Genomic DNA, 72089 nt, shown 5'->3' with positions numbered 1-72089 from the left:
TTTTATGTTTGTCTCTTTTTCCGCCCAGATCTTTTTTCCTCTCAGTTGACAGCTTGATCTCAACCTTTATATGGAGGAGTCGCGTTCCGCACATAAATAAATCTCTGCTTCAGAAAATTAGGTCAAAAGGGGGCTCAGCTCTTCCAAACTTTGTTTATTTATTAATTGAGCAGCAAACATCCAAAAGATTTTTTTTTTGTGTGGCTACATCACCCAGACATGGACTGGTGCTGCTGATTCCTGTTCATCGTCCCTTCGAGCTCTTTTTTGCATCCCCTTACCATCATCCCCCTCCCGACATACCTCTAGCCCTATTGTCACATCCACACTTAAAATTTGGACACAATTCTGTCAGCATTTTAAATCTTGAAAATTCTCCCAGCTGGGGTCTATTTGTAATAATTATCTACTCCTCCATGCAAAGTTGGATGCTATTTTTGGGCAGTGGAAAAGAAGGGGACAAAAATATTTCAGTGACCTTTATATTGATGGTACCTTTGCTAGCTTTGAGGCCCTATCTGCTAAATTTAAATCACATCTAATTCATCTCTCTAAACGTAAACTTTCAAAATTTTACCCTGAAATATATGGCAAATGTGACCGCAGTGCACAATCCCCAGCTGACCTAACACACATGTTCTGGTCATGCCCTAAATTGATAAGTTTCTAGTCCTCCTTTTTTTAAGTAATTTCTGAAATCATTGGAGTGGAGGTCCTACCTGGTGTAGGGATAACTATTTTTTGAGTTCCAGACTTAGTTGAAAACGTCACATCAATGCAGCTAAACCTGATCACTTTCAGTTCTCTACTTGCTTGCAGAAGGATACTACTTCTTTGGAAGTCCCCTGCACTCCCTTTGTCATCATCCCTGATGTTGATATGATGATGTTCCTTAAACTTGAAAAAATTAAATTTGCCATTCGCGGATCAGCCCAGAAATCTTACTGTAACTGGCAGCCCCTGATCTTATTTTGTCCATCTGACAGTGCTGCCCTGTGATTAAGACTACTTGTGTATCGATGTAGACTACTATACTTATGACATATGGGATATATTTTTCTCCAATCACTAAAATGTATGACATCATAAAGCATGACTTACGTAAACAGAAATGACCACTAATAGATAATTTGTACATGGTGCTCTGTGCTTCATGTTCCTGAACTTTGAGATGATTGACTGCATCTTGTTGATGTAAAGCTCTCCTAAGTTTTTGATGTATCTTATAATTATTACTGTAATTAACGTTTATTTTTGTTACTATTTTTTTGCATTGGCAATGGGTGAGGGCTGGGTGGTAGGGGGCTGGGGATTACCAAAATATGGAGGGACAATCATTTCCATTTCCATTGTATTTGTATGGGTTGTTTTTCCCGTCATAAAGACGTGAATCTTACAGCTGCATCGCCTTGATGATTTGCATTCGTTCAGCTAGGTTAGCTATCACACCTCGCATGGATATCCATGCATATGGAAATAAAGTGAAAGAAAAGTTATTTTGCAATATGCCTCATATATTCATGTAAAGCATTAACAATGGATGTATATTTACAGAGGTATTCTGCGGCTGGGGATCCACGAGTTTACAAGGTTAACAAAAACGTTGAACCACAGGAAGTGCAAACAACATGGATAAATATCATGAATCCAGCTTGCAATTAAGAACTCCCTAGATTAAAAAAAAACAAACAAACAAAACAAAAACAAAGACCTGCCTCAGCCACAAAGAGTTCTTAAGGTAAACTACCACCTGTGTATCTTGGAATATATTTAACATCAGCATATTGAAAACACTGAACAAACATCTGTTGATTTGCATGCAAATCTTTGCACAGATATGAAAAAAACCCTTATATTTAATCATACAAGGTCATTTATCTACTTCCATCTCAACATGGCACAATTCATTTGTGTCCTCGGATAAGGAGGCCTGTTACTGGAGCAACCACGCACAGATGGATAATGCAAGCCTGGCAAAGGCTCATTTCCATTTCAAAACGGAATTTTAAAGTGAGCTCAAAATGAGACTGTCAGAATTTTGTCTTGTTTACCTTTTGTTAGATCTAAACAGCATGATGATAAGAAAAATAACTGCCAAAAAAAGGGAACAATTTAACAACCTTAACAGATCAATGAGGAATTTGAGCAAACACCACCTGTGGTTCCTCTTTGTTGATGCCTTTTTATGTTTATTACCCTGGATTGGAGATATATTTTACCCTCAAAGTGATTGACGGGGGTTGCAATGAAATAACTGACTGTATAAACAAGAATTTCATATAAATGTAAGCCAGTAATGCATATATTGGGTTTTTAATATCAGTGTGCAGGGACTAGGTACATATGTATCATAAATAAAATTAAATAATTAAGAGTATGTATGTGTGTGTGTGTGTGTGTGTGTGTGTGTGTATATATACACACACACACACACACACACACACATATATATATATATATATATATGTTGTTTACATAGATAGATAGATATATAGATAGGTTTCCAAACAGATAGGTTTCCAAATGTATTGTGTGAAAAATAACATCTTCTTTCTCACCAAACAGGATTTGAAATATGATATATGCATGAAATGTAATTAAGTACGTATTTCAAATATTTAATCTGAATACTAAACATTCCCGTTTCTGCGCTGACACTACACATTGACGCAATTAGACGATTAAAATTTCAAGTTTTTCATCCAAACAGAAGAGGACTAAATAAAATATTCCTTCGCTTCAGAGCTACAATCAGCTGTCTTCTCTCCTTTATTTATTTATTTATTTGTTCGCCTGACTGCATACATGCACAGGGGTTTCTCCGCTATCATTCTTTGGCTTTACAGGTTCATTACACTCCCTTTGATCCGGAGACCAAAAGCAGCACAGGCCTTCATTATCCTACAGAAATAATGCTCCTTAACAGATCTTTGATCTTAGTTCGTCAACCTGTAAGCATGTGTGTGTATGTGTGTGTGTGTGTGTGTGTGTGTGTGTGTGTGTGTGTGCGGGGGGGGGGATTGTTCAAAAAACACAACACACTTTTACCATTAGGAAAGAAACAAAACAACAAACATGCAGACAGCAACAGAGAGCCATCAGACATGAGTCAAATTATGAAGGCAAAATTCTTTGGAAGCAGGGGCGTCTGGGTAACGTAGCAGTCTATTCTGTTGCCTACCAACACTGGGACGGTTGTTTCGAATCCCTGTGTTACCTCCGGCTTGGTCGAGCGTCCCTACAGACACAACTGGCCGTGTCTGGGGGGGGGGGGGCAGAACTGGGTATGTGTCCTGGTCGCTGCACTAGCGCCTCCTCTGGTTGGTCGCAGCGTCTGTTTGGGGAGGGGGGAGGGAACTGAGGGGAATAGCGTGATCCTACCACCCGCTCCGTCTCCCTGGCGAAACTCCTCACTGTCAGGTGAAAAGAAGTGGCTAGCGACTCCACATGTGTCGGAGGAGGCATGTGGTAGTCTGCAGCCCTCCCCCGGATGGGCAGAGGGGGTGGAGCAGCGACCAGGACGGCTCAGAAGAGTGGGGGTAATTGGCCAAGTACAACTGGAAGGGGAAAAAAAAAGGGGGGGGGTCTTGGGAAGCATGAATCGATTAATCTAAAACCAAGATTAGCAGGTGATTAAAGTGAGCCGGCAGGGGGAATGAGGAAGAAGAACGGAGAGCTCGATGGTGAGAAACAGAGAAAGAGTGATCAAGTGAAAGAGCGTACAGGAAAGGACATGGGATTGTTGGAGATAAGATCACAAGATTTTCTGATGACGTCCACTTTGCCCAATATGTTATTCCTGAAACTACAGCTTATGTATCTGAGGCCACAGTAGCTCAGGGCAGAGCACAATGGTGTTGTCCCTAGACAATATTGTTTGGGGAAAGCAAAGGATCAGCAGTCAACCCTGTCTCAATGGCTGCTGTTGACGTACTCTTGAGCAAGGCATTTGGCCCCCAGCATCCCCAGTGGTGTGACTCTGGCTGGGTACTCAGAAGAATTTCCAAATCCTAGCCAATTATGAAAACGTGGGAGGCGCACACATAAGGACATATTTCAAAGATTTTGTCTTACGATTGCCTGGACACTCTCAAAATGGTTAGACCAGGACACCATTAGACCAGGACACCAGGACGCCACACACTGGTGTGTCGTTTAAAAAGCACCACCTGTCAGTTGTCAATAGACAGTATTGCTAAGGGATGATCACCCTCCCAGATGTTACTTTGACCTTAACCACACCAAACCCATACCTAACCCCCCACCCTTTTCTCCCCAAATGTATCCGGCCAATTACCCCACTCTTCTGAGCCGTCCCAGTCAATGCGCCACCCTTCTGACGATCCGGGGAGGGCTGCAGACTACCACATGCCTCCTCCGATGCATGTGGAGTCGCCAGCCGCTTCTTTTCAACTGACAGTGGGGAGTTTCGCCAGGGGGATGTAGCGCGTGGGAGGATCACACTATTCCCCCCCAGTTCCCCCTCCTCCCTGAACAGACGCCCCAACAGATCAGAGGAGGCGCTAGTGCGGCAACCAGGACACATACCTGCATCCGGCTTCCCACCTGCGGACACGGCCAATCGTGTCTGTAGGGACGCTCCAAAATGCCGTAGGTAACGCGGTGATTCAAACTGTTAATAGGCAATGAAATAGACCGCCACGGTACCCGGACGCCCCCTTCCCATGCTCCCACCTTAACACGTATAGCTTAACCATGGTCACATATTCTCTTTTGATGGAACGAGCAAATCGGGCCTAAAACGGGGCCAGTTGCCCTGTAGCGCCTCCCGGAGCCTCAACAGCAGAGAGCACTGAAAAGCACGCCCGAGGTTTGACTGTGTACAACTGGGTGAATGTGAAGCATGGCAGAACAGAGCACGCATGCATTTCTTTGATTTCTCACACAGCCTTCCTTGGAAGAAAAAAGAAAAAGAAAAGCTGAGCTAACCACCAGGCTTTAAAACATACTTCTAATTAGGCTGACTGAGACCAATCAATTCTAATGACTGGGTAAGATGTGATGCAACGAACCCCAGAGGATGCTGCTGCAGCCCGTAGGTAAACAATAGGCAGCTGCACTTTGTGTAGGCTAGAAAAAAAAACAACAAGAACCTTATCGCTACATTTTGTGTAGTCTGCCTCCTCGTAATTACTTGATTTCTTTGTTACATGATCCAAAAACAGCAACATCACTTTGTGGAAAAGCTTTTTGTCTGACCTGTAGAAAGTTATCCATACTTCCACCCCCCACCCCGCCCCCCTTCTATAATTTAAACCTGTCACAAAAATTGGTATTTGCACAAAAAATGATATAACTGATGGTGACTTTTTTTTTTAAATTCATTCTTATTTGATATTCATAGGCTTTCGTCTCTGGTTGCTGTGCAGGACTTTAGGAGATGTGCTCGTGGGAATCGCAATACAAATTAAGTTTGGTTGGCAGCAAAATCCAGCCGATGACAAAATAACAAGTTTCAACACATGTCAGGGAAAAAAAATCCAGATTTCCACTCATGCTTGGGTTGTGTGTGTTGTTAGAAAGAAGAAAAAAAAAACCCCAAACCACAGAAGTTCAGATAAACCATTTTGACCAGAACGCACCGCGAAATCGCCATTTGGAAAAGCAGCTCTTCTGGACAGCAATTAAGCAGTCTGCTCGCTGCAGAGGGAGTGTGACGGGAGCGGGAAGTGGCAGGACGGATGAGGGGGAGCTGGATTTGATCTGATGGGTCGCCCGGCTTCGCACAAGAAAACCTTTATGTTATAAAATGAAGTAATGTAACTGAAGGCAGCGCCGCAGCTCTTGCTCCGGCTTAGAAAACATAAACTGAACCCTCATAAAAGCCACATTGTGAAAGCAACCCGGCCATCTGCTGGGGTTTCGGGGAGTAAACGTGCTCCTCATCAGATACCGTCTCCAAATTGAGCAACCACGGGGTCATTTTTCAGGACCGTATAAACAACACGCGGGGGACTCGAATCCGCTCTTGTAAAAACAAAATCGGTATTCCCATTTAATTATTATTTCATCAAACGGTGGCACTTCAGCCCTTGTTGCGCAATCTAGCCAAGCTGGAAAAAAAATACGAAGCGTTCGCAGTCACCTCATAATACACCCTCCAAACATCTAAAAACAAGCCTGTGACGTCATGGATTTCCCCCCTCCATCAGGGACGGAGGGCTCCTCTCAGACAGCATTCCTAGAGCTCGTGCAAGGACAAAGGACGGGTCTAAATAAGGCTGAACAGTGAGTTAGGGATAGTTTGTGGACACACAAAAAATACAAATAAATAAATAAATAGCGTGGCGGTCTATTCTGTTGCCTACCAACACGGTGATAGCGGGTTCGAATCCCCATGTTGCCTCCAGCTTGGTCGGGCGTCCCTACAGACACAATTGGAAGTGTCTGTGGGTGGGAAGCCGGATGCCGGTACGTGTCCTGGTCGCTGCACTAGCACCTCCTCTGGTCGGAGGGGGGGGGGGGGAACTGGGGACTGGGGGGGAATAGTGTGATCCTCCCACGTGGTACGCCCCCTGGCGAAACTCCTCGCTGTCAGGTGAAGGGAAGCGGCTGACGACTCCACATGCATCGGAGGAGGCATGTGGTAGTCTGCAGCCCTCCCCGGATCGGCGGCGGGGGTGGAGCAGCGACTGGGACGGCTCGGAAGCGTGGGGTAATTAACCGGGTACAATTGGGGAGAAAAAGGGGGTAACATTAAAAAATTGAAAAAAAATACTTTCTAATTTGTACCCAACAACTCAAACTTGTTTGAGTCTGTTCTCTGTTCTGAGCCCGTGTGAACTCCAGCTGGCCTCCTACCCAATAAACATAGGGACAACTACATCTCATTTCTTCTCATCACATGTTACCTAAATCACCGTGGCCCAGCGTGTCAACTCCCTAGGAGAAAAAAAAAAATCACGACCGTAGCAATAACTCTCCATCTTCAAAACGCAAGAGTCAAAATATTTGCCTGCAGCCCCCAAGAGAGCGAGAGAAAGATTAGAGATAAATAAATCAGAATCGGCAACAAACGGTTAATGTAAGCAAAACAAATGTTATCAATAACCTTGAACCAAAATAACATCTTTTTTTTGTGATAATGATGCTTCCTTTAATACAAGTGGGGGACACAAGGAGAGAGAGGGTAACGCTAATACATCCATCACAGAGAACATTCCACCCCCCCACCCCCAAAACGAGCAACGTTAAGGTCCCTTCCTCTGTTGTTATAGGTCATATACTTTGTCATAATAGAAATGGCTGCTTGTTTTCAGACAGTTAAGGGGCAAGTTATCTAAAATAACTCAATGTGGAGCGCCTTCGCGAGCTGAAGGGGTTCCGGAGGAGCCCCCGCTCCGGGTCAGCCCTGCGTGGGCCTGACAGTCAACCTGGGAGATGATGGATAACTAGCAGGCCCGCTGTTGCAAACGAGGCTGGGGGATAGGACCCACTGAGTCATGTGATTGTCCATCAGCACCCCATTCATCAACGCATAGGCCGCGGAGGGAGAGGGGGACGGGGAACGGGGGGGACGGGGGCGGGGGAAGAAAAGAATGTTTTTGGAGATAGTATAATGGGGTCCTTCAAAAAGTGAGGTCTTCAACAGGTATATATATATATATATATATATATATATATATATATATATATATATATATATAGGATGCAACTGTAGCCCACATCTCTGTGGAAATCCTATTCAGATGTTTATAATGGTTTATAATCATCTTAATCCTGATCACAAATGTTTTTTTGCACGGGGATGAAAGGGAAATAAATGTTGCAGCATGAGCTGTGAAGTGAAGAGTTTCAGACTTGTGACAGAATCAGTGAGACTGTAGCATTTCATGTTAAAGTGTTGAAGTGCAGACTTTTAACATATTGTTGCTCATAATGGCATATTTAAGTCGTTGTCATGCTTAAGTGATGGTCACTGACGATGTGGAAAGATTTTGCCGTCACATAGACCTCATCTGAGTCTGGCCCGCCGATGTCAATCAACAGTTCAGTTGGATTTTTGGTATACTCTATTGATCCCCAAAGGGAATTGATTGTCTACAAAATAATGACTGACGCAGTGAGTGACTAGAGGGCATACCCACCCCGACCCCCCTTTTCTCCCCAATTGTCAATTTTACCCGTCCAATCCCAGATAGCAAAATTGCTGTGGCCCGGACCCGTCCCAAACTGACACTTTCATCCAGCCCACATACCACGTGGAATGATGGCGCTTGGGCGGCCCACCCCTGTTTGCCAGATCTGAGCCAGAACCAAGCATGTGCCACATATTTGCCAAAGGTGGCCCACATTTGTTTTGTGATATTTGGGCCATATTCACCATTTACCACACAGGCCACTTCAGGGTCACATCCAGATTTCATGTTGCCGAGAGCACCACATCTTTGCCAAAAAAGGCCCACATTTGATTTGGCAAATTTGGGCCATATTTTCTATTATACATGTGGGCCACTTCAGGCTCACATCCATTTTGTCAGGGCCATCAGTGCCGCATCATTGCCTGAAGTGGCCCACATCCAGATGCTGTCTGGGATTACCCCACTCTTGCGAGCCATCCTGGTCACTGCTCCACCCCCTCTGCTGAGCCAAGGGCTGCAGACTACCACGTCTCCTCCCATACATGTGGAGTCGCCAGCCGCTTCTTTTCACCTGACAGTGAGGAGTTTCGCCAGGGGGACGTAGCATGTGGGAGGATCACGCTATTCCCCCCAGTTTCCCCTCCCCCTGAACAGGCGCCCCGACCGATCAGAGGAGGCGCTAGTGCAATGATCAGGACACATACCCACATCCGACTTCCCACCCACAGACACGGCCAAGCCGGAGGTAAGACAGGGATTCGAGCCGGCAATCCTCGTGGTGGTAGGCAACGGAATAGACCGCTACACTACCGGGACGCCCTGGGCAAGAGATTTTTTTTAGCCTCTCCACAAACCAAAATCAACTTTCAGACATGCTGTGTATGAATAGAATAGACTTATTGGTTATTTGTACAATGAAATTCCCTCTCTGCATTTAACCCATCCTAGCTGTGTAGCTAGGAGCAGTGGGCAGCCAGCCGCCGTGCAGCACATCTTAACACAGAAACCAAAGCTGGGGCAGGCAACTTTGAAGATGTGAGCATTTTTTACAGAACACTTCCTGTACTCTCTCCCAGAGCATTTTTAGATTGGAGAACTCACAGCCTCTTCTGGGTTGTTATTACAACTAGAGGGCGATCGCGAGTCAAAAGTGAATGGGGTTCTATGGAACATATTGTAGCGAATTCGGGGGGCAACCGCACGAATCACCACAGCCAGGACGCAAACCTAGAGCTCCCGCACCGCAAGCGACCCGTTAACCGCTCGACTAAAGGGTCCAACCCGTTAGCCAAGGGCTAACGTGTCTACTTATCCGTGCACGTTACACTACCCCCATCTTCAGCTCCCTCACGCCTCTGGGCGCACGCGCTTCCGATGACCTCACGGTCTCACCATCCCACTTCTGACACCAATATAGCGAATTCGGGGGGCAACCCAACCGGACCGTCACAGCCGGGACGCGAACTCATGTATTCCGCACCGCGGGCGACAACGTAACCAGTCGATTAAAGGGTCCAACCCGTTAGCCAAGGGCTACCGAGCCTATTCATCCATGATCGTTACAATGTACAAAAAAAAGTTAATTGTAAATATATAAGTAAAATTCACAGACCGTTCGTTTTGTCTTTTACCGACAGAAACAAACATAAGAAATATCATAAAATTGCATTCGTATATTTTTGACGTTATTTAAAACCAGTTTTGTAGGGGTTTTGTCATTTCCTTTATGAGGAAGCAGTGGAGGAAGGCCACAGAGGGAGAGAGGGTTGGACTTGACGCACTGCACGCTGAAATAAAGCAGCATTTGACAAAGCTGCGAAGAGCAGAACACCTCAGACGACAGCATAAGAGGAAAGAACGGGCTAGGACCCGTTTCTACAGCAACCCTTACAGCTTTGTCAAGAGCCTTTTTGACAGCAAGAAAAATGGGAGCCTTGGAGTCCCCATACGAGATCTGGAAGAGCACCTAAAGAAGACCTACTCTGATGTCCGGAGACATGAGCCAGTCACCATCCCGGATGACATGCCACCAATTCACCCACCTGACCACCATATGGACACAAGACCCCCCACATGGAGCGAGGTGGAGAGGACGGTAAAGCAGGCAAGATCGATGTCAGCTCCTGGGCCCAATGGTATCCAGTATAGACTCTATAAGAACACTCCTGGAGTCCTGAAATACCTCTGGAAGCTGATGAAAGTGGCATGGCAGAAAAGAGTCATACCCAGGGCATGGCGAAGAGCAGGAGGCATTCTGATCCCCAAGGGAAAGAACTCTTCCTGCATCAGCCAGTTTCGCCAGATCAGCCTTCTTAATATAGAGGGAAAGATATTTTTTAGTGTGATTGCCCAAAGGCTCTCCACATTCCTGCAAAGAAACAACTTTGTTGATACATCAGTGCAGAAAGCCGGGATCCATGGCTTCTCAGGATGTCTGGAGCATGCTAATATCATCTGGCACCAGATACAAGCTGCCAAGAAAGAACGGAGAGACCTGCACGTGGTTTTCTTAGACCTTGCCAACGCTTTTGGATCAGTTCCTCACAAGATCCTGTGGACGGCGTTTGATTTTTTCCATGTCCCCAAAAATATCACGGAGTTGGTCAAGACCTATTTTCAGGATCTCCAGTTCTGTGTCACAACACAGAACACCACCACCACTTGGCAACATCTGGAAATAGGCATTATGGCGGGCTGCACTATTTCCCCCCTGGCATTCATCATGGCAATGGAGCTCGTCATCCGTGCATCGCGATGGGTGGTGGGAGGCGAAAGGTCCAGAAATGGCCTGCGTCTTCCACCAATCCGGGCGTACATGGATGACTTGACCACCATAGCAACAACAAAACCATGCACCAGGCGCCTGCTGCAGAAACTCCAGGAGAACATCAAGTGGGCACGAATGGAGTTTAAACCAAGCAAATCTCGCAGCATCTCCATTGTCAAAGGCCAACTAGTAGATGAACGGTTCTGCATTAGTGAGCAACCAATCCCCACGGTCCGGGAGAAGCCCATCAAGAGCCTCGGACGGTGGTACAATGCAGACCTCAAAGACACCCAGCAACTGGAGCAACTTCGCCAGGATACAATCAGTGGCCTCAGGCAAATCAACAACACTGCACTGCCCGGGAAGTTGAAGCTTTGGTGCTTTCAGTTTGGGCTGCTACCCCGACTCATGTGGCCAATAACTATGTACGAAGTCTCACTATCTCATGCCAATCGCTTGGAGAGGCTAGTGAACTCGCAGGTGAGGAAGTGGCTTGGACTGCCAAGGTGCCTCAGCAGTGTTGGACTCTACGGCAATGGAGCCCTCGCACTGCCAATTTCCAGCCTGGTTGAGGAATTCAAATGTGCCAAAGTGAGGCTGGACATGTCCCTCACAGAATTCCGAGACCCAATAGTGAGAGGAGTTGCTCCAACCCTAGCAACAGGGAAGAAATGGACCCCGGCTGCAGCTGTACTGGAGGCGAAATCTGCCCTCCGCCTCCGAGACGTAGTAGGCCATGTTCAACAAGGCAGAGGCGGCCTTGGCCTGGGAATAAAAACACCTACCTGGCAAAAGGCGACTACTACCGAACGGCGAACTATGGTGGTTGAGGAGGTCCGCCGACAGGAAGAAGCAGCCAGATGTGCTAAAGCCGTAGCACAAGCCAAACAGGGTCGCTGGATGAGGTGGGAGGGTGTTGAAAAGAGGAAACTCACATGGAGTGAGCTCTGGAGCATGGAATCAAACAGGCTGAGTTTCATCATCAAGGCCACATATGATGTCCTGCCCTCTCCCATAAATCTAAATCTCTGGTTTGGAGAGAATCCATCTTGCTCCCTGTGTACAGCCCCAGCAACCCTCAAGCATATCTTGGTTGGCTGCAAGACCAGCCTTACCCAAGGCAGATACACCTGGCGACACAATCAGGTGCTCAGGTGCTTGGCAGCTGAACTCGATTGCAAGAGGGTTTCCATCAATGCCCAACCCTTCAACAACCAGGAAGGGCCCCGGCGTTTCCCAGCTTTCATTCGAGAGGGGGATAAACTGAAAGCCAACCCTTCACTTCCCAACTTAGGCTCACTAAACTCAGCCAGGGATTGGGAAATGCGAGTGGACTTAGGCCAGAAGCTCATCTTCCCGACAGAGATCGCAACAACCACCTTGCGACCAGACCTCGTCCTCTGGTCCAACGCTAACCAGCTCACTTACATCATTGAGCTCACAGTCCCCTGGGAGGATGCAGTCGATGAAGCGTACGAGCGTAAGAAGCTGCGGTACGCCAACCTAGCAGCCGAAGCAGAGGACAGAGGCTGGAAGGTGAAGGTGCGCCCTGTGGAGGTGGGTTGTAGGGGCTTTGTTGCCAGCTCCACAGCAAAACTCCTGAGGGAACTAGGAGTCAGGGGGCAGGCCCACAGGAGAGTGATCAAAGAGCTAGCCAACACTGCTGAGAGGACTAGCCACTGGATCTGGCTCAAAAGGAGAGACGCCGTCTGGGCTGCCAGGGTGAACAGCTAACCACAGGTCACACACCCAGGACCGATCAACCTGTGGTGGGCCTGCCTCAGCGGAGGGTGTCTTGTGATAAAAGGCCGAAACACCCTGTGATGCTGAGGTACACAACTGATGATGTGTCCTGGTGGTGGCAATGTCACCTTGGCAGACATCTCCAGTTTGATCTCCACTGAATCTGTTGCAGTGCAAACACTAGGGATTTTAACAACCAGTCCTTTTTTTGAATCTTATGCACTGGTCTGGTGACTTCAGCGCAAACTGCTTTATGGCAGCAGTCACCATGCCAGCCCTGGCCATGCCTCCACAGTGCTCTCTTGCTCTGGGGCTACCAGAAGGCCAAGTTGTTTCGTCCTAACTGGTCAAAACTCCGGGTCTGCTCACCAACCAGTCAGCACTCAGTAGCTGCAATGCTAGCATTTTACTCCAAAATAACCCCTTACTGTAGGAAAACGGGAGTACTGGCTTGTTTTCATTAACTGTTAGATATGATGTCGTCCCAAAAATGAAAGAAAGTTGCTGCATTATTCACCAGAAACACAGTCAATAAACAATTTTAGCTGCTTAGCCCCATTGACTCCCATTCACAGAGGATTCTCTTGAGCGCTCCCCCCTAATGCCTCTATTGTGTATTAAAGTAATGTTTATGCACAATACGAAGTGACTAATTCATGCACATGCCTGAGTAAGTTAGGAAATGGTGAATTATTTTACAGGCAGTAGGAATGTTCCATCACAGAGCGCTCGAAGCTCACCGGGAGTGGTGACATTTTGAGATCCTGTAGATGCAGGGTTAAACAGCACCTTTTTTTTCCTCTCTCAGGTCATTTGAATTGTTCATAGCTGTGAGAGTGACATGAAATTTTTTTCAAAGAAATTTGCTTACTGCAGCTTTAATGTCAGCTGGCCAAAGTGAGCAGTTACTATGCTGCTATAATGCTACCCGCATAAAAAAAAAATTTTTTTTTTCCTCCATATTTCTCCCCAGTTGTACCCGGCCAATTACCCCACTCTTTCGAGCCTCCCCGGTCGCTGCTCCACCCCCTTTGCCAATCCGGGGAGGGATGCAGACTACCACACGCCTCCTCCGATACAGGTGGAGTCGCCAGCCGCTTCTTTTCACCTGACAGTGAGGAGTTTCGCCAGGGGGACGTAGCGCATGGGAGGATCACGCTATTCCCCCCAGTTCCCCATCCTCCCCGAACAGGCGCCCTGACCGACCAGAGGAGGCGCTAGTGCAGCGACCAGGACACATGCCCGCATCCGGCTTCCCACGCGCAGGCACAGCCAACTGTGTCTGTAGGGACGGACGCCTGACCAAGCTGGAGGTAACACGGGGATTCGAACCGGGACCTCCGTGTTGGTAGGCCACTATATGCTATTAGACGCCTGCTAGCCGCATTTCTATCCAAGTGTTTTTACGCTAATTTTGTCATTTTGGATTAAAAACGCTTGAAGGGGACAGCAAATAGTGAATGAAGTCCCTAAATTTGCATAAAACTTTGTATGCTTGCTTAAGTTGGATAAGTATCTTTTTTTAAATGTTTTTACATATGATCCTTTGCAATGGAAATGCATTCGCAGAATAAAAACTGAAATGCAAAAAGAATTTAACCACTTGATCAAATGTTTATTAATCTTAACTGGTCCATCTTTCATCTATCATGTGTTGCATCAATTTTCAGCCAGCTGTTGCTTTGGCCACCTCTTCCATGTCTGCTCTGAGGACACTGAGTGAGCCCACACATTTGTGCTATTGTTTAGCCGGCACTGAGCAGGACTTCTAAACTATGTTTCACAAGGGAAACTGTACAGATAGAGGTAAGATATGTTGTGTTCATATAAACCCCAATGACTGAAGTGATTGCTTTAATGTTTCATCAGGATGAAGAGGTTCATGTGGCGAGCATATCTTGCTAAATCTTCGAGCTGGGAGCCTCTGAGCCAACCGTCAAGCATGAGACGCTAAACAAAATCTGCACAGCAGCGCCATCTAGAGTCTGGTCAGTCAAGGAGAACATAAACATGTAGCTAAGGTAGTGAAAGGAATAGCACATCAGTGGTTGCAATAGTGAGGTTTGGCTATGATTTTTAAAAGCAGTCATTTGGTTCAGCTTGCAGAAATGGTGTCTCTGGTTTGGCTTGCCTGGAAAAGGTAAGCAAAACCCTTGTGGTTGTTGTGATGTCAGCCTTTATAATCGCAGCATGAATGCATTCAATCTTCACAGAGCGTTTCATTGCCAGTCTTCAAAACAAACTTCCTGACTTCTCTCGCAGGAGGGTGACTATTGCCAATACGGAGGACAAGTACCTGGAAAGATTTGGATTGTCCATCTGGTTTGCATTATTAACCTCCTCTATAGTACTTGCTTATTCTCTTCTTTTTTTACAGCCTATTTTGGCATTGTGACCACAGAGATGCTTGGGGATCTTGCAAACCACATTTATCTCAGTGAATGCAGTTTTTTTTTTTTGACAAAGAACATCTTGTCACTCCTAATGCATTTTCTACCTCTCATTTTTAGTGCTCTTATGATTGCTTTCTTCAATGCAAAGTTAGTTTTAAGGTTACATTTTGGGTTGACAGTTGATATTGAGTAACCCAGACTGGATCCATTGGAATTCAAGCCCACGATTTATCTTTTTATCAAGCATTTTTAATAAAACTAAACGCACGGGTTGGGGTTTTACCCGGAATATAATAATGCAAACCAATGTCCTTAATTTGGACTTGCAACATAAATGATTTATGCATGCAAATGATCTTGAGATGAAGTGAAAAGAGTCTTCCATGCCAAGACAACAAGGCTTTTAATGTAAATGTTTTTGGATAAAAACAATGGCTTTTGATTTATGATTACTAAAATCTTACATTTAATTGAAATTTTCATAAATTCCAAATGACACAAACACCTGAGCTTACGTGTAACCTAATCTATCACGTGACATGAATGTTTTTGCTGATAGTCAACCATTCAACACAGCTAAATTGATTTTACTGGGTTTGATCCATTTGTATACCTACCTGATGTAAAATATGTCAGAGATCTGTCTCAATATTTCTGATGACATCATCTAACTCGTGTTGTACGAGGGGGGGGTAGTTTGGGATGGACTGTAGCCACCATGGAAGCCCGTGTGGAACGAATGTCACTGAGCATGCCTTAATGGTGCCAGTGGGGTTTGTCACCAGTGCACATTAGTGTTCCCACTTTTTTGCCCTTTTCTCCCCAATTATACTTGGCCAATTACCTTATTTCCCAAGCCGTCCCGGTCGCTGCTCCACCTCCTCTGCCGATCTGGGGAGGGCTGCAGACTACCACATGCCTCCTCCGATACAAATGGAGTCGCCAGCTGCTTCTTTTCACCTGACAGTGAGGAGTTTTACCAACAGGACGTAGCGCGTGGAGGATCACACTATTCCCCCCAACAGGCGAACAGGCGCCCCGACCCGCAGACACGGCCAAAAGCCAGAGGTAACACGGGGATTCGAACTGGGGAGCCCGGTGTTGGCAGGCAATGGAGTAGACCGCTATGCCACCCGGACGCCCCGGAAGTCTCAGGAGTCTTAAAGGGACTATATAACTCTTGGTTTGTCAGTGAACATTCAACTTCAAACACAGACGAGCTATCTCAGTGGCTAAAAATATGCAATGTCAGCTGAAAAGTGCACCAGAAATACGACTTCTTGGTGGGCCATTTTCGCATTTTCTTGTATTTTCCATGACTGGAAAACTAGTCTCTACATTTCCAGGTTTTCCAGGATGTGCGGGAACCCTCCATGCACAGGGCTGGTGGCGGTACAGTAGTTAGGGCTATGATCAGATCAATTTGCAGGATAGTGGTAGGAGAAGGGTGTTGAGTGGGGGTATGGAGGGGGTGGTTCTGGGATGGCAGAACTTACTGCTGAGCCTTCTGGAGGAGTTGGGTGCGAAATTCAACAAAATATCTGGGAATGAAGGTGTCCACTTGATTACCCCTTTGAAACACTCTTAGCAGTGGCTGTCACAGTTTGGTAGCCAACAAAGCCATGTGGAACCAGGTTTATGTGGAACTATAATGGCTCTTCCTGATGCCCTCCCCTCATATGAAGCAATGAGTGTGCAAAATTGTTTGACTGAACTTGGTTTATGTGAAGGCCCCTATCAGCACAAGGGACTTTATATCCTCTTATTACTGAATGAAAAAACATATGACATTCAGTGGTCTAATTCAAGTCTTTTAAAGGTGCAACCTGCAGGATGTGTTGTACTGCAGGCTACCATTAGATGTGATCATAAGTTCAAATGGATGACCGAGTTTCCCTTGGGGTGATTCAAACATAATACATCTTCCTCAGTTTGGCAAAGGATATTTATTTTTGCATGGTGGTTGCTTGAAACCCATAGCTAGCCCCCGACTTGGACTTAGCAGATGCTCAGCCTTGTCTAGCCTCTTCTTTATAACCTGACTAGGCTGGCTGGGCTATGTGAGCTTGGACAGAAGACCTCCACCATTGCATCTACAGGGTTCATTCCAGGAAACAAGCTATCATACCTACAACAAGGGTACATGAGTAATATCTGACAAGGAGATATAAGGAAAAACGAAGTAGGTTGATAATATTAGGCTGTTGGACTTTTTCTAATATTACTGAATCTGAGCCATTTTTTTGTCTGTTTTGACTTGTTATAATTTTGTTGAATGTTAATTTCAGTTGTATGTTTTCAGTAGCAACAAAAGTTGACCAAAAAGCCTGATGACTGGTGGTGACCGAAGACCCGAGGGCAAATAATTAAAGTCTTGTTTTCGGGGGTGTCTGGGTAGCGTAGCGGTCTATTCCGTTGCCTACCAACACGGGGATCGCCGGATCGAATCCCCGTGTTACCTCCGGCTTGGTCGGGAGTCCCTACAGACACAATTGGCCGTGTCTGCAGGTGGGAAGCCAAATGTGGGTATGTGTCCTGCTCGCTGCACCAGCGCCTCCTCTGGTCGGTCGGGCCGCCTGTTCAGGAGGGAGGGGGAACTGGGGGGAATAGTGTGATCCTCCCACGCGCTACATTCCCCCGGGTGAAACTCGTCGCTGTCAGGTGAGAAGAAGCGGCCGGCGACTCCACGTGTCGGAGGAGGCATGTGGTAGTCTGCAGCCCTCCCCGGATTGGCAGAGGGGGTGGAGCAGCGACCGGGACAGCTCGGAAGAGTGGGGTAATTGGCCGGATACAATTGGGGAGAAAAGGTGCGGGGGTGGGGGGGGGGGGTGAACTCTTATTTTCATGAGATCGCATTGAGACAATTGGACGCTGTTTCAACACTAACAACCATAAACATGTCTTTGTTGCCGTTTTCAAAATTTCCATTGTGGTTTCAGGGGATTTTATATAGGTCTAATACCTAGATGGCAAAAAGCAATGCTTTTTACAAGACAATTTTCACAACTGCACATGGCATCCTTTGCAGTATTTGTTGTATAGGTTCAGTAAAAGAAACACAAACACTAGTAAATTAGCAAGAGCTACAGTCTTGGACAAAACGTCTCCAGTTTGCCTTTAGTGCATAAACCAAAACAGATACAGAACCCCACCCCACCCCACACACACACACACAAAAGAGTAATTGAGTAAATAAATAAATACACAAATAAAACATGCATGCTGGAGCGATCCCAGTCTGGGTGTATTCTCACCATACTTCACAAGCCGCATGGCTGAAAATGTTGCTCTGAAGACGTCCGTCCTCAGGGCTGTCTGAGTCTAACACAACCATAAAGACAATCCCAATCAGGTTGCGTTCTGCTGTATGGCTCTAATAAGCTCCAACAGGCTCAGCCAATAGAGCTGAAAAGAAAAACATGATTGGGGGGTGGTGGGTAAGGGGGTGGCTGGCAGTGTTGCGCTCCCCCTCAGATCCTCAGATATCGTTTCACGCTGAAGGAAAACACAGATACGATATCATCACCGCTTGGGAGAAAACACTACGTTACATTTTGTCATTTCTTTGACCAAGACAGAGAGGGTTCTGTGTACCTTTGCTACCCCGATGCCAAACACAACATCTGACGTGTACGCTATAACCTGTCTTCACGTTTCCCGCCTCGAGTTGAGGCGCGCTTTATTTACGAGACAAGAGCTGGTCTGAGATCAGCAGAGTAACGTGATTAATGCGCCCGCAGGCTCGATCTGGGAGCGCGCGCAGACTGACGAGCTCTAATTAAAAGGTTTCGACTGTAACGAGGCTCTTGCCCTTGGCTGCATTGTGAGGGAGAGAAGCGGAGGGGCTTGCGCGAGGGGCCGTGACGTAAAGCGCGCACAATGAAAGAGCCAACTGTGCGAGTGTTGAGGGGCATGAATTCACATGTGCTGCCCCTCTTAGACACACATTCATATATCACACACAGGCTTATTTACAAGCCCATCACACTGTAAATCACAAGGACACGCACCCGCGCATGCGCATGACGCACATTTGCTAGCGCGCACGCACGCACACAAACACACACACACACACACACACAAATTCGCATACAGAGAGTACATAGAAACATAACTATAATCTCCAAAATCTCAGTATTCGCTGTGTTTAAAGCCAAGGCCAACATGGAATATGTTTGACAGACAGCTAACTTGGCCGCGCAGAGCATCGCCTGTGAGTGGAAATACTCCCGTGCGTCATAGCATTTACCTCAAATCATCATCAAGCAACAACGGCCCAATAGTTGGCAAAGCGTCCTCTGTGCGCTGCGCCTCACTCTGTTATTAAACATCATTAGACAGGCAAATATGACAGATGATGAGGACGACGGCGCAGCAAAGCCCACCCGAAAAGAGGCCATTTAAATCCCATCTTATTTTTACCCACTCCACAAAACCAATTTTTGCAGCAGCGTTAAGCTGTCAGTTGTGAGAGTGGCGCCACAGTCTCACAGTCCGGCTCCAAGAAAATGGGGCGAGGGGGAGAAATGGGGTTGGGGAGGGGGGGATCAGTGAGGGGGTTGAGGGGGAGGAGGCTCTCAACGAGTGTGTTAAAAGTAAGTCTACAGCGCTGTTTGCCACATTATGCCTCAGTGGGAACGTACGCATGAACATTTTACAGTAAGCCGGTCTCGTAATTTTGACAGCAGTCCCGATTGATACGTTTCCCACATGTCCCCGAGACTTGTGTTACCGCTGCAAGGCGACCAAGACCGGCCGCGCTTTGCTCAAGTTGGCAGGGGGAGCTGCCCGCCTATCAACTCGCTCCTCTCTGCGCCTCATACATCAATAAATAACACATGAATGAGGCCTCTCTATCAGTTTGCCTTTTGTTCCTCCTCCCTCCCCGTTGCTACCTCCGTCTCACACCTCGCCCACACGCTCGCCGGCTTTCTGTTATCGTCTTCAGAGAAGCCTGGCAGAAAGCAAGCTGTGGACGGCAGGTCACCGTGTTCCCGCCGGCAGAAAAGCAGCTGACATGTAGTCGCTGTTACACGCAATGTATTATGGAAGAGGGACATGAAACCCAAATGGAGAAGTCTCGAGCCTCAAACCGCCCAGGGGTCGATCAGATGCCAACTCTCAATAGGGTGGCTGATTTTAGCCTGCTGTCAGCTGCAATAACAGCGAGCCACATTTCTATTCAAGATCAGATTAATTAATGTACGCAACGAGCTTCAAATATATCTTCAGATTAATATGAAAGCCTCTCGCTTCCGGTGTGGGAAGATGGCAGCGCAAATTGACGTTTGCAGCGGCCTCACCCAGTACCGTCCATGCAGTGTCTTCGTCCACATCTGCGTCTCTAAGTTTGTGTCTTCGTTTGACGGCTGGGAGAGCTTGGTCTGCTGCGTCCTGTGGGCCCAGGCACCCCGGCCCTGCCCGAAGCTGCGCCTAAAGAGGAAACGCCGAGGACAGGACGCGGAGGCGGGGCAGGCTAAGCTAACTTCTAGCCCACAGAGGGCGGTCTGGCGGCGGCCTCACCTGGCGTTGATTGTGTTTCTGGTGTCGTCGTGTGGAGGGCGGCTGGCTGGGAGAGCTGGCGTTGGATCGGGTGGGGAGCCTGGTCTGCTGCATCCGTTGGGCCCAGGGACCACGGCCCTGCCTGGAGCTGCGCACAAAAAGGAAACGCTGAGGGCGGTCTGACAGGATGCAGAAGCGTTGCAGGCTAAGCTAACTGCTAGCCCTTGCAGACCGGCAGTTCAATCAATCAATCAATCAAGTTGCATTTTATATAGCGCTTTCTGACTGTCCGTTCATTCTCCTGAACAGTGATTTATTTATTTATTTATTTAGTAGTTTAATATGTGTTCCTGTAGTTTTTAGATATGTGTTTTTGTCTTTGTGTCGCGCTGCTGCGGGCTTGGGGGAAACGATATTTCATTTCATCTCATGTACTTGCCTACATGAAATGAAACGACAGATAACGTGTTCCTGAGTCCTGATATTCCCTAAGAAATATGATGCAATTCCTCCAAATTCTTTGATTCCAAGTTTGTTCAAAAAATTAAAGATTTTCTTGGTTCTTGGTAACCCGAACTTTAATCGTACAGTAAAAAATAAAACAATGAGCGGGTCACTGATCTCCAAGCATCCTGGTGTGTGCAGCCACCAATACGGATTTCCCCTGGTTGCAGTCAGCTATTGAAAACAATATTTAATATCCCATCTTGAGAGGCAGAGTCGTTATGACCGCTAAGAGACACCAGTTATGGACAGCTCCTGTCTCTACTGCCATCTAGACTGGATTGGAGGTCCTTGTTACAGGCTTCGACCACATCTCTTCTCAAATTCCGCACATTCGATAATATTGCGGTCCTGGTTTTCCAATCTGTATGTGAGAGTGTAGAAGCGGCCATTGATTCTTGGGTAAACCTTGAGAAGCATGCTGAAAACGATGACTCAGAAATGTTTTTAGAAACACTGCAGAGGTCAGACTGGTGTCTTTCAGGGACGCTGAGAGAACTTTATGTGTTTTTATATCTGGTCTCGGCTACCATAACTCAGCGGCATTGTGTTAACGTGGCTGTCGGTGTTTTTCCGGTTTTATTGTTGAGTGTTTCATTGTAACAACAATCATTGAAAATAATCATCATCATCATCACCGTCACCTTCATCAATACTTGTGACATTTCTATCCGAGTTATGATTGGTTTGTAAAGCTTTAATCCCAGCTCAGATCGGTCTTGCTTCATATATCAGGCAACAGCCCTACAGTTTCACAAAGGTCATAAAGTTCATCTCAGCCGTCAAAAGTTTAAATTCGCCACAGACTTACTTGGTGATCTGCGTGCACACCCAGTTAAATGTGCTGGCGAATATCTACACCTTGTGGCAAAATTGAGTACTACACTGTAATAACAGTTCCATCAAGTAGGTGGGACAAGTAAATGCGTTGGTCAAGCAAAGCACGTGACGGCTATAGTAACATGGCGCTAGTGATTAGGAATTAGGCTAAATCATTTTAGTAAGTAAGTAAGTAAGTAGTTATATAGCACCTTTCGAGAGCAGAGATGTCACAAAGTGTTTCACAGAGGAAATAAAGCATAAACATCCACCCATCCATTTTCGAAGCCGCTTGTCATAATCAGGGTCGCGGGATGGTGGAGCCGATCCCAGCAGTCATTGGGCGGCAGGCAGGGCGACACCCTGGACAGGCCATCTCTCTCTCTCTCTCTCTCTCTCTCTCTCTCTCTCGCTCACTCTCACACACACACACACACACACACACACACACATTCACACCTAGGGACAATTTAGTTCCGCCAATTCATCTGACCTACATGTCTTTAGACTGTGGGAGGAAACCGGGGCAACCGGAAGAAACCCACACAGACACGGGAAGAACATGCAAACTCCACACAGAGGACGACCCGGGACGACCCCATAGGTTGGACTACCCCGGGGCTCGAACCCAGGACCCTCTTTACGTGAGGCGACCACGCTAACCACTGCGCCACCGTGCCGTCCACATACAGACACAAACACAATAATAACAGAAATACATAGAAAAAAAGAAAAACTACACAAAGGTAAATCTAAACGAATGGGTCCTGAGCTGCCCTTTTAAAGGTGTCCACAGACCTTAAGTCCAAAGGGGCAGACCTCAAAGTTTAGGAGCCACAACCTCAAAAGCAGTCTCCTTTATGTGACGGGTCCTTAGGTTATTGAACTCACCGGACAACACAAAATTCTATTTCCGGGTTTTTTATTCTGAATGCTGCCTCACTTCAATAGGAGTACGGCGGTCGATAGGAGAATAGAGGGATTCACTTATGCTGTTTATAAAATCCCATGTCATACAAACATTCACAATGAACTACATTAGTAATGTTGTCAACCTTTCGCTGGGTTACAACACTGTGCAACATTAACTGAAATATCAGTTAAGTTCAAAATAAAATCCCGATCGCATGAAAATAAAATACAAATTATACCCAAAATGAAATACAGCAGTGGGCTTCTGTAAATAAAACCAAAAATACAAAAGAAAACATTCAATGTTAATTAAATTAACATTAAACAGCAGTAGCATTAAGTCATTTATGTGAAATAGTGCATAACGCCACGTTTCAAGATGGCCTCCTCAGCGTGGCTAGCCGAGAACAGCTACAGCAAAACTGGCTACCTAGTCAAACATTCACAGCAGTTGGTTCAACAACCTCACAGTATCAATAGGAGAATACCGAAATAAAATACCGAATCTCTACAAAATAATATGCACAAAATACCGAGGTACGAACCGCAGTAAATGCAAATAATAAAATCCGAACACGCGGTTATGCATACTACGCAACTCAGAACCATCCGTGCAAAATAATACTCCATCTCACTCTAATAACTCGTAAATATACATTCTGAGATCTTAGGTAGTGGATATGAACACTATTTCCACAGGTTGAATGTAAATTTTAAAATATTTACCCCGATGCAGACTGCTACGCATCTCCATCCACCACGCTTCACCCTCGTCCTTGCTCTGACTGAAACTAGGCGTCGCGCGTGTGACGTTATAACCCTGAGTCGAGCTTAATCTCTTAAAGGGGCAGTACAAAATTACGTTTCACAGCAGGAAGAAAGATGGGTTCTTTACCACCCGGCTACATTTAGTTTTACGCTTATATGGAGGAGCAACCCGCAAACCCTGATCACAGGACCTCAGAGTCCTTCTGGTGACACAGGGCTGCAGTGGGTCTCTAATGTAGGCAGGAGCCGGACCATGCAGAGCTCCACAGGTGATCACAAGAACTTTGGGTTGGATTCTGAGTTTGATGGGGAGCCAGTGTAGAGCTGTCAGAATCGGTGCCTCGTGAGACCTTTTGGAGGGCCTGGTCAGGAGTTTAGCGGCAGCATTTTGGACCACTTGTAAACGACTCAGGCCTGTTTTGCTGAGGCAGGTGAAAAGGGTGTTACAGTAGTCAAGACGGGACGATATAGAAGCATGGATAAACATTTCCTTCTCCACTTGAGACATGATGGACCTGAGCGCTGCGATATTGCTCAGCTGGAAAAAACAAGAGAGAATCAGACACTTCACATGTTGGGAGCAGGATATATATATATACATACATATATATACATATATATATATATATATATATGTGTGTGTGTGTGTGTGTGTGTGTGTGTGTGTGTGTGTGTGTGTGTGTGTGTGTGTGTGTGTGTGTGTGTGAGTGTGTGTGTGTGTGTGTGTGTGTATACATATATGCAGTGCATCCGGAAAGTATTCACACCCCTTCACTTTCCCCACATTTTGTTATGTTACAGCCTTATTCCAAAATGGATTAAATTCCTTTTTTTCTCTCATCAATCTACATACAATACCCCATAATGACAAAGCTAAAAAGGTTTTGTAGAAATTTTGGCAAATTTATTAAAAATAAAAAACTGAAATATTGCATGTAGATAAGTATTCACACCCTTTACTCAGTACTTGGTTGAGGCACCCTTGGCAGCAATTACAGCCTCAAGTCTTCTTGGGTATGAAGCTACAAGCTTGGCACACCTATATTTGGGGTATTTCTCCCATTCTTCTCTGCAGATCCTCTCGAGCTCTGTAAGGTTAGATGGGGAGCGTCGCTGCACAGCTATTTTCAGGTCTTTCCAGAGATGTTCAATGGGGTTCAAGTCTGGGCTCTGGCTGGGCCACTCAAGGACATTCACAGACTTGTCCCGAAGCCACTCCTTCGTTGTCTTGGCTGTGTGCTTAGGGTCGTTGTCGTGTTGAAAGGTAAACCTTTGCCCCAGTCTGAGGTCCTGAGCGCTCTGGACCAGGTTTTCATCAAGGATCTCTCTGTACTTTGCTCCACTCATCTTTCCCTCGATCCTGACTAGTCTCCCAGTTCCTGCCGCTGAAGAACATCCCCACAGCATGATGCTGCCACCACCATGCTTCACTGTAGGGATAATATTAGCACGGTGATGAGAGGTGCCTGGTTTCCTCCAGATGTGACGTTTGGCATTCAGGCCAAAGAGTTCAATCTTGGTTTCATCAGACCAGAGAATCTTATTTCTCATGGTCTGAGAGTCCTTTAGGTGCTTTCTGGCAAACTCCAAGCGGGCTGTCATGTGCCTTTTACTGAGCAGAGGCTTCCGTCTGGCCACTCTACCATGAAGGCCTGATTGGTGGAGTGCTGCAGAGATGGTTGTCCTTCTGGAAGGTTCTCCCATCTCCACAGAGGAACGCTGGAGCTCTGTCAGAGTGACCATCGGGTTCTTGGTCACCTGCCTGACCAAGGCCCTTCTCCCCCGATTGCTCAGTTTGGCTGGGCGGCCAGCTCTAGGAAGAGTCCTGGTGGATCCAAACTTCTTCCATTTATGAATGATGGAGACCACTGTGCTCTTCGGGACCTTCAAAGCTGTAGACATTTTTTTGTACCCTTCCCCAGATCTGTGCCTCGATACAATCCTGTCTCGGAGGTCCACAGACAATTCCTTTGAATTCATGGCTTGGTTTCTGCTCTGACATGCACTGTCAACAGTGGGAACTTATATAGACAGGTGTGTGCCTTTCCAAATCATGTCCATTCAATTGAATTTACTTCGTGTGAACTCCAATCAAGATGTAGAAACATTTCAAGGATGATCAGTGGAAACAGGATGAACCTGAGCTCAATGTTGAGTGTCATAGCAAAGGTTGTGAATACTTATGTACATGCATTATTTAAGTTTTTTATTTTTAATAAATTTGCAAAAATTTCTACAAAACCTTTTTCACTTTGTCATTATGGGGTATTGTGTGTAGACTGATGAGAAAAAAAAGGAATTTAATCCATTTTGGAATAAGGCTGTAACATAACAAAATGTGGGGAAAGTGAAGCAGTGTGAATACTTTCCAGATGCACTGTATATATATATGTATATGTATATGTATGTATGTATGTATGTATGTATATATGTATGTATATATGTATATGTGTGTGTGTGTGTGTATGTATATATATATATATATATATATATATATATCCTGCTCCCCGGGCCATTTGTTAGGTTAGACTTGGAAAAACAGACATTGCTATGAGCAAGATTTGATTTTGAGGGTCACTTGCTTTGGCCCAAAATACTGAAAGACTAATAACTGACCCATCACATGGGAAATGTATACTGTAGCATCTCCCTCAGTGTATTGTCTCTGTCCACAATGAAGTATCTTGTACGGTCAAACAGGCATACAGGTGCACATGCAAGCCCCCCCTTTTTTAAATTTTGCCCTAGCCATAACTGAGGCTCATGGCTTGGAGCTTACTGATGTTATGCCACTATGTAGAACAAAATGTTCGAAACTAGAGTTGAATATTCAAATTACATTGGAAAAAAAAATTATTTTGCTCAGATTGTAGAATTTTTAAATACAGATTTTATTTTTATATTACTTTACCATGTCATTATCACACACACACACACACACACACACACACACACACAATAATAATGAAATGTGCTTCAATTATGTAAAGAGAAGAGCTTTCAAATGACCCTGACTGAGTTTTGAGAAACTGTTTTAATTCCATCAACCTGTCAGCCCTCTGGAGGCAATCCATCCTCCGGCATGCAGTTTGCAATGGGAAAAGCCATAACATTCACCACCACCTGCAATATTATTCGATAAAAAATACATTAAAGCTGACAAAATACTAACATTGATATTATATTTAAAAATTTAAAATATGCCTGTATATATCTTTTTATTTTTAAATATAAAAATAAACATATATATATAATGTTCAAGAATTATTTTTAATTAGGCCTATAATCATGACATCATCTTTGCCAATTAAAATACACCGCCAGAGGGTAAAACTTTTTAAGGTTGACTACTGCCCTCTGGTGGAATATTTGTGAATAACGTACCAAATTAAATGGAAATAAGAGAACAATCGGCCTACGTATGATACATAAAAGGGAAGCGTGTCACTCATTGTATATGTTTAACATAATAATGAGACAGTTGGGATTGGATTTAAATCTATGCTGGAATATACCGAAGGGCTTTCCCTACTGATACAATGACATATACTTGTCCCGCTTTGAATTTCAGAATTTTTTATCTCTGAGCCGAGATCTGGTCATACTTTTGGCAGACATGGCTGACAGTTGAGATATAGGTGAGAAATTCAAGAGAAAATTCACACACACACACACACACACACACTCACACACACACACACGCACACACACACACAGTCTACTTCATATAATATGGAACAATAAATGATTGGATTAAAACCATGTCAACAAATTCTAGAAACATTTTTTAGAGGCAGCTTAAAGTCTGATATACTTGTAAACTGATCTGATTGTAGCCAACCTGACAAGTTGTAATCTTACCCTGTACTGCCCTAAATAATTCTGCCCTGCAAACAGCAGAAGCTAGCCTACCTTTCGTGGACACTCAAACTCTAATGCCAAGTGGTTTTGACACCGTTAGAAAATTTACCTCATAAATGCTTCTAATTCCTATTAATAAAGCTGAATGGTGAAGTTTTCATGCAAAACAAACACGGGTCTGTATCCATTCATGATTTCACTCACACAAACATAGTTTGTTATTTGACCCTACTGACTATGTTTAAAAAAAAAAGATTACCTTCAAAGATGTTTGGAAAATCTTAATCGTTGATGTCTTTATGCATGCTCAATAAACCGGGTACTATTCCCTCAGCATGGCCAACATATTAACCGAATTGATCTACACAAAAATCTATTCAAAAATAGTACTGCTCAAACAGTGAGTCTAAAGGGAAAGTTGGACCCAGCGTGCAAAGAGGTGAGTGGAATGAAAAGAAAAAATGTCCAATTCAAACTTCCTCTTCAGAAGGAAAAATAATGGCTGTGCTGACATGCTTGACATGGAAATATACTGCAGACGTTGGACCCTCAAACTACATGGGGCATCTGAAGGGATAGGTGATAAAAACATGAGGGGAGAAGTAACTTGAATCTGTCAGACTATGTTGCCTAAGGACACTGAACGGTTTCCAGATGTAATAGACACAGCGTGTTGGACTGAAGAAGAAAAATACATGGCGCTGGAGGCATCATGCAGTATTCCTTCTGAGGGCTGCTATGTGGGCTGCAGCTAAGAGCTCCCCCTACCTTCAGGCCAGTGGTCTGTTTTGTGGAAGACCTCTGTAAAGCTGAAAGAGATACTTTATTTATTTATATTTATTTTGGGATACTTTATTGATCCCCCATGGGGAAATTACGCTCTGCATTTAACCCACCCAAGCTGTGTAGCTAGGAGCAGTGGGTTGCCGCCTTGATCCTGCGCCCGGGGACCAACTCCAGTTTGTTCTTGCCATGCCTCGGTCAGGGGCACAGACAGGAGTATTAACCCTAATACGCATTTTTTGATGGTGGGGGAAACCGGAGCACCTGGAGAAAACCCACTGCAGACACAGGGAGAACATGCAAACTCCACACAGAAGACGACCTGGGATGACCCCCAAGGTTGGACAACCCCAGGGTTCGAACCAGGACCTTCTTGCTGTGAGGCGACAGTGCTAACCACTGGGCCACCATGCAGCAGTCGCCATGCCAGACCTGGCCATGCCTCCACAGTCCTCTCTGTGGGGCGACCAGAAGCAGTGGGTATAACGTTATGAAGATTCAAAGGGCGTCAGACTAGAGGGGGCGCCACAACAGTGCTCAAGTTTTTTTTAATAAATGTATTTCTAGTTTTCCCCCTTATCCTACCCAATTACCCAATGGCATATGACCGGATCTTGTCGAAGACCTCGCTGATTGGCGATCCAAAGGAAGGAGAGATCCACAGGAAGAGAGCCCACAGGAAGCCAATCCACAGGAAGGAGAGATCCACAGGAAAGAGCCCACAGGCTCAATCTGAGCTGTGGTGACATCACATTCCTTTTTGTTAAGAGCATTTTATATGTAAATTTGTCAGACTAAGAAAATGGGTCCCTTACTGGAGAAGCTGTTGATGAGGGGATTGTTGGGCAAGCTGGTCGCATGGGATGAAGGTAGAGGAAGGGGTTTAATGTTTAGAGAAGTCAAGAAAATAATAAAATAATTATTTGATTAATTAAATAAATAAAGGGCGCTCAGTCATATTCTTTATAGGTGCAAAATCCCTGGCGGCACCCCTGACCAGAAGGCAACGTTGTTTTGTCATTAACTGGTCAAAACTCTTTGGGTCAGCTTGCCAACCAATCAGCCCTCGGTAGCTGCAATTGTTACAGGTCCCAGGTAAGGGGGGCGGGGCCAGTAACATTAAAGTGGGTCTGTTTTAAACAGAAAGAAAGCATAAAACAGGAGACGTGGTTGACTTGTTGAGCAGGCTGGTGACGTCTTTATCTACTCATAAAATCATAAACTAATCTTTTCTTTATTCATCTCATCTTCTTATTTCTTTTCTTTTTTTATATCAACAATAATCTCTTCCATCAATATCTCAGTTATCTAACATATACACACATTGTGACACAAACATTCCACTTGCACTAATGCAATAAATCAACTAACTGAATTGACCAACAGAAGCTACAGTATGCTATAGGTCCCTAGTAACACTAGATGTTACAATAATACTGTTTCTGATACAGTTCAATAGTTTCATTGCTGCTTTACAGATTATATGTATTCTACATATATTCCAAAAAGATAGATGAGCCTATATGTCAACAAACAAATTAGATCTTTTTTAAAAACACAAATAAGACTTAGAATAACCTGTGTACAACTAACGTTACACAGAAGCCACCTTAACTGGCTCATGAACTGACCACATGTTACCATGGTAACCTTGGCTACTGTGGAGTTAGAAAACAACGAGACAGGAGACGTGAGAGTAGACGTAGTCGAGGTAGTTTACTAGCTCCAACTTTGCATGTCATACGTTCGACAACGACACTGAACTGTGTACCGGAAGCGGAAGTGCATTATCTGACCTCTTAGGCGAATGTCTCTAGTTATATAGATGTGGGTCACCACACTACCCTTGTTTTCACCGTAGCTCATAAAACCGTTCATTAAAGACAATATCATAACGTTTGTACATGTTTCTACATTCAGTTAAACCACAAAAGAAACCAAATGAGCCCAGGAGCCAAAAACTAAACAAAACAACACTCAATAATGGCAAGAATCACCATCTTATTCCTCAACACAAACCGGCACGCAGCTACGGGCATGGCGAGGCAAGTTAGCTAACTGGCTAGCTAAGTAGCTAGCGAACTTTTCTAGTTCGACAAAATAAACCTTTTACTGGGCATAAAGACCCAGAACTTCGTAGTTTGTAAGTCAAACATGTATACAGTTGGTTCCTATATCATTCAATTATGCTTGGTGACAGTACATACCTGTTTTAAACAGAAAGAAAGCATAAAACAGGAGACGTGGCTGACTCGTTGAGCAGGCTGGTGACGTCTGAAGGCACGAGCCCACTGCAACACACTTATAGAAACACAATACTCTGCCAGACCAGTGCGCCCCCTTGTGGCGTGGAGACATATTGCAGTTGCAATACATTAGAAATACTTAGTCTACATAACAATGAAATAAATCTGGCTCCTAATAACAATATATCAAATACAATAACTTAAATTGTGACAACACAATTGTGAGTGTCACACAATGCTGGTGTTTTACTCCAGAATAACCCATTGCTGCTGTAGGACAATGAGAAAATACTTGTTTGTTTTCATTCACTTTTAGATATGTCTGTGAGGCGACAGCGCTACCCACTGTGCCACCGAGCCGCCCAATAGATTATTGACCAATATAAACTGTTCTCTTCTCTCTCATGTCTTTTCTCTCTCTCTGAATGATGTCTTGCCCTTTCTCTTTTTCTGTATGTGAATGATGTGGTGTGAGTCTCTCTTGTGTGCACGTGTTGTCCGTCCTCCTCCCAAGGTCTCCATGGTGATTGCGGTCCTCACCTGGATACTGCTTGGCATCCCCCTCATCACATTTTCTTTTAATCCATCCATCCATTATCCAAACTGCTTATCCTGCTTTCAGGGTCACGGGGGATGCTGGAGCCTATCCCTGCAGTCATTGGGCGGCAGGCGGGGAGACACCCTGGACAGGCCGCCAGGCCATCATGGGGCCCACACACACACACACACACACACACACATTCACACCTGGGGACTATTTAGTACGGCCGATTCACCTGACCTACATGTGTTTGGACTGTGGGAGGAAACCGGACCACCCGGAGGAAACCCACGCAGACACGAGGAGAACTTGCAAACTCCACACAGAGGACGACCCGGGACGACCCCCAAGGTTAGACAACCCTGGGGCTCAAACCCAGGACTTTCTTGCTGTGAGGCGACCATGCTAACATTACATTTACATAACCACTGTGCCGCCCATTTTCTTTTAATATATCTTATAAATCCATGTAGTTTTCTTACCCTGTGTCCATGTTGTATCGTTCTCTCACTGATCACGTGGCTCGAGTCCTGGTCACTCTTTTGGTGGCGTCTGGACACTGCTTGGCATCCTCCTCATCATATTCTTCATATATTTCATAATTCCATTATAATTCTGTTATCCTCTTTCAGTGTTGTATTCTGTAAATTGTGTAAACACAACATCCGTTACCCATCTGTCCATCTTGGGAGAGAGATCCCTCCTCTGTTGCTCTCCCTGAGGTTTCTCCCTATTTTTTCTCCCTGTTAAAGGGTTGCTGTTTTGTTAGGGGGTTGTTCCTTATCCGATGTGAGGGTCTAGGACGGGATGTTGTGTTGCTGTAAGGCCCCTTGAAGTAAATTTGTAATTTGTGATATTGGGCTACACAAATAAAATTGACTGGACTTGACTACGGACACCAAGGATTCAGTTACTGGCATGGAGAGAGCCAGAAGAAGCAACAGGATCTGGCTGCAGCGCTGACGCCAGGACACACAGCCTTCAGTCTGTCAGACGATCAGGTGGTCTGGACTCATTCTGCCACATCCAGTGTTTGGTCAGAAACGGCTGAAATGGAGACTGTGCTACAAATATCCATGTGTAGTCTAAAACCTGTTTGTTAATGAAATGCAGATTAAGTCACTTGCTTAGCTCTCTCTCTCTCTTTCTCTCTTGCTCGCTCGCTCTTGCTCCCTCTCTCTCTTGCTCGCCACCCTCTCTCTGTCTCTCGCGCTCTCGCTCTCTCCTCCTCTCTCTCATCTCATCTCTCTCTGTCTCTCTCTTGCTCTCTTTCTCTTGCTCTCTCTGTCTCTCTCGCTCTCTTGCTCTCTCCCCCTCTCTCTCACTCACTCTCTCCCTCTCTCTCTCTCATCTCATCTCTCTCTGTCTCTCTCTTGCTCTCTCTGTCTCTTTCGCTCTCTTGCTCTCTTTCTCTTGCTCTCCACCCTCTCTCTGTCTGTCTTGCTCTCGCTCTCTCCCCCTCTCTCTCACTCACTCTCTCCCTCTCTCTCACTCGCTCTCTCCCCCTCTCTCTCTCTCACTCACTCTCTCCCTCTCTCTCACTCACTCTCTCCCTCTCTCTCACTCACTCTCTCCCTCTCTCTCTCATCTCATCTCTCTCTGTCTCTCTCTTGCTCTCTCTGTCTCTCTCTTGCTCTCTTTCTCTTGCTCTCCACCCTCTCTCTGTCTGTCTTGCTCTCGCTCTCCCCCCCTCTCTCTCACTCACTCACTCTCTCCCTCTCTCTCACTCACTCTCTCCCTCTCTCTCACTCACTCTCTCCCTCTCTCTCACTCACTCTCTCCCTCTCTCTCACTCACTCACTCTCTCCCTCTCTCTCTCATCTCATCTCTCTCTGTCTCTCTCTTGCTCTCTTTCTCTTGCTCTCTCTGTCTCTCTCGCTCTCTTGCTCTCTTTCTCTTGCTCTCTCTCTCCCCCTCTCTCTTGCCCACCCCCCCTCTCTGTATACTCATGTATAGGCAGACGGGTGACAAATGAAAGGAAAAACATAAACAACATGTAGTGTCTCAGTACGGTGTTGGTCCACCACGAGCCCCCAGAACAGCTTCGGTGCGCCTCGTCACAGATCCCACAAGTCTCTGAACTCTGCTGGAGGGACGGAGCACCACTCTTCCAAAAGATATTCCCTCCTTTGAGTTTGGATGGTGGTGGTGGAGAGCGCTGTCTGACACGTCGGTCCAAAACCTCCCACAGGTGTCCAGGTGGGTTGAGATCTGGTGACTGCGAAGGCCATAGCATGTGGTTCAGTGACCCCTCGTGCCCTGTGGACGGGGGCATTGTCATCCGGGAGGAGACCGACTCCATCAGGATAGAAATGTCTCATCACAGGATAAAGGTTATCACTCAGAATAAGCTTGTATTGGTCTGCAGGGACCATGCCAGGAAGATGCCCCCCAAGGCAGAACACAGCCCCCGGACCCACTCACCGTAGGGGGGTCAAGCATTTAGGTTTTCCCTTTCGTTTGTCACCCGTCTGTATAAATATGTAAATATGTGTATGTGTGTGTGTATTATTCACAAGTAATGTCTACATACTATATATATATATATATATATATGTGTGTGTGTGTGTGTGTGTATATATATATATATATATATATATCAACAAAATCTTACTTTATTCAGACACACATAGGTCGATTTTAAAAAAACAAAACAAAAATACAACACAGGACAACAACGCCAAAATATAACTATAACAGCAGTTCACAAGTCCAGAATAGTTCAAACCTACACAGACTTTTGTTCTAGAAACAGACATTTGTTCCAGTGTTTCCAGAAACGAGGAGTACCTTGTGTTGCTTTGCGTAGGCTCAGTTAAGAGCGTTATAATTACATTCTTGGAATCAATTAATCAACACATAAATTTGTACATAAAATTCCCCAACACTGCATGAAAAGTGGGAACATTACCAGTCACAAACACGTGACTGGCACGTGTCCTTCCTGGAAGCTTGAGCAAGATTCTGCATGCATCATTATGTATATGCTGCCTGCAGCTTTCTCATGTTTGCTTTGCTATAATTGTACCACAAGTGGGCAGTATAGAGTGGAGTACAATAGGCCCCAAAAAGAGCAGCTTTAACATCATCTGCACACATATGAAATTTGCGTGCCAGCATATTGGTTTGTGCATACAGGAGAGGTGATGATCAGCGAGCAGCAGTATGGTTTCATGCCATGAAAGAGCACCACAGATGTGATGTTTGCTTTGAGAATGTTGATGGAGAAGTATAGAGGAGGCCAGAAGGAGGTACACTGTGTCTTTGTGGATTTAGAGAAAGCATACGACAGGGTGCAGAGAGAGGAGGGGTGGTATTGTATGAGGAAGTCGGGAATTGCAGAGAAGTATGTAGGAGTGGTGCAGGATATGTATGAGGGAGGTGTGACAGTGGTGAGGTGTAGTTGGAATGACAGGTGGGTTCAAGGTGGAGGTAGGATTACATCAAGAATCGGCTCTGAGCCCTTTCTTTTTTGCAATGGTGATGGACGAGATTAGACAGGAGCCTCCTTAGACTATAATGTTCGCGGATGACATTGTGATCTGTAGCAAGAGTAGGGTGGAGGTTGAGGAGCGCCTGGAGGGGTGGAGGTATGCACTGGAGAGAAGAGGAATGAAAGTCGGTAGGAGCAAGACGGAATACCTATGCATGAATGAGAGGGAGGACAGTGGAAGGGTGAGGATGCAAGGAGTAGAGGTGACGAAGGCATATGAGTTTAAATACTTGGGGTCAACTGTCCAAAGTAACGGGGAGTGCAGGAGAGAGGTGAAGAAGAGAGTGCAGGCAGGGTGGAGTGGGTGGAGAAGAGTGTCAGGAGTGATTTGCGACAGAAGGGTACCAGCAAGAGTTAAAGGGAAGGTTTACAAGATGGTTGTGAGACCAGCTATGTTATATGGTTTGGAGACAGTGGCACTGACGAAAAGACAGGAGGTGGAGGTGGAGGTGGCAGAGTTGAAGATGCTAAGATTTCCACTGGGAGTAACGAAGAAGGACAGGATTAGGAATGAGTATATTAGAGGGACCGCTCAAGTTGGACGGTTTGGAGACAAAGCAAGAGAGGCAAGATTGAGATGGCTTGGACATGTGTGGAGGAGAGATGCTGGGTATATTGGGAGAAGGATGCTGAATATGGAGCTGCCAGGGAAGAGGAAAAGAGGAAGGCCGAAGAGGAGGTTTATGGATGTGGTGAGGGAGGACATGCAGGTGGCTGGTGTGGCTACACATCATCGTCATCACATAAATAATTCCTGATGATGTAAATGAGGGAACATTTTGCTTCTGATCTGCCTTGGTTTTAGCAATACATACACACACACACACACACACACACACACACACACACACACATATACTATACATACATATATGTATATCTGTGTGTATAATATATATAATGTGTGTGTGTGTGTGTGTGTGTGTGTATATATATATATATATATATATATATATATAATCCAGTTAGTCAAGTGAATTCTCTATGAGACACTACAAGCCTGTTTCATGCTATTAGCAATCATCGTTCACAATGGCTGCCGTTGGTGCTGTGGCCTCGCAGGGTGCCGGTGGAAACAATACAATCCGCTGTGGCGGCCGCTGAGAAACAGGGAACAAGCCAGAAGAAAGAAGAAGACATGTATATGTATATAGGCAAGAAGAGGAAGCCGTTTGTTCCTCCACTCGCCGGGCTTTCTAGCAGCCCCCTCCTGTGGAGGGGCCTGACATGTGACACTATTATAATCCTCTTATCAGGCTGCCCTCTCCACCGTATGGGCCATGTAAGGGAAAATGTGTGCACAATTTTACCGCAGGAGTGCGGTCTCAAAACTGTGCAACTGACTCCTAATTACAACCCTGTAGTTTATTATACTGTTCTTCCTCTCGTCTGTCGTTTCTACACTTACTTCTTAATTCTGTTCTTCAGTATTATATATATATATATATATATTCTCTATAGCTCTTTATTACTTGGAAAAAGATCATTTACTAATACTTGTTGGCAGGCAGATTATCTTGATTGACAGATAGATCTGATTGTGCTGTCAGTCACTAATAATGAGAGGTCACTGATAATGAGAGGTCACTGCCACTGAAAGATGCCCTTCACTGTACTGTGAAACCCTGGCACTGTAGCCTCTATCATATTATTTCTGTTTTGTACTCTTTTAGTCTGTCTGCCACTGCAGAATATAATTTTACCTGGAATTAAGGTTTATTTCAAATCACCTCAGAAAAGCAAAGACATTGAATCCTGGGTCATGTTGCTTTATTATTTATCACCACAGCGTGGCGCTGTGTCTCTATAGTCCACCGAACACATCTCGTCTATGCGTTCACAGCAGTGTTAGAGCTTGGTGTTTCCTGCAGTTGGGAGCTGAAACGTTGGATTTTGGCTGTATATCTTAAACGGCACCTTCAGCTCTGTGTTGCAGCAGCCTAGTGACCTGCAGCAGACCTGCACCAGGACCTTCTGATGATCTCACAGCCGTCCTGACAAGACACGCCGGGTCTTGTCAAGAGCTGATATTAAGGTAGGATATGTTCACATGTTTCCAGTTCAAATCAGCTTGTCTCCAGGTCCCAACGGCAGTGAAGGCGGAAGAAGGCTGCAACAGAGGGTGGTCCTCAGTCGTCTTGGTTCTCCATGCCATTGGACTCTGGCCACCCCCTGCCAGGGACCGTGTGGTGGCTGCAGGCGCATCAGCCACTCCACATAAAAAGCTGTCACGCGCAGGCGTCCTCCCATTATGCGGCTCCAGGATCGGCCTCTCGTCCCACCTGGAGACCCATGATGATGATGATGATCACATTGTAGTTATGAGTGACAAACAGATGGCAGTATCTCTGTAAGAAGGCAGCATACATGGCAATAAGGAAGGTCACTGCCATATAAGATGCAGTGCTGTAGCCCATGTATGCTCTTTTTCATTTGGTCCAGCTTCCATCATCCAGTACAAAATACCCCAACCTTCATGAATTCTCACCCTGGCTTTGTATCAAACCTGGGGGGGGGGGGGGCAAGAGTACACCTGCCACCATCTTACAATACTGTGACTGCAAACATTCCCAAATCCTATGTGAATAGCACACGTGGCCATTGAAACTCTAGTTAATGGTCACTCCCATATTTGCATATGAAACTGGTGGTTGGTTTCGGTCATTATGCAGCTGTATTGTTTATAAGGGTGGGGGTACCTGCAGTCAGTTGAGACTGAAGAGGCCACTGAGATGAGCGATGAAACGTATCTGTCAATAAACGTTGTGTCCAGATGAACTGATTCAACCTTCTGTGATTTTCTTACCTGGACTATTGAGCATGCATCAATACAGTACAATGAGAACTCATTAATGATGGAAAACACCAATTAAAAATGGCATTTGACAAAGCCAGTGCTGGTGGGGGAATCTCTCATCTGACTGATTCCTGGCAAACACACAACTTCTGATCACACAAACACACACGGCGTAAAATAGGAAGAAGTAAAAGAGGAAGGTAAATGAAGAGGTACTGCGAGAAGCCTGGATGATCCTGCACAGCACACAGGACGCCATTTTCCCCCCACATGAAACCCATCACCTTGGTTTTCAGGACCAATAACATCTGATATTCGAGATTTTACAGAAATGTTCATTGTGTTCACCTGCGATCCAGTTTGCACACAAGTGATTCCCTGAAGAGGTTGGCATCTCTGGACATCATTAGACGTTACGTTTGCACAAGCTGTGTTAAAAAGATCAACATTCACCTGTTAGCATTTAATTTAAAAGGGTAGTTAAGGGTTGGGCAAGGGGTTTGAAGATTATTAAGTGTGTCCCAGTAGGTCAGGGAGGTGAGATAACAGCAAAGCACTGTGGGATAACACAGGGTAAAAACAGGCTCCAGGAGGATGGTGATCATCGAGTCAGATGTTCTCATAAAACTCTTTTAAAAAGGCCCAGCTCAACATTTCTTACAGTGGGTCTGAAAGAGCCGCCGGCAGTTTGCAGCATGGAACAGTGATAATCATTTTAATTAGAGAGACTATAATAATCCCACTGGATCCGCTTGTTCACAATCACAATCACAATCATGCTTATTGGCCATGTAGGTTTGCACGCACAGGGAATTTAACTCTGGTTTCGTGTTTCTCTGTGTTCCTAACATAGAATAACAACACGACAACACAACATTCTTCAGATATATACACAAGGATTGACTATATACAGATGAAATAAGAGGTGATAAAGGGCAGTGGTGCAGAGAATATATCAGAGATGCTGAAATGAATGTTAGCAGGTTACTTATATACATGGCTGAGGTAGATGGACATGACAGAGAGTACCAGTATACCTACGATGTACAGTACAGTATATACAACATGGTTGGATTTATTAGACAGTGTTAGGTGTTCATTTGAATGACAGCCTGCAGAAAGAAACTGTTATTTTATCTGGTTGCTTTGGGGTACCGTACTCTGTAGCGCCTACCAGAGGGGAGGAGTTGGAGCAGGTTGTGACCAGGATGTGATGGGTCTGCAGCGATGTTTCCTGCCTGTTCCCTGAGTCTGGAGATGTGTAAGTCCTGAATGGAGAGCAGGTTGGCACCAATGATTTTCTCTGCAGACCTAACTGTCCGTTGTAGTCTGTCCCTGTCCTGTTTGGTGGCCGATCCAAACCAGACAGTGATGGCTGTGCAGAGGACAGACTGGATTATTGCAGTGTAGAACTGAATCAGCAGTTCCTGAGGCAGGTTGAATTTCTTGAGCTGGCGGAGAAGATACATCCCCTGCTGGGCCTTTTTGAGGATTGTGTCTATGTTGGATGCCCATCTTAGGTCCTGGGAGACTGTGGAACCCAGAAATCTGTAGGTTTTCACCATAGACACCGTGCTGTTGAGTATGGTGAGGGGGGTGGGGGCAGTGTTGGGGGACTCCTCCTGAAATCCACTGTCATCGCCACTGTTTTGAGCGTGTTCAGCTCCAGGTTGTTACGGCCGCACCAGAGAGCCAGCTGATCAACCCCCCATCTCTATACAGACTCGTCACCATCCCGGATAAGGCCAATGATGGTTGTGTCATCTGCAAACTTCGGCAGCTTAACAGACGCGTCACCTGAGGTGCAGTCTTTTGTGTAAAGGAAGAAGAGTAGAGGGGGGAGCACACATCCCTGGGGGGCGCCAGAGCTGATTGTCCGGATGCTGCATGTGATTTTCCCCAGCCTCACCAGCTGCCTCCTGTCTGTCAGGAAGTTTAATCCACTGGCAGATGGGGGCTGCTGGTACAGTGAGCCGGGTGAGTTTGGAGTGGAGGATATCTGGGACGATGGTGTTGAAGGCTAAGCTGAAGTCCACAAACAGGACTCTTGCGTATGTCCCTGGGGAGTCGAGTTGTTGGAAGATGGACTATCTGTGGATATTAAGCAATTTACAGTCTCCATTATGAAACGTTTGTAAGGAAGTACTAATAGGGAACACGCAAATAGTACACCTGTCAATGAATGGTTTACTATCATTTCCCTTTGAGAAGACCATCAAGTTGTTTATATCTGTGCATCTGTAGACAATGGTAACGGAACTTAGCACGCAAAGGAGGAAATAAGAGTTGACTAATTGCTTTATGTATTGTCTATGTGTACACATGATGTTACTGAAGTGGTTTTTGTGTGGCAGCTTCATGTCATTGCATTTTTTTTTTTTTGGATTTTTTCCCCCCTTTTTCTCTCCAGTTGTACTTGGCCAATTACCCCACTCTTCCGAACCACATGCCTCCTCCAATACTACATGTGGAGTCGCCAGCTGCTTCTTTTCACCTGACAGTGAGGAGTTTCGCCGGGGGGACGTAGCGCGTGGGAGGATCATGCTATTCCCCCTCACCCCCGAACAGGCGCTCCGGCCGACCAGAGGAGGCGCTAGTGCAGCGACCAGGACACATACCCACATCCGGCTTCCCACCTGTAGGCACGGCCAATTGTGCCTGTAGGGACGCCCGACCAAGCTGGAGGTAACACGGGGATTCGAACAGGCGATCCACCTGTTGGTAGGCAACGGAATAGACCGGTATGCTACCCGGATGTTGTCATTTCATTTTTTGATATTAGTGGATCCAGCATGATTTTTTAATTTTATTTTTTACAATGAAATCAGCATATCCTGAGGGGCATCCATACTACACTCCACACTAAAGCCCGCTGAGGCAAGTTGGTGATTTGTGATGTTGGGCTACACAAATGAAACTGACCTTACTCGACTTACAGTTCACGGATGGCAGGAAAGCAATAATGACATCTTTTGTCGTCTACATAAATAAAGGACTACATTGCCTCAATAACTGTTTCAAAAGGTGAAGGTGTCACAGAGGAACTTTAATTGCTTTGGTGTTTGCAAAACAGGGGCTGAGGTGTTTCAGTGTCACATTGAGAGGACACCAAAGGCCTAAAGACTTCATTACAGTGGCAACAACATAAAACAGTTAAAAATGTGTCACAGCATTAAAAAACTACAGGATGCCCTTCATGTTCAATTGTGTGAGTTACAGGAAAGTTGAAATTAAAGACAAACGTCAGACACAAAAACACAAGACACAAAAACCTTCACAGGACAGTGAACCAAGAAGAAGGAGGACAGACAGCTGGCAAAATATCGTGGGTTAGAGAGGCTCGACCAAGATCAAGAGACATCCAGCTGTAAAGAGCTTGCGATCAAATAACTACAGGGGATAACTAAAAGTGAGTGGGTGCCATCAAATGTGTAAAAAAAAGAAAACCCTAAAAACTACTGTAAACTACTAATAACACACGTTAGCCCCTAGCTAACGGGTCTGACCCTTTACACCTCGTATCGAATCCCGCGCCGGGCAGGAAGTTAACCGGTTACATTGGTGGCAGCGATGGGATCCGGAAGTGTGCAGAACCCCAGAAGTCTCTTCGGAGCGCGGGAAGAACAAGCGCGAGGGCGCACTTCCGGGGAGGGTGACGACTGTAAACTAGTAATAACACACGTTAGTCCCCAGTGAACGGGTCTGACTCTTAAGCCGAGCGGGTAGTGACGTCGCCTTGTGGTGCAGTACACCCTGTATCGAATCCCGCACCGAGCAGGAAAATAACCGGTTACGCTACGATAAAACACCTGGGCAGAAAGCTTGCGGGGGGGGGGGGAAATGAGCCACACATTTTCAATTCTTGTTCACACTTGTTAAGAAGGATCCCGCTACACTAAAACACACCCTAACATTAAAACAGCATGGTTAAAGGACTCCTTAAAACCGGACTTTGTTATCTGCGGTTTATAGTTAGGCACTTGGAAAGATTACATGTATTATGAATGCTTGTGTTGTTCATCTTCATATTATCTTTGAAAATCGCACCCCTCCGCCATGACGCTCGCAGCCCTGCAGACTTGAAGCCCCGTCACGTTCTGATTCAAACGCACGGCTCTGTTGGTCAGCCAGCTACAAACCGGTGGCCCCGTCAGCCCGGACACCCTGCCACGCCTACACGGTGTGGGCGCTTAAAGAGCTCCACAGCGTCCATATTAGCTAGCGCTGCACGACTCATCAAATCCCAGTCGTGACGTCAGCCAATCATATACCCGCAGAAGGCTGCGATTTCATTAAATAAGAAAATGTGCGCATGTGTGAACGTCCGTTTGTGTGCAGTCTGCATATCTACGCCCGTAATTAAGAGCTGACCAATCGGTCTCTGTTTAGGCAGTGAAGCGCGTGCAGTCTACGGTCACGTGACTACCCGTGCAGACCAGAAAGAAGGGGGAAAAAATAGACACCGATGATAACGAGCAGGTTAACGCTGACGAACTGGAGGGAAAAAAAAAAGGCGACCTCTGTTACACGGCGATATTTTAGATTCAAGCTCAGTGACATTGAGCGGAAAGAGGTGCTTTGTATTATTTTCATATTGTAACGTGCGTGTATGAGTAGACACGTTGGTCCTTGACAAACGGGTCGGACCCTTTAGTCGACTGATTAACGTTGTCGCTTGCGGAGTGGGAGCCACGGGTTCGCGTCCCGGCTGCGGAGGTACCCGGACTGCCCCCCGAATTCGCTGCAATATGTATAAATTTGTTTATTATATCACGAAGCGCAATATTGTCCACAATAATTGCAATATGACTTTTTCACCAAATCGTGCAGCACTAATATTAACCCCCCCCCCAATCCCCGCCTCCCACCCCTGCCTCACTTTGTTTCTGACAAATTTGCAAAAGTCAGGGGCGGGCCTTTAGCCACCGATTAAGTCAAGCTTATCCTGACAGGAATTCATATAGGACAACTGTGGACAGTACAAAGTGTGTAAGAAAAAGATGTGCTTTATTTTGCTTGTGCTTCACCAAAAGCATGCCTTTTTAACATGATCAAAATATCAAATCTCTAACAAAGTGGGATAATAAAGGTTAATTTCACAACTATGGTCGCATAACACCTTTGACAGCAGCAGTTAAACAGAAATGAGGGTGTGTTAACCAACATCTGGAATGTACGATTTGGCGAAGGTTTCCGTCGTTGCCATGGTAACGACTCAGCATCCAACACTGAAATGATTTTTGCAATCCACAGCTGGCAATCAAATCAAAATTTTGTCAATAAAATCGGATTCCCAATCAAATGCTATACAGGCGTTAGCAAAACGCCTGGAGGTGCACAACACTTAGTAAAAATGTGCAAGAAAGTTTTCTCTTGCAAAAAAAAAAAAAGCAAAAATTATATTGAGCAACATATGTCAAAAGTATCAAACAACCAAGCATAAATTAACTTGCACTAATTCCAAGAGTGAACCCAGGGAGTGAGGGAGGAGGAGTGTAAAATAAGCTGTGAGGGATTCTGAGCTTCACTACAGTGGGTCAAAGCAGAAATCAGTCTTCCCTTAAACAACCATGAAACCCCCCTAATACAAAATTCAGTTCGTCAACCAGCTTACACGTACAAGTATCAGTGTTACATTTCAGTTATGGTAAAAACAAGATGAGTAACATCACTCACAGTCAAACATCACTTAGTGTGTCGTGGGCTCAGGCTTCCAAAGAAATGGACTTGCACACAGTCAGAAAATCACAACGTTACATCCGCAATCACTGGTCCCACGCTAACCACAACACTGCTCATATTAACGTGACGGCTCAATTACACAGTTACTGCAAGGGTTACGAGTGTGAAGACTAGTTAAAAATATGCAGTTTCTCATCATCATCAATATAAATATATACATGTATGTACTTTCGATAAAAAAAGCTAATTTTGTTTCAACTTTTTTTCTTTTCACAGCAAATATATATAATTAAAAGAATCTTCTTCCTCGTCCCCATGCCACAAAGGACTTGGTGTTCTGAGGTTGGACTCTTGGTAAGGCTATGTACATATGTCCAACTGATGAGGCTAGGGCCTGGAAGGTAGGGCCCATGGATGGGCCCTATAGCCAGTTAGTAGTCTTGAGGTGGACATCGGGTCTTACGGTAGGCTGGCAATGTCTCGCTTTGGAGGGGGCCCATCCGGCTTACAGCTAGCACCATTGGCCTTGTCCTCAAAGATCAAAACTCTGGAAAGCAAGAAATGACAAAATATTAGAAATCGATAAGCAGCTGTCACATGGATAAGCAAATTTCCTTAGGTATAGACAACAGAACCACAAAACATAAACGAGTTGGGCCCTAGCAAATACATATATATTGACCCCCCCCTTTTTCTCCCCAGTTGTATCCAGCCAATTACCCCACTCTTCCAAGCTGTCCTGGTTGCTGCTCCACCCCCTCTGCCGAGGGCTGCAAACTACCACATGCCTCCTCCGCTACACGCGGAGTCACCAGTCGCTTCTTTTCACCTGACAGTGAGGCGTCTCACCAGGGGGACACAGTGCGTGGGAGGATCACGCTATTCCCCCCAGTCACCCCCCCCCGAACAGGTGCCCTGAATGACCGGAGGAGGCGCTACTGCAGCGACCAGGAAACATACCCACATCTGGCTTTCCACCTGCAGACACAGCCAATTGTGTCTGTAGGGACGCCCAACCAAGCCGGAGGTAACACGGGGATTCGAGCCAGCGATCCTCATGTTGGTAGGCAATGGAATAGACCGCCATGCCACCCGGACGCCCTGGGCCAAACAAATATATCCTTCATCTCATCACATGGATGAATGGGGATGTTCAAAGTGCATGCATGTTCCAATGTCGTCCAATAATATGAAGCTGTTTGATATAATAACGAGGAGGATGACAATCCAGGTGATGCCACTGTGGATTAAGACAAATACTCCCAAGAGGTGACCTTTTCCAGAGCACCGAGGTGCTGTCAACACTCGGTGTCCAACACAAGCAAGTGCCCAGTGAAGCTGATAAGTACGGGCACCCTACTGTGAAGAGGCTTATGTGCTGTCAGTGGTAAACTGGTACAAACTGACCAAGAAAAGATGTGGGGAGAGCTGAGTCATTAAATACATGCAGATAATAAACATCAATAGCGTGACCGAATGTCAGAGATAGTATGAAGGAGTAACAGAGAGAGGGCGGTCAAGTATAACGTGACAAAAGCAGGATGTGTGAGAAGAAAGTTAAGTAGCTAATGTGGAAATCACCTAGAGAACCAGAGTTGCCACTAGCTAGGACGCGTACAAAGGAATGAGGAAAACCAACATGAAGGGACTCTCCCACTAAATGATAATAGTGGTGTACGTCGAACAAAGTGAAGTGTGGGGCTCTGGCATGAGCTATTCAGAGTGAATGCCCGTCTTTAATTTCCTTTTTTGGAAAACCTCTGCAAAGCCCCTGTAAGCCCATAAGGAGCACTGATCCCATTGAGTAAACCAGCGCTCAGCAACTCAAACTCTGGCGCACGTCTCCTAGGTAACCACGCCCACTTCCTTCCTGTCTGCTCTACTGGCTGTTCTTTCTCTGCCCTGATGTTGGGACCTGTCAGTTCAACCCCACCGTAACTGTAAGACCCCCAACGTTAGATCACAGTTTAATCATGCTGATCAAAGGTTCGAACGTTCCAACCGCAGCAGCCGGGCAATAATTGAATACTGTCGTTTATTACCTGGATTATTGAGCAAGCATAAAGATGTATCGTTTATTGTCGTTCAGTTGTTTGTTATTGGGATTAAATTCAGATAGTTGGTTGGATATTACTTTTAAGTCTATTACCGATTAATCTATTCATCATTCCCAGAGGCCACGGTGGTGGTTTACTTAATCTAACCAATGGCAAAAAATAAATAAACAAATAAGCAAATAAATAAATAAATTTTAGGGGGGGAAAATCCTAGAGTATTAATTTCATTAGGACACGAGTAGGAGAAAAACAAGCAAATCATGGCATTTGAAAAGCTGTAACCAGCAAATGTTTGGCATTTTCACCAAGTAAGCATCTGAAATGATTATACAAATACCAAAATTATATTAGATTACTGTCCTGTCGACTTACTAATCAATTAATTGACTAACCATTTCAACGCTAATTACTTTACATGACCAAACAGCTCCGTTCCATGAACCTCAGTCGGATTCTGAAATATGGTATTTTTGCATATGTTGGCAGATACTGTGATATAGTATATCGATAGTGTAAAATTCCCTATTATTATCACAATGATAATAATTTTCATACCTCCCAGAACTAATTCAAAAAGTGCCACAGTTAGACTTGTGAATTTGACTTTGGTATCTTTAAGTTAATGTGTATTAAGTTCATAATAAAATGGATCTGAAAATAACTGGTTACTGATTAAATTTATATTGTCACTTAGTTTAGTGGGCTAAATTTGAATTATTGTTCAATGGTAAATAATGACTGATGAAATAAATAAAAACGACAAAAAATGTGTTTAATTCAACACCCATATCACTAGTGGATATAGTAGATATGTTGGCTAGATTATCCAGGGGTAAAGAAATGAGACGTTTGTACACTCAAGATGCCCATGTTTCCCCAGAATGCAACAGACCAAATCAAAATAAATATATTCTTTCATTAAAAGCAAAGGTGGGATGTCTGTTTTTTTAGTCATGACCAGTCTGAGCACATGTATCCTTACTGGTTAGTCCTATGTGGGAGCTAAAATCTGAAGGTCTGTTCTGGGAATTTGTTGTTTATTTGCCTTATTCAGAGCTATTGCATCATTACTTTCACCTACAGCCCCCCATTTGGAAGTGAATTAAACACATCTCAATTTTGTGTTGCAATTTCAGTTTCAATAGTAACATTATACCGCATTAAACTATGGAAAACAGTCTCTCCAATGTCATTTAATTTCGGAAAAGAAATTAAGAGGCGTCCGGGTAGCATAGCGGTCTATTCCGTTGCCTACCAACACGGGGATTGCCGGTTCGAATCCCCGTGTTACCTCTGGCTTGGTCGGGCGTCCCTACAGACACAATTGGCCGTGTCTGCGGGTGGGAAGCCGCATGTGGGCATGTGTCCTGGTCGCTGCACTAGTGCCTCCTCTGGTCGGTCGGGGCACCTGTTTTGGGGAGGGGGGGGGAGACTGGGGGGAATAGCGTGATCCTTCCACACGCTATGTCCCCCTGGTGAAACTCCTCACTGTCAGGTGAAAAGACGCGGCTGGTGACTCCACATGTATCGGAGGAGGCAGGTGGTAGTCTGCAGCCCTCCCTGGATCGGTGGAGGGGGTGGAGCAGCGACCGGGATGGCTCAGAAGAGTGGGGTAACTGGCCAAGTGCAATTGGGGAGAAAAAAGGGGGGGAAAAAAAACCTCAAAACAAAATAATAAAATTAATCAAATGTGATATGATACAGTTTGCTTTTGGACGTTTGAACTACCCTCGGTGTTGTTATCTGTTTTTACAGTAACCATCTTGTACCCAAAATCAGTGCTTAATCGTCTTTTAGCCGAAGGCCAAACATTTGGTTTTCACCAGGTGATTCATAGTTCCAAAAGAAATGCTACCATAACTACAACTAACTAATTCAAAAGACATTTAATGAAAATAATCCCAAAACAGGGTTTACTGCGAACGGTGAGACCTGCTACATTAAACAATTTGCTGCGTTTGTGAATGTGCAGTCGTATATTTGTGTATTGTCCACAAACTGGCAGTGAAATGGAAAGCTGAAAGCGCCAGAGCTGGCCTTTCCCAGACCAGACTCAATTGTGGAGACTGGCCCATATTATGTTCCTCTAATTGCTGCAAAATCAATTGTTCCTCTGCCAAAAACTCAGAATAACACCGCACCCAGGCTGCTGTGCCCCCCCCCCCGCATTTCCCCTCTTGCCCAAGCGAAAGGCAAAACAAAACTAAAATAAAAAAACAAAAAACAAAAAAGAGAACCGTTGCAGATTTTTGCAGCCCAGTTGTAAGGTGATGCATATAGTAAAGACCACAGCGGGAACAGGCTTGTTTTTCAGGGGGGGGACCTTCTTAAATCACTGAGATACAGTAGGCCACTTTTGTCTAGACTCATACATGTGATACTCTAGAGGTCAATCTGTCATGGAAGAAAAACGAAACTTTCGTTTGCCATTGTCCCTTTATCCACCGACAAAAAGGTCACCAATCAAACCAAGATCAAGTGCACCAAAACAATACCGCAAAGGGGGTAAATATTCTCTTCCTTTCTGAGTATGGACTTTTCTCCATCCTTCAGAATGGGTGGAATTTTCTTTCTTTTTACAAAAACATCTTGCATGACTCACTCCTTCCAAGCGACCACTAGACGTACACAGTAAATCACTAAGCTAATATTTTTCAACCTCCGTGCAGATATCATCATCGTGACACTGACAGTATATTTTTCAGCCAATTTTCCACCTTTATTGAAACTAAGATAAAAAAAAAAAATCCTAGCATTCAACCTTGCAGCAGGGGCCAAGGAGGGTAATTGTACACTTAATGTTATTTTTAAATGAAGGGATGGGATGGAGGAGATGGGAAGGACGGGAGGCGGAGGGGGACAGCCTTTAGAGGGGCAGGCTAAGCGAACTGCTAGCCGACCGGTAGTTCCAACAGTCATCCTGGCTGGAGTTCACTCTCTTGGACAGCGACATTTATTTAATTAATTTTTTGGGATGTGTGATGGCCTGGCGGCCTGTCCAGGGTGTCTCCTCGCCTGCCGCCCAATGACTGCTGGGATGGGCTCCAGCATCCCCGCAACCCTGAGAGCAGGATAAGCGGTTTGGATAATGGATGGATGGATGTTGGATACGTGTATTTTTAATTTTGTAGTTTTTGTAGGTTTTTTTTGTAGTTTGGACGTGTGTTCTTGTAGGCTTTGGATACGTGTTTTTGTCTTTGCGTTGCACTGCTGTGGGCTGGGGGCAAACGATAATTCAAGTAAATGTTCCTGATTCCTGATTATTTAAAAAAAAAGTGGGTGTAGGTTTAGTGAATACCAGAAATGGTAAAACAATTAGAAAGCAAATGAGGAAAAGTTATGCATTTTCTCCACTGATTAGCATATTTGGGATTAGGGAGAGATTTGTCTGCAAAGGGTCAGCTTAGTCCAGCAGAGTTGATTTGCTACAGTTAATACACCGAGGACCCGCCAGCTCTACGGCCCCGGGCTGCTTTAAAGGAATTAAACAGGCTACACCAACCTACAACTAAACAGTAAACAGCACAAATATGGGCTTTCCTCCTCCAGCGGTCTTGAAAAGTGTTAATACTTTATTTCCTGTCAAAAGGACTTTTATTTTTTTCAGATTCTTACACTGAATTTTAGGCGTATTGCTAATCCGAAATGACCGGCGGTGGTTAAATAATTAACCTATTATCATCTACCTAAGCACATGATCCTGACTAAGGATAATGATGGGTCTGACTAAGGATAAATGGGTTTTGTTGCCATGGAGATTAAGGGCTAACGCAGCATGTGGGTAGAAGTGACATCATTGTTGGTCATCCCTGAACCCCTACTGAAGGATAACACAATCTACTGACACAGCACAAGGTACACAAAGGTAAACATGTTCACACACACACACACACACACACACATACACTGAAAAAAAGGCTTAATTATAGCTTTTTCTCATGCCTACACAAAGTAAAACCAAGAGATGTATATAATCTAATCTGACATGGGGGATTATTTGCCAGGTCATGTGACGTGGCCATGGGTGGGCACTTGGCAGCCAGGCCCACCTAATCAAAATGCTTGTTTTTTCAACGCAGCAAAATAGTTCCTTTTTTACAGTAAAATAGCGTTACAGTAAAAAAAGGGGTGTATATAGACAATAAACTGGATTGGGCTAAGAACACTGATGCCCTCTACAAGAAGGTCAGAGGCGTCTTTACTTTTTGAGGAGGCTTGGGTCCTTCAACATCTGCCAGACAGTGCTCAGGATGTGGTACGAGTCTGTGCTGGCCAGTGCTCTCCTGTTTGCTGTTGTGTGTTGGGGCAGCAGATTGAGGGTAGCGGATGCAAAAAGGCTCAATAAACTGATCCGCAAGGCCGGTGATGTCGTGGGGGGGGGGGTGGAACCGGATTCTCTGGCGGCGGTTTCAGAGAGGAGGACGCTGTTGAAATTATGCGCCATCATGGACAATGTCTCCCACCTGCTCCATGACATGCTGGTTGGGCACAGGAGTACTTTTAGTAACAGACTCATTCTGCTGAAAAGCACCACAGAGCACCACAGGAGGTCATTCCTGCCCGTGGCCATCAAACTTTACAACTACTCACTCAGTGTCAGACACCCGGAGTTAATGGTCACTGGACCGGCCCTTTGACTCGTTTTACCCTGCTGGGTTTGTTTGTGCCGTTTGTTCTGTGCTGCGGTAGTGCAGTGTAGATGGGGTGTTATGTGGACCATGCTTGTTGATATTTTGTTCTTATTTTTATTTCTTATTTTATCTTTTATTTCTATTTGTTTCTGTTCTTCTTGTTTCTATTTGTTTCCATTTCCTTGTTAGCGTGTATCTTGTTAGTTTTCAGTTTTTTCTTACTAGAGCTTGAGTGTCTGTAATAGAACCCAATTTCCCCTCAGGGATGAATAAAGTTTTCTGATTCTGATTCACTATTCAACTAAATCCCTCTTCTCTTACAGGTTTACACAGCACAAGAAATGGATATGAAACGTAGTCTGCTCCAATTCATCATACTTTAGTTGAGACTGTAGATGCAACGCCACACAAATAAGCATGAAGTATAGATTCAGCATCTATATTCTCTGTGTTTGACTTTCTCACAACAACACATTGGGGAAATGAACTTTATGAGCATATTTTCTTCATATCTTGGAACCATGTAGGCTCACGCTTCAGAAGGCACCACGTCGCAGCCTTGTGTCTTCGTGTGATTGTTGGTTATTTATTAACTATGTAGCGAGATTTCAGGGGGCAGCTGAGAATCGAACCTGGGTTCCCCGCACCACAGGGGACTGCGCTAACCAGTCAACTAAAGGGTCCGACAAGCTAGCCAAGGGCTAACGAGTCTACACATCTGTGGTCGTTACACTGTTACACCTATATGACCACCAGTGTAACTAAACTGTAAACAGAGATGAAAAATGTCCAATCCCCAATGAAATATTCCTTTCCAAATAAAAATGGTTTTGTCACTGGGACCGCTTTCACATTAATTTCCCTGTAATAAAAAAAATTAATTTCATTTGTAAAAAATTAAGCGTAAACTTTTCAAGTTCAACGTCCGTCCGTCCGTCCGTCCGTCCGTCCGTCCGTCCATCTATCCATCTATCTATCTATCTATCTATCTATCCATCCATCCATCCATCCATCCATCCATCCATCCATCCATCCATCCATCCATCCATCCATCCATCCATCCATCTATCTATCTATCTATCTATCTATCTATCTATCTATCTATCTATCTATCTATCTATCTATCTATCTATCTATCTATCTATCTATCTATCTATCTATCTATCTATCTATCTATCTATCTATCTATCTATCTATCTATCTATCTATCTATCTATCTATCTATCTCTCTATCTGTCTATCTGTCTATCTGTCTGTCTGTCTGTCTGTCTGTCTGTCTGTCTGTCTGTCTGTCTATCTAACTGGAACATTTTGTTATCTATTTACAACATTTTGTTGTAACACAGCACACAAAATAAGAAAAAAAAAGAAAAAGAAAGCCACTTCATTTTTGTCGTTGTACAGGTTACAGTGAAATAAGTTGTCTGCAGGAGGTTTATGGATGTGGTGAGGGAGGACATTTAGTAGGTGGCTGGTGTGACAGAGGAGGATGCAGAGGACAGGAAGAAATGGAAACGGATGATCCGCTGTTGTGACCCCTAACGGGAGAAGCTGAAAGTAGTAGTAGTAGTAGTAGTAGTAGTAGTAGTAGTAGTAGTAGTAGTAGTAGTATAGGAGCAGTGGGCAGCTGCAGTACCTGGGGACCAACTCCAGTTCTTCTTTCCAGTGCCTTGCTCAGGGGCACAGGCAGGAGTATTAACCCTAACATGCATGTCTTTTTGATGGTGGGAGGAAACCAGAGCACCCAGAGGAAACCCACGCAGACACGGGGAGAACATGCAAACTCCACACAGAAAGGAAACTGGGACGGCCTGGGGTTCAAAATGAGGACCTACTTGCTGTGAGGCAACAGTGCTAACCACTGGGCCACCGTGCCGCCCAACTAAAACCCCCAACCACCTCCCTCTCCCCTCCCAAACCCATCCCTACATCCTCCAGCCTGTCACACACACCAGGGCATGAGAACGCTGTTGTGTGCGTCTCGGAGGAAGCACGTGTGATATCCTGATCTAGGAGTCGTAGCAGCGAGGTTAGTTACTGTAGTGGGTTTGGGGAAAAGGGTTAAAATTGTAGATTAAACATAAACAATTTTCAACTCGCCATCGCCCTGACCGTGTGGGACTTGATCAAGCTGTAGGTTTACAGGAGGGGTAACGTAGTCTCTCTCTCCCCATCGTATACTCTCACCCAGATGCGCACTTGCGACAAGTGATAAACTGGGAGGTATTTTTCAAAAGTTTCATAAGGGATCTTATCATATTCCGCACTTTGTTGTTTTACTGCTCCGTGGCAAATTTACCAAGCTGAAAATAGCCAAAGTATCCTGCTGTGAACCCACAAGACACCACACATGATATCATTTCTGTTTTGTTTTTTTGATTAATACTTTACTGGAATTGCCTTCCAATTCTAAAGGGATTGTTTTAACCCAGCCACAGGGGATGCATAAGTCAGTGCATTCTTAGTGTCAGTCTGGATAAATGGGGAGGGTTAGGTTAGGGGGAAGCATCTGGCGTTAAACCTTTGCCAAATCAAATATGCGGATCATAAATCAGATTTCCATACCAGATCGGTCGAGGCCCATCAACGAACGCCAACAGCACTGTTGGCCAGCAGGGTGCTGGTAGAAACTATGCTACTGAGAGGGGGAAAGCATGTCCAGAGGCAACGGGGAGAGGAGGAAGGGTAGGAGTTTGGAGGTGAGAGTCAGAACTTTGAATGTTGGCACTATGACTGGTAAAGGGAGAGAGCTGACTGATATGATAGAGGGAAGGAAGGTAGGCATACTGTGTGTGCAAAAGACCAGGTGGAAGGGGAGTAAGGCCGGGATCATTGGAAGTGGGTTCAAACTCTTCTAACATGGTGGGGATGGGAGGAGAATTGAGGTAGGGGTAATACGGAAGAAAGAGTATGTCAAGAGTGTGTTGGAGGTGACGAGCGTGTCGGACAGAGTGATGAGTATGAAGCTGAATGTTATCATATGCCTCACAAGTTGGGTGTGAGATGGAAGAGAAAGAAGAATTCTGGAGTGAGTTGGATGAAGTGGTGGAGAGGGTACCCAAGGAGCAGAGAGTGGTGATTGGAGCAGACTTCAATGGGCATGTTGGTGAAGGGAACGGAGGTGGTGAGGAGATGATTGGCAGGTATGGTGTCAAAGAGAGAAACATGGAAGGACAGATGGTGGTGGATTTTGCAAAAAGATTGGAAATGGCTGTAGTGAATATGTATTTCAAGAAAAGGGAGGAGCATAGATCAGCACGAGGGTGCAGTGGTTAGCGCAGTTGCTTCACAGCAAGAAGGTCCTGGGTTCGAGCCCTGCGGTAGTCCAACCTTGGGGGTCGTCCCGGGTTGTCCTCTGTGTGGAGTTTGCATGTGGGCGAGGGCTTCTTCCGGGTGCTCGGGTTTCCTCCCACAGTCCAAAGACATGCAGGTCAGGTTAATCGGCCTTACTAAATTGTCCCGAGGTGTGAATGTGTGTGTGTGTGTGTATCGGCCCTGTGATGGCCTGATCCACTGTGGCGACCACTAATGGGAGCAGCTGAAAGAAGACTTTACTGGAATTGCTTTCCTGCCAGAAATGATCAACACCATGGTTTGGAAGTGGACCAAGACCCATGCTTTTTAGCCAACCTTTGGAATTGCTTTGTGAGTACCAGAGTTCACAAAGTGTGTTCAAACCGGTCAAAATGGTCGGCAATTAACAAAAATGAATAAAGTCTGCACCAACTGATGTAGATGTAAAGGCCACCTAAATGAAAATTGATATGTGGTCACTTCAGGTTGTTACACAGAGAGACATGCCTAGATGCCTAGATGCCTGCAATGACTGGTTGAAACAACAAGCTGCCACTCTCCAAGTAAAATCTGTTACGCAAGCTGTGGCATAATGCATGAAGGGGAAAGTTGCCTTCTTCTCAGGTGAATGGATAGAAGAGGACAATGGCCCAAAGAATCAACCATCAATAAATGAGAATAGACCCCTTCCTTCTGTAATCTCACGACAAGAAGGTTGATCAACAAACGACACTAACTGAATGCAAGCTTGAATCAAGCAGTTTTAAGTATTGATTTTATTTTAGACTGTGACCTGTGTAACTGCTAACCAGATGGCTTGTAATCCCTCTTCTTCTCTTCGCTTCTTAATAATATCTCTTCTTGCTGTCATGCCTTTAGTAGGACGTGTACATTTGCTGGCTGCAGTGCCTCTCTCTCTCTCTCTTCTTCTCAGGTCCTCTACCAGAAGCATGGGAGTTGGAGGGCTCTGGGAGCCACTCTCCATACTTAGGGGTCACAGCCCCAAGTTCTCCTATCACCACTGGGACCACTTTTACCTTCACCTTCTACACCCCGTCTAGTTCCTCTTTCAGTCCTTGGCACTTCTCCAGCTTTTCATATTCCTTCTTCTTGATGTTGCTGCCAGCTTGACTTGCTACATCCACCACCATGGGTTTGTTCTAGTAGCCCACTTCTCATCAGATTGCTCCGGTTCCCTAACATTTAATGTGGAACTTGTTTATGTGGGCGACATCCAAGCCTGTGTGACTGTCTTTGTTCTGATCAATCTCATATATTCATGTCGAGCCCAAGGACTCTTAGTGGAAAGGTGCATTGACCGGGAATCGAACCTGGGTTTCCCAGTTCCCAAGCATCAGTGTGTACGTAGTGGTCAACGAAACACTGGTGAAGGGAGGTGCCCACTTGATAACCCCGGTGAAGTACTCACACCTGTGTTTTTAGTGGTTGCCAAGCTTGGTAGCTAACTAAGCCATTTGGATCAGCATTTATGGAGATTTATGATGGCATTGCCTGACGTCATCTCCTTAACGGTAGGGATAAGATTGTTTGGTTGGACTGGGCCTCCTTGCACAGCCTGCTAATTATCAGCCCAAGGGATTTAATATCAGATCCCAAGTATTACTGAATGTGTATAATGTTGTATAATAGCATACTGTGTGTTTTAATATTTTTGGCTGATGCTTTGTAATGTTGCCCACTGTGTGTGTGCTATTTTAACATGATTCTCTCCTTATAATAGAATGTCTAGGCCCACACACAAATGAGTTTCTAGTCTTGCCAGTGGAAAAATACAAAAAAAGAAAAAGAAAAAAAGACAACACCAGCATAAAACAAATAATCAAACACAGAGGCTTACTTACAGTTTAAGAACGGCAGAGCGCTTGCCCAGCATCATCTTAACAAAGTCTCTATAGTTGATGGTGCTGCTGCTGCCCCCAGTCACCTCCGAGATCATCTTCTTCACCTCTAGGTGTGTCTTTGGAACCCCCAGCTTCTCCATCATCTGCTTAAGGCCCATCATATCTGAAGCAACACATAACAATCAGACCCACACTCAGACTAAAATATATCAAAATGAATGAGTAATCATTTGTCCAAATGGGATGCACCAGAATGCAACAGATAACAAGTTGCATTTTGGAGTTGGCCAGTTGGATGTGGTTAACTTATACACATCAACACACTCCATCTGTTGTCCTATTAGCTACACCACTTGGCTCACACCTGTTTATAGAACAAAGGCCATTCAAACTGGTGTACAAGACACTCCCAGGTTACACATACACAGGAGTGACACATGAGCCTGTTCAGACCCTCTGACAACAGACACAAAATTCTTAATTACTGCTCTCTTATATCAACACCCCACACGGAGGAGTCAGCTGACAGTTGTCGACCGGGTTGCTGTAAAGCAGCTGGCCTTTCTTTGGTCGCTGTTACTCACCAATTTCTCCTTGGTCGTTGAGGTCAAACTCAGCATATTTATCTGTAAAACAAATAAACACCTTGTCAGAGGTTGCTTTTTCTGACATCCCCCTCACCCTCTTTAAAAACATGTTTTAATGAAAGCCAATTCCACAAGCTGGTATATCATGTGTCAGAAAACTGACAGACAGCAGCATATTTTCTGGTGACCTCACTCTCTTACTCTCTGACACAGCTGACCCAGCAAGAGGAAACACAAACAGCTGATGGTGACTGGTGTGTGTGTGTGTGTGTGTGTGTGTGTGTGTGTGTGTGTGTGTGTGTGTGTGTGTGTGTGTGTGTGTGTGTGTGTGTGTGTGTGTGTGTGTATGTGTTTGTGTCAGAGTAAAGTGGACAAAGAGCTGCTGAATCAGGTGGAGGGGCGAGAAAGGATGGAGGGACAGAACCAGGTGAAAAAATGGAGGAGTGGGCAAATTCAAACAGTTCTATCAAAATATTAGCTGTAATATTGCTAGTTCAGAAAAGTGATGTGCACGTCAGTAATACTAAGACGGTATGTTATGCAAGAGTCTAGAGCTCAGTGTTGCCTATATATGACTCTATGGATGTAGAAATATTGGACACCTTTGTCAAATCCTCTCCATATTTGCTTTGTTATGGTGGCCTGTATTTGGTGCACACTGCATACAGTCAACATAGCCTACTTTCAGTTTAGGGTAAAAAAATAATTTTTATCTCTGTTAATAATTGTGCAGCTAACTTTTCAATTGTTCGGTAATTGTCCAGTTATTCAATAATATTATTTGCTCACTTTCTTTTTTTTATTATTATTATCATCGTCCCCCCCCCCTTTTTCTCTCCAATTGTATCCGGCCAATTACCCCATCCCGGTCGTTGCTCCACCCCCTCTGCCGATCCGGGGAGGGCTGCAGACTACCACATGCCTCCTCCAATACATGTGGAGTTGTCAGCCGCTTCTTTTCACCTGACAGTGAGGAGTTTCGCCAGGGGGACGTAGCACATATGAAGATCACGCTATTTCCCCCAGTTCCCCCTCCCTCCTGAACTGGTGCCCTGACTGACCAGAGGAGGCACTAGTGCAGCGACCAGGACACATACCCACATCCAGCCTTCTACCTTCAGACATGGCCAATTGTGTCAGTAGGGACGCCTGACCAAGCCAGAGGTAACACGGGGATTCGAACTGGCGAGCCCTGTGTTGGTAGGCAACAGAATAGACCGCTACGCTACCCGGACACCCCCTTTGTTCGCTTTCTGAGAGGTATGTTGCTTAGTGTTGTAGACAAGGAAGGTGGATGGAGTCAGGCTATGATTTTGTTTTGATTCATCTGAGAACTATTATGAGAACTCTTCTGGACTCTTATGACAACTCTGACAGACCACACCAACCAACAGCACTGGTTGTTGCTGAACTGAGATGCTATAACATTGACACTGCTGTTCCGAGCAAGACCAGGCTCCTGGATGAAAGATCTGTAAAGGCAGAAGGAATTGGCTACACCTTCATGTGGAAAGCCTAGTGGTAGACAACATCTCCATGGTGTGGGACTGGCGATGAAGAACATACTCCTACCAAGCTTAGCTGAAACACCTGTTGGCGTTAGTGAAAGGCTAGTGTCCCTCCGTATCTCACAATATACGAAGCGGCAGCCCAAACCATCGGCTACAGGGGCAGAAATCACCACAACTGTTTCAATGACAACTCAGATACCATCTACGACAGCCAACGCCATGGCAGCAGAAAGCAGCCCAGTGCACAGCCCGATGTGAAGTTGAGATTAACTTTAAACAAATTACTTATGATGCGCTGAAGCAGTAACCATCTGCAGACAGCGATTTCTACCCACTGTAACGTCTCTATTAGGGGTGTGAACGCACGTGTACACTCTCATAAATTGTAAACTTTTACAAACAAAATAATAACTGGTGCCTTTTTGTCTTTTTTCTTTAATTCAGCCTAAATCACATGCTACATTAAAAATAAAGATACATTCCCAACTATAAAAAAAACAAAAACCTTCCAATATCCATTCACTTTCAAATTTAAGGCAGGCTATTTGCCATGGAGGGTTCATTTTGCCCAAACAATGGCAGAGGCAAGGCGGGAGCCTACGCAGCAGAGTCCTGCATGCCAGTATTTAAAAAAACAAACAAAAAAACCCCAACCAAATGAAAAGTGTGAAAGGTAATCTCTCTAATACAGTGATTAAATACAATGGCAGCTCTATCACAGGTATTTGGAGTCATTGCCTTTTAAGCCCAGTTATATAGCAGCTTACTTTTATTACTAAGCTCTTGTTATTTTCCTTACAGTGAACATGACATATTTTAAATTCTGCCTCAAGGAAAGTTTGTGTGTTTTAATTGATTTATTGATACTTATTGAGGCTATTGAGTTTACATAGGCTATAAATGGACCTGTAGGTCACCCCCCCACACATACACACACCCAAAAAAGAAAGTAAAAATCTCCAGTGGGACCTCTGTTTCCCCGAAAAGTTAAATATCTACAAAACAGGATGTTACACATTTACAAAATATGTTAATTTGTCACATCTGTAATCTCTAAATTACAAACTTGATGGACTAATGGGCACGACTAATCTTGATGTCTGCTGTACAACTTGAGTGACCCGCCCCCCCGGTGACCACTGCTAAATGGCTGGAAGCAAAGCTGGCTTCCACAGAGACTGCGGGCACTCGTGACCCACTGCACTGTACTGCATTCAGTGTGAAGGCCCCTTTTGAAAATGTCCTCAAATTAAGCATTTATTTATTTACGATGTTTGGGTTTTAACTTTAAGGAAAAAAAAACACATCAAATTTAATTAAAGGCCAACTCTGTTTATCTTTAACCTTGTGATTGTAAACCACCCAGCGAGACGAAAGCTGTGGATAATGGACTGAGGGGAGCACCAATAGTTAGCAGTATGGCACTACAGAAACCTAAACTTTTAAATAGTGTTGAGTGGTTTTTTTTTTTAGTTCCATTTGTAAATATTGATTTCAATATTTCTTTGTTGACTATGAGGAGTAAAACTATTTTGAAAAAAATGTATCTACCATTTAACTTTGGACATATAAAACATCCAAATACCATCAACATAACATAAATTCTAGCCAGTATTTCTAACTTTATGTATGTAAACCAACGTTTTCCAGCATCAAAATTAATAAAGAATTCAGGTTGAGTCAGTACTTGGCACATAGTTGTTTATTACTAAAAGCTCGATCAGTCAATTTGAGAATGGAAGAAAAAAATCTCTAATCATGTTTGCCTACATTTGGATTACAGATTACCCCCTTTAACAGCAATAATGATGCTGTCCTTGCTCTTGCCCCTCCTCTCATCATTCATGATCTCCTCTGACTCTTCTCTCTCCCTCAGATAATAACTTTATTTATATCACACCTTTCTGAATAGCGTCACAAGGTGCCTTACACAACAGGATAAAATAACGCATATAGTCAAGATAAAACAACAAAATACAATAAAAATATAGGACATAATGCCAGATCCAGAGGTAAAACACGGTCAGGATAAAGTCACAAGAGCATAATTAAAACGAAGAGAATTAGAGCAGATAAAACAAGGATTATGATTTCTTTTTAAAATTAACATAAGGCGATAAAAATATAAAGAATTAAACATGTAAAATCATAAAATTATAAGATATAAGCAATATAAAAAAATAAAAAATAAATAAAAATTGGGCAACAACAGATTTACTTTAAAAAAAAAAAGCCTTCCAGTAAAAGTGAGATTTAAGAAGTGATTTAAAGGAAGACGGTGAGTTTGCTAGCCTAATTTCCTCAGGTAGAGATTACCACAGCTGTGGGGCTCTTACAGAAAATGCCCGGCCGCTTTAGTAACTAGGCTGGCCGAAGGAAGAGTTAATAAGGACCTGCCTGAGGAGCGCAGGCAGCGACCAGGCCCATGGGGTGTGAGTAAATCAATGATATATGTAGGAGTGAGGCCATATAGGACTTTAAAAGTAATTAGTAAAAGTTTAAAATCAATCCTATACCTAACAGGTAGCCAGTGAAGCATTGCAAGAATGGGAGTGATGTGTTCATGTCTCTGGAATTTGTTAACAGTCAGGCAGCTGAGTTTTGGATGAGCTGGAGGTGGGAAATTGACTTTTGACTGAGCCCTGAATACAGGGAGTTACAATAATCCAGACGTGATGAAATTAATGCATGGATGACTTTTTCAAGATACGTTTGAGATAGAACATTTTTAACTTTTGCAATGTTCCTAATTTGGAGAAAGCAAGATTGTACTACCATGGTGATTTGTGTGTCAAAACAGAGCTTGGAGTAAAAAAAAACAAAAACACCCAAATTGCAGACAGAGTGCTTAACAATGGTGGACAGGTTCCCTAGACTCTTTTCCAGGTCACCAGTTAGGTTAAGGGGGCCGAATAAAAGGACCTCAGATTTGGACTCGTTGAGCCAGAGGAATTTTTGTGACATCCAGCACTTAATATCGGAGAGACGAGCCATAACCCGACAAAGATCATGTGTGTCATTACCAGTAAGCTGGGTGTTGTCCGCATAACAGTGAAAATTAATATTATGATGACGGACGATCTGACCCAGGGGGAGCATGTAAATGGAAAATAACAATGGACCAAGAATTGACCCCTGGGGGACACCACACACGAGGAAGGCTGGGGATGAAGAGAATTATCCCATTATAACAAAGATCTTTCAGATAGGTAGGATTGGAACCAGGCAAGAGCAGTATCTTTAATGCCAACGTAGTTTTCCAGGCGATTTAAAAGGATGTTGTGGTCAACTATATCAAAAGTGGAACTCGGGTCAAGCAACATTAAAACTGAGCAAGCACCAGACTCAGTGGTGAGCAATAAGTCATTGGTAACTTTAATGAGAGCTCTTTTTGTGCTGTGGTGGGTATGGAATCCTGATTGAAATTGCTCAAAAATAGTACAACTATTCATGAGTGTGATTAGTTGAAGAGCAACAGACTTCTACGATTTTAGATAAAAAGGTAGATTTGAAATTGGTCTAAAATTGCTTAAAACAAGAAGATCGAGAGTAGGCTTCTTAAGGGGAGGTTGGACTATTGTGTGTTTAAAACTAGATGGGAACAAACCAGTAGACAGTGAGCAGTTGACAATGGAGAGAATTTGTGGGCTGACAGTGTGAAATACCTATTTCAGAAATCTAGTGGGGATGGTGTCCAGTTGACAGGTGGAAGAGTTCAAATGGGGATGAACTCTTCTAAGTCTAATAGAGAAATTTGCTTTAAGCAAGTCAGACCGGCGGAGGGTTCAGTGCAAGTGGGGAGATCGCTCATCACCAGTAATGTGGTGTAATGTGGAGCCTAATATCATCTTTTTTCTTAATAAAATGGTCGAGAAACTGCTCGCATTTTTCAGTGGATGCATCCAAATAAAACCCTGGGGCTGTGGCAGCTACCGGCAATTAAATTAGAAAAGTAGGAATGCCTTGCTTCCTTAACTGCGTTCTGATAAGCCAGCATCAAACTTTTCAGTTTATCAAGAGATGCCTTGAGTTTGTCCTTCTTCCATTTTCTCTTGGCTTCCCCACACTGCCTCTATAAATCACTTGTGTGGTCATTAAGCCAGGGGAGGGTGTTATGTTTGACACATTTAACTTTGATAAGGGCAATGCCATCAAGGATCACCCAACAGGTATTATTTAAATTATCCAATAAATCACTTACACAGAGATCCTTCTGGTTAAGGGCATTACTAGCCGGAGCTGATAAAAACTTTTCTAAAACTACTTGTTGACTTGGAATTAAAAGACTGAGAGTGGATACAGGTAGATGGCTTGTGAGCAGGGAGAAGGAGCAGGGTGTGAAAACTCACAGGTTTGTGATCAGAGACATTAAAATCTAGCTGTTCAATGTTATTAAGAGAAACATTATAGGACAACACCAGATCAGGCATATGCCCCTTATCAGACTGTTCAAGATTAAAAGACTCAAAGAGGTTGATAAAATCAGTGATAAACCAAGACATGGAAGGGCAGCAAACATGTATATTAAAATCACCAAGGATAAGAACTCTGCTTTACTTGCCCATAATAAAAGAATGAAGTTCAGAGAATTCTTGAATAAAACTAGTGTTAGTCTTAGGTGGTCTATAGATTGAAAAACAGAGTATTGGATGGCGGCCATTTAAAAGAAACCCCAGAGATCTGAAAGAAGTAAAAGGTATTACGAGAGACAGGGAAGCATTTGTAATTATTATTAAAAATGACAGCTACCCCACCTCCATGGCCAGACAGCCTTGGTTGATTAAAACAGGAGTAATTGGGAGGACGTGCCTCAGTTAGCAGGATAGATTATAGATGACATGTCTGCTACCGCCTGCAGTCACCTGCGAAAACCGAGGACAAACTCTCATGTCATGGGTATGGAACAGCTAATTTAAACTGGAAAATGCTGGTATGTGCAACGGATTATGGTCGTTGTTGCTATTGCCGTGGTAAACTGAATATCTTGCTTTTGACACTACACTTTCCAGCATGCAAGAAGCTGCAAGGCGAATTGCTGAGGTCTGCAGACAATTGTACACACTGCATGTAATTTCCTTTCTGATGACAAAAGATCCATTTAACACGTTTAAAATGAACCAAATTTATCTCTCAGCACTACTTCTAAAATTGATCGGCAGTGGATGGGCAGGTCTTCCTGATAATGTCAAACAGGGGCTATCACTCACAAATCGCAAATGTTCAAGAAAATGTTTCATTAAAGCAGCACCAGGACACTTCTGGATTTCGGCAACATCTTTTAGGTCAACCGTCGCAAAGACAACCGACAGGCTTTTTTTTGTCTTTCTTCACACCTCAGTACATTTATTTACAAACCGTAGCTGAAGGGACTAACGTGGAAGAAGAAGAAGAGCTATGTTCACAAAAGGAGTAAAGCAACTTTTTATAAAGATATTTGTGTCGTACAGCAATTCCTATAATTCATGCATGGTGTAGCATTCTCCCATAGCCATCACATGCGTCCAAAATTAATTCAATGATATGTTTAAGCAAAACCGTAACCTGATGCTGCTTTAATGACTCTTTTTTGTGGATTTCTTTCTTTTTTAGGGGGGGGGGTTCCCTCTTTTCTCCCCAATGTCAGTTGTACCTGTCCAATTACCCCACTCTTCTGAGCTGTCCCGGTCACTGCTCCACCCCCTCTGCCGGGGGTGCAGGGCTGCAGACTACCACATGCCTCCTTCGATACATGTGGAGTCAGAGTTTTGCCAGGGGGACATAGCACGTGGGAGGATCACGCTATTCCCCCCAGTCCCCCCCCCCCGAACAGGCGCCCTGATCGACCAGTGGAGGCGCTAGTGCAGCGACCAGGACACCACATCCTGCTTCTCGTCCGCAGACACTGCCAAATGTGTCTGTAGGGACGCCCGACCAAGCTGGAGGTAAAACGGGGATTCAAACCGGCGATCCCCGTCTTGGTAGGCAACGGAACAGACCGCTACGCCACCCGGAAGCCATTTGGTCGCTTTCTAACAGTAGTGTAGCAGAGGGCCCAGTTGATAAATCATATCTTGAATGGTCAAGCTAGCCCTGCAAGCTGCAGATAAGATAACCAGCGCCACCTTTACAACCATTAATTATCATTTTCTGCAGTGGTGTGCTATGCTGCTTCCCTTGAAAAAGACCCCTTCTTATTCTTCCTCAGGGGCTTTACAACTGGCTTATGAAGAAGTAGAACCCCCCCCCCCCATTTCCTCAATTTACCCCTCTCCTCTCTGGAAGACCCCTTTCGTGGTCAGATTACACTTACTATTTTTTCCATCACAATAGAGCCTCTGTGTGTGTGTGTGTTGGGAGTGAGAGGGGCTTCAGCTATAGAATTGTGTTACTGTGTGAACCTACGGGGGTGGAAGGGGACAATGCTAACCCCTGTACTCTGAGAAGTGGGCCTCCACACACACACACACACACACACACACACACACACACACACACACTGCAGTCACTGATTATCACCTAACTCAACAACACTGAGCTCTTTACCCTCTCTTACTGACCCACATTCCTTCACTATCTGATGGTCCAACATGTTGAGAAAAGTGCTGTTAACTTAGAAACAGCAAGTTATTTTTCCTTCGTCTGCCTTGGTCTCTATCTTTTTTTCCATTGCCCTCTCCCAAATGTGCAAGTTATTTGCTTATTAAAACGTGGCAAAACCTGTAAGAGGCAATCCCCATTTATGAGAACTAAATCTCATTGAGCTGCACTCGGTGTGAAGCGCCGTGAAAGACAAAGCCCCTAATACATGCCAGCAAACATCAGGTCATCCGCCACACGGCTGGGAAAGTTGGCTGCAATTGTTAGTCAATCCTGTGCTTAAATGAACATTGTCAACGTCCCATCTCCACACACCCCCCCCTTTTCTCCCCAATTGCACTTGGCCAATTACCCCACTCTTCCGAGCTGCCTCTGTCGCTGCTCCACCCCCTCTGCCGATCCGGGGAGGGCTGCAGACTACCGTGTGCCTCCTCCGATACATGTGGAGTCACCAGCCGCTTCTTTTCACCTGGCAGTGAGGAGTTTCACCTGGGGGACGTAGTGCGTGGGAGGATCACGCTATTCCCCCCAGTTCCCCCTCCCCCCCGAACAGGAGCCCTGACCGACCAGAGGAGGTGCTAGTGCAGTGACCAGGACACATATCCACATCCGGCTTCCCACCCGCAGACACGGCTAATTGTGCCTGTAGAGAAGCCCGACCAAGCCGGAGGTAACACGGGGATTCGAACCGGCGATCCCCGTGTTGGTAGGCAATGGAACAGACCGCCACACTACCCGGATGCCATCCCATCGCTTTATATTAAAAGTGTTTTCCTTGAGTGTTTTTACAGCTTAATCCCGTTTTGCAGAATCAGATTCAGGATCATGTTTATTGGCCATGTAGGTTTGCACTACAGGGGAATTTGACTCCGGTTTCGTGGCTCTCTCAGTGTACTTAACATGGAGTAACAACACTGCAACACAACAATCTTCATATATATCCACAAGGATTGACTATATACAGGCGAAATAAGGGGTGATAAGGTGCAATAGTGCAGAGAATATATCAGAGATGCTGAAATAGATGTTAGCAGGTTACTCACATACATGCCTGAGGTAGATGACATGACAGAAGTACCAGTACATGTACAATATACAGTACAGTATTTACAAAAATGGTTGGATTTATTTGACCGTGTTAAGTGCTCATCTGAAGGACAGCCCGCGGAAACAAACTGCCTTTATATCACACGAGGACAGCAACCAGCTTAGCATTTATGTTGCTCAACTGCAGACAAGTAAAGCAAATGAATTTTTCTTTTCACGCAGTTATTCAAACGCAGAAATGAATGAAACAACAAAGAGAGTCGGCGGATGGTGCTTTTGATGCGATTTAGCGACTAAAATGTGTGGAGCTGAGGTCACTGGAACAGCCCGGAGGAGAAACTTCAGGAGAGAAATATGCGGCCCCCCCCCCCTCGGGACCTGACTAGTGGGAACCCTGTTCTGTTTACATACTACTGCTCCATTTCCTCCAGCCAGGCATACGAACTATAACAGCAGAGGCACTGTAAGTAGGACACTGGAACTGTGTTTATCATATCAAGCCTTTTTCCTCTTTTTAGATAAACACGGCCATATGCCACTCTGGTAGATCCTATACTGAGAAGTGATACGCAGAAGTGACAGTCGCAAAGATTTATGTGCACCGTCCAGTTTCACAAGCACACACACACACACACAGAATAGGACCTACAAAGGGCAAAGCGATATGATCTTTAAACTTGCAATTGTAATTCTCTTTATTAAGCTCCTGGCTGCAGTGTTTGCCTGTTTCCTGAAACCGCAGGTACTCCCGAACTTCTCTGCCTGCTCTAAAAACAAGCAGAACAGCTTCCCAGCACATTCCTCTGAGGCCGCTGATGACTTGGGCCTGCAGCCCGGTTAGAAATCAGAACAGCCATTCTCGCACTCTCTCCCACACAGCGCGAGAGAAAAACAAAATACCAAAATCTTTGTGTGTGCGGAGGTTGCCAACTCGCAAACAAATGAGATGTATTCAGCTCTGGATGAAGGTCATGAAAACGCAACATATACAGGCACACCCACACATACACACACACTCTGCAGGACATATGGCTTAGGGCTGCCTGTGGCTATCTGCGAACCTTACGTAATCACGCATATATCCCGGTGCATCTTTTTGATATCAGGAAGCATATTAATACAACAGAAGGCTCGCCGAAGTGGACTTCCTTACTTTTGAACCCTTCCAGCTTCTCAGCCAGGTCATCTTCGTCTCTGTACTTCTGGTCTTCCATGTACTCCTGGGGTGGGAGAGGAGAACAGAGTGAACAAAGCTGGGAACGGACAAAAGAAAACAAGATTACAGGCCAAATCACTGAAACCCTCGTTAAACAATTTTCTACTCCAATACCACTTCTCTTCCAAAGTGGGGGTCAGGGTGACTGACCGACACGAGCCCTCTGAGATCAGCCAAACTGCCTTTTGATGGCGTGTCCTCTTCCCTAGAGTGGGACACTTCACAGAGAGGCTCCATTATCACTGTGTTCTTATCTCTAGCCTACCAGATGAACAGCAGTATAAAATACAATTTCAGGGCTATGAACTGAACTTGTCAAAAAAAAAAAAAAAAAACCCATTTCACAAGTGCCTGTCTTATGGCTTTGTTCATGAAGTAGAACATCTCACCAGAGATGAGTGGGGATAGTGGAAAAATGCCTGAAGAGGTACACTAATGAAATTATAATGGTGAAATCTGACATGTGGGAATCGTAGCCTGACTCTCCAGGGTAAGGGGGGAGGGAGGGACCAAAAGCGACTAGGAAGCGCAATAGAGCTCATCAGAAAAGTGGAACATCGAGGCGTCCGGGTACTGTAGCGGTATTTTCTGTTGCCTACCAACACGGGGATCGCCGGTTCGAATCCCCGTGTTGCCGCCGGCTTGGTCAGGCATCCCTACAGACACAATTGGCCGTGTCTGCGGATGGGAGGCCGGATGTGGGTATGTGTCCTGGTCGCTGCATTAGCGCCTACTCTGGTCGGTTGGGGTGCCTGTTGGGGGGGGGGGGACTGTGGGGAATAGCGTGATCCTCCCATGCGCTACGTCCCCCAGGTGAAACTCTTCACTGTCAGGTGAAAAGGAGCGGCTAGCGACTCCACATGTATCGGAGGAGGCACGTGGTAGTCCGCAGCCCTCCCCGGATCGGCAGATGGGGTGGAGCACCAACTGGGACAGCTTGGAAGAGTGGGGTAATTGGCTGGGTACAACTGGGACGAAAAGGGGGAAAAAAATCCCCCCCACCAAAAAAAGTGGAACATCACAACGGTTCTGACTCTAAAACAACACCGTAATGTTACTGCTGATGCTTGCGGGGTTTCAGTGTTATTTGTTGCGTGCAATTCTGTTGTGTTGAGTATATGTCAGTGTGCAGGAGTTGGATTAGGTTTGTTTTCAATGTGGCACTGTATTCATCTGTGAGGACTATGATTAAGGGTGAAAATGATAAATGCCATTATTATATGTTGGTCAAGGTCGCCTGACTCAGCACAGCTGAGTCACCGCCGCAACCTCCTCACAAAGAAATGTCTCTTTCTCCAAAAAAAACACTGCGTTTTGTTCTCCCACTTGAAACAACTGCAGCAGAGCAATGACTTCGCAGGAAACCTGTCAGACTGCAAAAACAGTCTCTCTATAGTAGTCAAATGCAGTGTTTATCTTAAATTAAAAGAGATTTAAGTCCTACTGTATGATTCACAGCAGAAATAATAGGCGATGTTATAGCTTGCTTTGTATAAAAGCCTGGCATGAAGTCAATTTTTTCAAATTTGCATATGGTTATGACGGTACCTGTACCGTGAGTTCAGCCACAAAGTTCAGGTTTAGTGGTCTATTAGACATTGCACCTACTATTATATACAGCTGCTTAGGTAAGGGAAGCCTTTTCTCTCTTTGTTCCTCTTATGCCAATTCAGTGTTCATGCCATCTAAAGTAGGGATGCACTGATACCAATACTGGTATCAGATATCAGCCTGACACCAGGCTAAAATGGACTATCTATCGATATCAGAGATTTTACCCAAGACTAAAATCCAACACCAAACGCTAGTATGAGTAACATGTCATATATAAAGGCAAGAGGGCTTGATTTACTGTATATCTGGCATATAAAAGCCTATATTTCTTTAATGGTGGGAATTTATTTTGTCTCAATTATTTTGTCCATTGACCCAAAGTAATGGTCAAAGTCTGCGCTGTTCAGTAAAGGTAATGGATCGGCTCGGTACTCAGCATCTGCAGATACTTAAAGCAACAATATGTAATTTTTTTATGATTGATTTATTAAGATCTGGAGTGTGTACACAACACATTAAAACCTCTGGCGCTTAAATATACTTAATTCCACTGGTATCACCTTAAATGGTCTGATGTGAGAAGCACAGGCAGTGTTGCTGCAGCACCATAGAGCGAGATGCGATCCTTTATTTGCACACAGGAAATGATGCCCACTACAAGGCATGGCAGAAACAGGATTTTGGACATTTTTGTCTTCAGCAGGGGCTTTTTGGTGGTAGAGGTTGCAGCAAAACACATGTGGGCCATTATCATGCTTCGTAGCAAGCGTCATTTCCTGTGCACGAAGAAACGATAATAATAATAATAATGATAATTACATTTATATAGCACACAATCATGTCTCATTCGATAAATTAATAGATGAATTACACACTGTCACTTTAAAGATTCATACTCGGAATCAGTGTTGGCAGTGAAAAATCAATATTGGTGTATCCCTAACCTAAGGCATGTCCAAAACCCATGAATTTAATCTCTACCATTCAACAATGAAAGTTTCCTCTTCAAAGCCTGACTTCATTCTAAATATGTATTCATTTCATACTACTATTGGCATCAGCTATCATTATTGTGCCCTTAAGACACATTGTTATCATTATAGGTGTCTACTATTGTGCTTTGTACCCGCAAAGTCCCTTGAGGCAAATTTTTCATTTGTGATATTGGCCTACACAAATAAAATTGACTTGACTTGACTATATTACTATGCAGCAAAGGTTCTGCTACTACGACTCAAACTAGTACTATGATGATTATTATGTAGCAAATGTACTACTCTATTATACTCCTGCATGAAGTACTGCTATATCAGAATCTGATTCTGATATAGCAGTACTTCATGACGGTAGTACATTTGTTAATTTAGCAACTACAAAGTCATGTAGTACTACTCTGATATGATTACTATGTAATAAATGTACTAGTACTAGTACATATAGTACCATTGTGCCATAATGTAGTACTACTATGTATGGATGATATCGTAACGTGCATGGATAAGAAGACACGCTGGCCGCTGGCTGGCGGGAGGGTCTGACCCTTTAGTCGAGCGGTTAGCGATGTCTCCTGCGGTGCGGGCGATACGGGTTCGCGTCCCGGCCGCGGCAGTTGCTGTGGTTATGTGGTCCCCCGAACTCGCTACAATATGTATGAAATATGGATGCACCACTTTCAAAACAATTGATATAGAGTCAAGTTTTGTCCACCAGTACCAAAAAAAAAATGCAATAAATCAGGCCAGTTTGCTTCCATTTTGGCATGGGGTTTACAGGGGAGCCTGTAATCTTCCGTACCGACCATCAATTTTTGCCTGATTATCGGGTCCGATATCCGATACCGGTCTCGGTATCGGTGCATCCCGGTTACCAATGTGCAGTTGCTTGGTGCAGTAGGCGCTACTGCGATACGATTACTAGGGAGCGAACGCAATACTTCGTGTAGTATTACTATTACAGCAGCACCCCGTTGCGCCGGCAGGTGACTCCTGTGTCCATCCACTCACTCCTGGCTGCCTTGCGAGCGGCTTTGGGATAAGACGCGTCAGCCGAGTGAGGAGTAGCCTACACGTGAACCTAAACGTGGTTTCAAGTCTGCCACCACCCCCCCCCCAAAAAATGGCTCCTGTGTGTTCCCGACTGCCTCTCCACATTGCCTTCGAGGCTCCCAACGAAGCCGGAGAGGAGCCTCCAGGGCAGCGGGGCAGAGGAGGACACAGAGGAGGCGGTCGGGCCCCTCTCGGCGGGGAGACGCAGCAGAGGCGAGACCGGCTCAACGTAAACGTGGCGCGCGCCTGTTCCAGCCGGAGACAAAGAGCCCATTCAGCCCGCCTCGCAGACACCTGCTTCCCGTCCGGACGCGCCGCGCATAACGGGGCTCTCGGAGGGTAGACGAGACGGTCTCGGAAGGGGGGCACTTGTAGTCCAAAGGAGTAGGGGGGGGGGGGGGTTCAAAAGGGGCGGCTCAGTTTTGTCGGAGGTGGTGGTGGGTGGGTGGGTGGGGGTCGTGGATCGGAGATGATCGATCCGACGATAAAAAATGTGACGGCACGCAGCCCATTCAACAAGTGCCGGAGATGATAAAAAAAAAAAACACGCGGCCGTAAAACCGGCGCGTGGGAATGAGAAGGATGACCACGGCGTGGCACGTAACAAAGTAGCATGTAAATCAGCCGCGTGCGAAACGATCTACGTAAAAAAAAAAATCCAATCGCCTTACTGTGTCACCGGTAATAGACTAATTGAGAGGGCCGAATGCCAAGTCGAGTGTGAGCGACATGCAGGTTTGATCGGGAAACACCTACCTTGTTTATTTCTTCCAGTTTCTCCCTTTGCTGGGACTTTAACAGCCCAAAGGCTTTTCCTCCTACAAGGCGAGAAAAACAGGTTACTGTGCGTTTCATCCTCAGCCTGGATGGCCTGGCCTGCTTCCCCAGCTAGCCGGCCTAGCACTCATGCTCCATTACACACACAAAAAAGAGAAAGAAAGGAAAAAAAAAAGGATTGTATTGCAAGCTTCAGCTACCTAACCGGAAAGGTAGTAGCGTTAGCCATGGAAACACGCGGCTTTATTCTCCTCTTTTTTGGTGTTGGGTAGATTTACCTTGAGCGCTTTGATTTGAAGGCATCGCGGAATTTGCCTCTGAAACGGAGGTCCAGAAGATGGGGAATCTCCGGGTCGGCTTGGTTTCTCTCTGTGGTTGTGGTCTGTCCGCCTGTGTGTGCGTGTGTGTGTGTGTGTGTATCTATGTGTGTGTGTCTGTCTTTGACGGAGGTTGGGCTCAAAGTGGACCAGTCACGGCTCAGTGCATGCAGATGATGCTGTTGACCTACAACTGGGCTACTTTTAGCTATTTGGCGTCATCTTGTGGTGAATTGGCGAACTGCATGTTCCCAAACGAAATCGCAAAATGTTGCGTCCTCGTATTCCGTTCATCGTTCCTCATCCAAACCGCTTATCCTGCTCTCGGGGTCATGGGGATGCTGGAGCCTAGCCCAGGTGGGGAGACACCCTGGGCATATTACAATATTACCTATACACATACATGTGATGTGTAATGTCAAAGTTCCCCTACTTAGCCGAATCTTAGGTTCATGTATCATATGTCGAACCTTCCATGCGTCATCATGCATCTTTTTTCTGTTGTTGCATTCAGATCCCCAACGCCACCTTGCTCAACCTGCAGACTCAGCACCACCCTTTCACCCTTTCAGGATGCTCTCTCATCCCTTCTACTTCCAGGAACTGTAGCGGATGTATGTCATGACCCCATCAGAGTCCAATAACACTGACAGACTGCCCTTTAGAAAAGAACTGAACCCCAGACTACTTCAGTAACATGGTACATCGACGTCTTTTGGTTTCCATTATTGTTTGTTTCGTCTTATTGCTGAGAGCGAAAGATCAGAAAATGTTTACCTTTTATTTTTACGCCTTGCAACTACTCTTTCACGTTTATACTTTTACGTTTACATTTTTAACACCTTTACATTGCCAACTATTAACTGCCCAGAACAAGCACTGTGTCCTAGTGGTGGACAATGAGCAGGGTCACCAGCTGCAAGTTGAGTGCCTTGCTCAGAGGCACTTTGACGGTAGTTGCTAAAAAAAATTACTTTCAAGTTTTTTTTTGATCACCTTGTAAGTTCACACATAGGACAATTTTTACCCTAGTTTTTTTTTTTTTACTGAAGAGAACTTTATTTCTAATAATACACATTTTGCATTTATTGTGCAATACAGTATGTGGCACTGAGTTAAAAACAACAAAACAAAAACATCATAGATCTAGAGACCTAGATCTTTTTTAAGCATATTCCACTATCATCCCGGTCCCCAAGAAACCCCGTATCACAGGATTAAACGACTACAGGCCCACTGTCCTAACGTCCGTGGTCATGAAATCCTTCGAGACTGGTGCTGGCCCACCAGTTTATCGAATCACAGGCCCCCTGCTCGACCAACTGCAGTTTGCCTACTGAACAAACAGGTCAGTGGATGATGCAGTCAACATGGGGTTGCACTAAATCTTCCAACACTTGGGACATACGTAAGAGTCCCGTTTGTGGACTTCAGCTCAGCGTTCAACACCATCGTCCCTGATATCCTCCACTCCAAACTCACCTCCTTTGGTCGGGGGGGGCTGGGAGAATAGCGAGATCCTCCCACGCGCTATGTCCCCCTGGTGCTCTCTCACACCTCTGGGCACACGCGCTTTTGATGGCCTCACGGTCTCACTATCCCACTTCTGACACCAATGTAGCAAATTTGGGGTGGGGGCAGCCGGGAACTGCCGTAGCCGGGTCCTGGTTAACGTAGTCGCCCGTGGTGCGAGAGATCTGGG

The 72089-nt window shown here is 45.0% G+C and overlaps 1 protein-coding gene across 2 annotated transcripts; it reads right to left on the bottom strand.

The window, feature by feature from the left end:
• Positions 1-42191: 42191 nt before the first annotated feature.
• aif1l (allograft inflammatory factor 1-like) lies at positions 42192-70482 on the bottom strand. Of its 2 annotated transcripts, none has more exons than XM_056290814.1 (6): positions 70349-70482; positions 70050-70111; positions 65632-65731; positions 55342-55383; positions 54758-54920; positions 42192-43460 (listed from the first exon to the last, which is right to left on the bottom strand). In XM_056290814.1, exons 1-6 carry the CDS (start codon positions 70371-70373, stop codon positions 43373-43375), a joined length of 480 nt encoding a protein of 159 aa, XP_056146789.1. In that variant the 5' UTR covers positions 70374-70482; the 3' UTR covers positions 42192-43372. The 2 variants fall into 2 exon arrangements, with proteins under 2 accessions (XP_056146789.1, XP_056146790.1); XM_056290815.1 differs by having other exon boundaries at positions 65632-65698.
• Positions 70483-72089: the final 1607 nt, after the last annotated feature.

The sequence above is a fragment of the Lampris incognitus genome, chromosome 12 (assembly GCF_029633865.1).
Source record: "Lampris incognitus isolate fLamInc1 chromosome 12, fLamInc1.hap2, whole genome shotgun sequence".
Taxonomy (NCBI): domain Eukaryota; kingdom Metazoa; phylum Chordata; class Actinopteri; order Lampriformes; family Lampridae; genus Lampris; species Lampris incognitus.
Note: the sequence above shows the minus strand (reverse complement) of the source record. Positions and strands in the feature narration are given on the sequence as shown.

What these genes read in the sequence shown, in the direction of transcription:
- aif1l (XM_056290814.1), bottom strand. Translation starts at nt 70,373, where the DNA reads ATGCCTTCAAATCAAAGCGCTCAAG. An exon ending in GAAGCTGGAAGGGTTCAAAA is followed by an intron (nt 55,384 to 65,631) that starts GTAAGGAAGTCC and finishes TTTGTTTTACAG; the next exon opens with ATAAATATGCTGAGTTTGAC. An exon ending in CGCTCTGCCGTTCTTAAACT is followed by an intron (nt 43,461 to 54,757) that starts GTAAGTAAGCCT and finishes CTTGCTTTCCAG; the next exon opens with AGTTTTGATCTTTGAGGACA.